Source organism: Lissotriton vulgaris, chromosome 3_1 (assembly GCF_964263255.1).
Source record: "Lissotriton vulgaris chromosome 3_1, aLisVul1.2, whole genome shotgun sequence".
Classification (NCBI taxonomy): Eukaryota; Metazoa; Chordata; class Amphibia; order Caudata; family Salamandridae; genus Lissotriton; species Lissotriton vulgaris.
Genome location: NC_141689.1, coordinates 704,747,379 through 704,819,467, shown reverse-complemented (window position 1 = coordinate 704,819,467; position 72,089 = coordinate 704,747,379).

The following is a 72,089-nucleotide window of genomic DNA, read 5'->3' as shown; positions in this document are numbered from 1 at the left end:
TGGAATTAGATTCAGTGGGTCCCTGAGTGAAGGAACCAGGCTCTTCAATAGGAATTATAATAGGAGGTAGTGTGTTAATTATAGGAAGAAAGTTGTCTTCCTCTACAGTATCCCCCTTAACAAATGGGTCCACTGAAACTACTTGATTTGCTGATAGTCAGCCTTGTTCATCTAAATTAGATAAGGCCTCAAATCTATTTAAGACAGGGATACAAGCGGCGAGCTCCATCTGGGGACTCACTGAGGGCCTATGAAAATAGCCCAAAGGAAGGACAACAATAGAAGTAGCAGAGAGTGGGTAGTGATCATGAGTTTTGAGGATCATTTGGGCAACTAAGGGACTTCGAAAATTTACAATAACACAATTCCCCCCTATATTTTTTTGTGACCGCCCCACCCATTGAACTCTGCGCACCATCAAATATTGTTGCTCAAGGCCACCCTGAACCCTTTAAATCTAGATAACCAATCCACGGTTTTATTTCTTATTTGGGTCCAGGATTCTGGTTGATCGGGTCTCAGTGGCAGAACACCGGCCAAGACCACGACCAGAGGGCAAGCCACCACCGGCATATCTAAGATGTCTCGCGCAGGCTTAGTGGGCGCGTTGTTGGTGGTGCTCGGTCCCTTGCTAGAACCTGCCAGAGCAACGGTTAAAGCCCTAGGTGGCCCCTTCGGGATGTGGAAATTCTGGCCACCCAAACAAGGAAAGGTTGCCTGCCCCCCTGTGCCTTGAGGTGCTGCGCTCGATTGGGGCAGAGACCCCCCAGAATTTAGACTTGCATGCTGGGGTTGCGTGCTTGCTATGCGCGTTTCTTCATTAGGGTTATTAGCTGCCCCATGGATAGTAATCTGATTTTGATCCCCAATAGAACCACTACTCCTGGGCAATACCGGTACCCCGTGTTTCAGGCCTCCCCCTACAATCCTTACTACATCAGTAATTTCCCTCACCTCAGCATTTTTTTAGAGCAATACGAGTTTTTCTTCAATTACCCCCAATTTATTCCAAAGAGGAGCGAGGAGAGTGGAGATTAGGGTCTTCTTTCGCTTCCAATAATCCGGATTATCTCCGGGATCCATCGTCTTGCTCACATAAGCGTTACTGAGTGAGGACAAGCCATTGTCAATTCTTGGTGTGACTTCCCTTTAGGTAGTTTACTCTTTCCTTTTTCTTTGTTTTTGCACCTCAACGCTAAACTACCCCTTGTACGCTTTGCCGGAAGTTCCCCAGGTCATCCCCCATCTATGTTATAATCTGTGTTATGATCGAACCCTTGTAAACATACCCTAGCCATCCCTTCAATATCCTTTGGTGTCGTTTTTGGATCTCGTAGCTCGGTCCCTTTGGGCAGTCCGGGCTACAATGGGGGAGTGGGTTTGGGCTTGGGGCAGTGCTTGGGCAACAGGGAAATCAGAGTTCAGCGAAAGGGAATAACCCCGTGTAGCGCCCTGAGCACCAGTCTTAAAGAATTAGAGCATTCAAAAAGAATAGAATTAACCGTCTCTCCCCTCTCTAAATCGAAGATGGGTTCCGTTTCAACCATGCAGGCTTTAGGAGATTCAATGGGATCTATGCTTATTATACTTGAGACTTGTGTAACTGCCACAGGTGATTTAGTCATTCTTATTGCCACCAAAGATTATCTTTTTTGCTACATACACGACCCCAAAGTCAATCTCTGTTTGGTAAGATGGATTTCGTGCTGAAGCACCGATTTGGCCCTGGTTAGGATGGCGTCCAGCGTACCCGCTACCCCCCCTCCCCTCTGCCATGTGAGCTTGTGTTTTGTGACCATCAATACAATAAATCTAAAATTTAAGAATATTAAAACAATGCTAATGCGCCCCCCCCCTGTGGCCTACAAACTTATATTAAGAACAGGGATATCTGGGTCAGATGAAAGAGAGGTGGCCCAGCCCTGCCTCCTCCTGGCTACGACGGGCACTGCGGGAGGCTCTAGATGCTTTTAAGTGCCTCCTGGTGATTTCGTGTGATGTCGTCAGTGGGCGCCACTGGAGGCTGCTGGGAGTTGCAGTCCTTCTCCCCGTCCGCCCGCGACCAGACCAGCAGGGTGGGAAACGATGCGGCAGCAAGTGAGGGCGATGTCCTGGGCCCCTGAAAACAGCAACAGGTAGAGCGAGGGTCACATAGAATGCCACAAAGTAAGCCGAGGGAACCCGCACTGCGGGAGGCTCTAGATGCTTTTAAGCGCCTCCTGGCGCTTTCGTGTGATGGCGTCAGTGGGCGCCAGTGGAGGCTGCTGGGAGTTGCAGTCCTTCTCCGCGTCCGCCCGCGACCAGACCAGCAGGGCGGGAAACGATGCACCAGCAAGTGAGGGCGATGTTCTGGGCCCCTGAAAACAGCAACAGGACCAAGGTAACAAAATAATCAATCTTCTTAAGCTATTAATACTGTCACCTAATCTAAAAACAATGATGAAAGGTGGAATAACCTATGCAATCTTAAAAAGAAAATAATCCATACTGAACTTCACTCAGATTTTATAATAGAGTATTGCAAAAAAATAATTATTCCTAAAGGGCTACAAATTAAGAATGAGCCTAGTTTTTTTGTTAAAAATGAAAAGTTCGAAGAGAACTGGACATTGATAGCCAATTACTGTAGTCGCGATTGGATGCTTTTAATAATAGAGACAGTGTAAGAAATAATTATAATTGAAAGAGAAAAAATTGAAATTCTAGAAAAACAATTCAAAGAGAGCATAGCACTAGAAGAGGCAAAATTAAACTGGATGAAATCCAGGAAGATATAACTGGATATAGAGAATATTTAATAAATAAGAAATCTAACAAATTGAGAAAAGATATTCCCAAATTCAAGGCTGAGCTGGTATATCCATATTTACAAAAGGATTATTATGAACAACCAATGCAAACAGGATATACACTGAGATTTTTTTTTTTTTAACGAACTTTATTCATGAAGTACATTCATCACATTTGTATACAGTATTTGCGTCAGGTGTACAGTACATCGTGTTTTTCCTTTTTCTCCCCAACCCTGCAACTAAAGCGGAACGTCGGCCTCCAGGTCTTAGCTCCTAACATTTACGTGCTGTAGGGAGAGGCCCTATTCTCTACAGGACATGTAAATACCCACCCACTCACTCCCCAACTATCCCTCCCCTCCCCCGTCAACTGTGGTGCTTCATCTCTCCCATCAGGTCCATCCTTTACTCCCCAAAGTTATCCAGACTCCCCCAGGCTCACGGAGGTGAGATTTTACCAACCACCCCGTTCTTCCCCTAGGCCCGGTACAATCCTCAATCTTCTCTTGAGGCCTTAGTGCCTTCAGGGGTCCTGGGTCAACGGCTGTTCCTCCCCTTCCAGTGCTATAAGCATGACCTCCCAGTCCAGCGCCAATGGGGTTTTCCGCCTACCACCTTCTTCTTCCTTCCTAAGGGCCACCCTTTCTATTTTGCCCCATTTCACAACATCCGCTGGCCATGCCTCTATTCTAGGTGCTCTCGGGGACTTCCACATCATTGTGATTTATCTAATGGCCAAAAGGAGGCCCAGGTCCACAAATCTCAGCTTAGGTTTTAAAGTCTTGGGGCGAGGTCGAGCACCTGCCAGGAAATACAGCGCGCTCTCCCTCACCTGTATCCGGGTCACCTCCCGTAGTGTCTGGCATACTTCGGTCCAGTACCCACTGAGCCGCGGGCACGACCAAAGCATGTGGAGGAAACCTGCCTCATCTGCTCCGCAGCGCGGGCACTGGTGGGAGGCAGTGGGGAACATCTTGTGAATCCTGGCTGGGGTAAGGTATGCCCTGTGAAGTATCATGGCCTGTATGTATTTAAATCTCACATTTCGAGAAACTCTCTTTGGGTGTTCCAGGGCCACCCGCCAGGTTGCGTCCGTGAGGGCTTCCCCCGTGTCCCGTGACCAGGATTCCCTCAGTGCGTCAAGGGAGAGTGCAGCATGAGCCCTAATCCCGGTGTACAGCCATCTCACCAAGTGTCCCCCGGCCCCCATGTAGTGCATCAGGTGTACCAGTTCATGTTGCCGTGGACGAGTGCGCTGCGGTGCCCAGGTCGTCCGGATGTAGTGTGAGACAGTGGCATGTAGCATGTAGTGTCTGTCCGAGGTCCCTGTCGCACGCACGAAGGTGGGGTGGTCTAACAATTGGTCATCCCCAAAAAAACTGCCCACGTCTTCGATGCCATTCGCCGTCCAGTCACTGAGGGCACGGGTAGTCAGTCGACCCTGTGGTGTTGGTAGTCCCAACAGTGGAATGTTATCTGCGTATGGCTTGGCCGTGGACGTATAGGCCAGAGCCCTTCTCCAGCATAGAAGGGCAGTGCGGAGCAGTGGGTGCCACTCCCGCGGGATCCTACTCCGGGGCAGCAATAGGGTGTGTAGGCCACCCTGTGCAAGCCGGCCCGCCGTCCATCCAATTTCTTGGAGATTCCGCCCGGCCAGCCAGTAAGACAGCCATTGGAGTTGACTGGCGTAAAAGTAGCCCTGGAAGTCCGGGGCTCCCAGTCCTCCCTGGGAAGTGCTGAGTTGTAGTTTCTGCAGACTGACCCGTCGTCTGCCCGTCCCCCAGATAAGGGTGATCAGTAGGGAGTTGAGGGATTCGAAGGTACGTCGCGGGATGCAGATGGGCAAATTCACAAAGTAGTAGAGCATCCGTGGCAGCATTACCATTTTCGCTATGGCGATGCGCCCCATGACAGACAACGAGAGTGATGCCTAAAAGCCAATGCTACCCCAGAGACCTGTAATGGCCCTCGATATATTACCGTCCAGCTGGTCCTCCAACCTCCGGTATACACGAATTCCCAGATATTTAAAACTGGTTTGGGCAACCGGGATCGTGTAAGTACCAAACTGCAATGAGGGCGGGTTGGGCCCCTCCCGGAAGTAAAATCCTACGGATTTGTCCGGGTTGATGGCAAGACCAGATGCCGTCTCAAATCGGCGTAAGGTGTCACTCAATCTTGTGTGGTCGGCCTCCAGATCTCGGAGATAAAGTAACATGTCGTCCGCGTACACGGATAAGATGTGGGACGTCCGTGCAACTGGGACTCCCAGGGTCCCCGCGTGATGGCGGATAGCGATGGCGAGTGGTTCCAATGCCAGCACAAACAACAATGGGGACAGAGGGCATCCCTGCCTGGTACCCCGGTGGACCGAGTACTCAGCTGATACATAGCGTCCGTTCCTCGCCCTAGCTGTGGGATCAGTGTATAGGAGCCTAATCCACCTCAGCAACGGAGCCGGAAAACCAAAGCGAGACAGGGCTTCGAACATGAAGGGCAAAGAGAGCGAATCAAATGCTTGTCTGAGGTCCAAAGCGAAACACCCCGTCCGCGTCAGTTCAGCTGGCGACGCTGACATAATAGCGTGTAGGCGCCTCGTGTTGAGGGAGGTACTGCGCCCTGGTAGGAAGCCGCACTGGTCTCAGTGGATAAGTGTAGTCAAGTGGGGTTGAATACGTAGGGCAATAGCTTTGCTCAGGATTTTATATTCCGTAGCCAGCATAGCGTCTCTGTCCGGCTTAGGGATCGAGATGACCATAGCTTGCATCGCTGTGTGTGGCAGATGGCCCCTCTCGTAGGCCTCCCTGTATATTCGTTCCAGTACCGGTACTAGTGTGTCGGCATAAGTGGAATAGAACTCCACCGGGAGTCCATCCATGCCCGGAGTCTTGTTTTTCTTCAAGTGTGCGATCGCAGCGCATATCTCGATTTCCGCATCACCGCGGACAGTTGAGGGAAAGGGAGGTCCTTCAGAAAATCAGGTATGAGTGTAGGGTCAATTAAGCCAGGAGGGGCATATAGAGCCTGTAAATGGTCATGGAACGCCCTATTGATGGCAGCTTGGGTGTTCACTATGTCACCTCTATGATTTTGAATTCGGGTAATGACCGGGGCGTCCGGCTTGTCTCGGATCACTCGGGCCAGCAGCGCCCCAGATCGGTCCGCCTCTGTGTGCTGTTTTTGTAAGTATGCCTTGTAATCTATGGTGCGCAATGTTTCTAGCGTCTCAGCGTGTGCGATATTCTGTTCCTGCAGCGCCTTGCGTTTCTCTGGGTCCACCACCTCCTCTCTCTCAAGCACAGTTATACAGTTCTCCACCTCACAGAGTTTCATATGAATCTCCTTCATATGAATCTCCTGCCTAGCTCCCACCAACTGCCCAATCGCTACACCCCGTATAACCACTTTCATTGCGTCCCAAACTACCAAGTTGGAGGAGGCAGTGTCCCAGTTGATCTCCCAGTATTGTGTCAGGGCCTCCGAAATAGTCGCCCTGAACGGGCCGTCCTCCAGGTGCTGGGGGTCCAGCCACCACGTAGGGACCAGGGTCGGGACTCTACCCCAAGTAATCATACATTTAAGGGGCCTGTGGTCCGAGAACGTCTTGGCTATATATTCTGGGGCGCTCATTAATGGGGTCAGCGAGCGGGTACATAGGAATCGGTCAATACGTGTGTGCAAGCCGTGTACTGGGGAGTAGAAGGAGTACTCCTTGTGTGTGGGATGTGTCTCTCTCCAGATGTCACTAAGTCCCCAACCGTCCACCCACGTCCTAAATGTTTCAGTGAGCTTGGCGACGCCGGCTGTTTGTAAAGGCGGATGCGATCGATCCAGGGTCAGGTCTAGTACCGCATTCTAGTCCCCTCCCAACACCCAGGGTAGTTCCGCCCACGGGGATAGGGCTCTCCCAACCGCCTGCAAGAATGATTCCTAATCGTAGTTCGGGCATAGATACAGCCCAGCACTATCAATCGGCCGTCTAGAGCCCCTTTAACCAGGATATATCTGCCCTGTTTGTCTATCTTCTGTTCCAGTGCAGAGAATGGTATCCCGTGGCGCACCCAGATAGTGGCCCCCCTGGAACATGCTGAGTAGGACGTAGAGTATACAGTCCCTCTCCACTTCTTCCGCAGCTTTTGCGCTTCAGAAGCCGTGAGGTGCATTTCTTGTAAAAAGGCTATGTGTGTCTGTTCTCGAAGGAGGTAGGATTGGACCCTATGTCTTTTCTGCACCGCCCCTAGCCCTCGTACATTCCAGGTAATAAATCTGTAATGTCCAGATTGTTCTGCCATGGTCTGCGGGTGATAGAGCTATTCCCAGGGGTGGTCGCGTGTCTAGAACACCGGGGAGCTGAACCAAGGAGAGGGCACCTAGTACAACCTGTAACATGTCTAACACAAACTTGGCGCAGCCATAGAATGTAGCCGAGCCTAACTTTAACATTATGAACATAAAATACCAAACAGTTATGCCTTCGCCATGGGGGGGCAGCTCCAGCACACGCATAGACCTTGTGGTATCAGGACTGGTCTCTACCGGCTCAACGGCCGCCCGGCCGGGCGTCTAATACTGAAAAGGAAGTGCAGTGTAATAACCTACAGTACAAACACATTCGTCCGTTATAGTCCACACTCCATGGCCTCCGGCACAGGATCTTTCCAGTGGGTACTGGGTGTACCGGGGGGGGGGGGGGTAAACCAATGTCTGCTCATCCCCGTCCCGCCCCACCCTCCCCACCCCAAATCCCAGTCTGATATCAGTGCCCAGGGCCAGGCGTAAACATTTCAAAAAGGATACCATACTTAAACCGCTGCAAAGAAGTCGGTGCGGGGTATTGCCCCGCAAGCTAGCTGTCTATGAGGTCGTCCGCAGCTCTAGGGGTGATCGTCGGAAAAAGTACCACGCTATTTTCAGAGTCTGAGTGTCCTGTGGTATCCTCGGAGCCTGTGGTGATTTTTGCCGCATCTTCTCTGAAGGCGCCGGCGAGGGTGATGGCCTCCCATCGTTCATCCCGTTGATGTGTCCATGATGGGCCGCGTTCCGCGTGGCTCTTTCTGGACCCAGACGAGGAATGATGGCTACCTCCTGAGTTCCTGTCCCGTGCTCTCGCCATCTCTTCCTTGTATGCCTCCTGGCTGCAGTCCAGTCCCATCACCTCAAGCCATTCCGCTGCATCTGCTGGGCTCTCGAAAAAGTGTGATTTCTTCCAGTGGATGACTTTCAGGCGGGCTGGGAATAGTAAAGCATATTTCAGTTGCGCACCTCTCAGTTTCTTCTTCACCTCCATATAGGAGGCTCTCTGCTTCTGCACCATGTTTGTGTAGTCTGGATAGAGTGACACCCTATGGTTTTTGACCAGGATGTTGGATTTCTCCCGGGCTTTCCTCAGTAGAGCGTCCCTATCACGGTAGTTGAGGATACGGACGATGAGTGGGCGAGGAGAGCGGCCCGGCCGGGGCTGTCCCGTTGGGATTCTGTGTGCTCGCGCCACGCAGAAGTATGGGGAGAGTCCGTCCGTCGCTATATGGTCCCTGAGCCATTGCTCCATGTACTCCTCAGCTCGTGGTTCCTCACATTTTTCCGGCAGACCTATGACCCGTATATTATTCCTCCGATTACGGCCTTCCGCGTCTTCGACCCACTCCAACAACGCGGTCATCTGTCCCTGAATGTCCCGGATGGACGTGTCGTGATCAGCCACCTTGGGTGTGAGGTCTGCGATTGCAAGCCCGTGATCCTTGACCCTGTCTGCCAGCTTCCCATGGTCTGCTTTCAGGAGGGAGAGGTTAGTGGTGAGTGTTCCCAGTTGTTGTTCCAGTGCTTGGCGGAAGTCGCGGATCTCCTGTAGGATAAGGTCTAATTTGTCAGGTTGCTGGGTACCTGGCCCCGTTCGGTCGCCCAGGCCAGGGTCGCAACCACCTGCTCCCGCACCCGGCTGTGGGCCTGTCCCCACCATCTCGCCTGGGCCGTCCACGTGTCTCTGGCCCTTTCGGACCATATTGAGCGGGGTTGTAAGGAGCGGTCCTCTCAGCTCGGAGTGCAATCGGTCCTTCAGGTTCCACCCCGCAGCCACTGCGTCTCCAGAGTTCCGTGTGCCAGCCGATAGGGTGGCTCTCCGGCTCCCAGTGTGGAAGGGGCCGGGCAGTCAGGCACTTTATCCCGCAGCCAGGATCTGCACAGGGGCTCTGCCTCCCTCCTCGTCGGGTCACCGTGGGCAGCCGGTCAGCAGGGACACCCTCTGGTCTCAAGGGGCCAACCCCCGCTCCAGCCGCCACCTGGCGTGCAGCCTTTCGTCCACCGACCCACGCACCTCGGGTCTCCCAGCCGGTCCGGTCCGTCAGCTGTAAAAGTGTCCGAGAGGGGAACCGAGCCGCAGGGGGTTCCAAGAGTCACTCCCCCGTGTGAACCAGTTCGCCGTCTCAGGGCTCCTCGCCACGCAGTGCCCAAGATGGCGGCCGCCACCACAGGTCCGGGTCTCAGCGCCTGCCTCTCACCTCCCACACTGTACCTCTCTGGCGTCGCCGCCTGCCGGTGATCTCTTCAGGGTCCCAGTCCTCCGCCGCCAGTGTTCACAGGGCAGGGAGCCCACTCGGTGAAATCTGGCATCCACCGCCAGTCAGGACCCGCGGTCAAGAGAGCCGCCGCTGGAACACCTCCTCACTCGAGTCCCCAGCTTCTAAGGCCTCCCTCCGCAGATCTCCAGTCAGTCATTCAGGCGCTTTCCCAGCCCGTTGTGCCGCCACCACCTTGGGTCTCGTGGTCCCTGTGGGATTCCGCTTCTAGACCCTCCTCGCAGCAGTCTGTAGGGTCCCGCTAGACTGTATGCCGCAGGATAAAGGCCGGCCGGGCACAGAGCTCTAGCAGGAGCCGTCCGCCATTGTGGCTGTTCGGCCACGCCCCCATGTACACTGAGAAATAACCAATATAATTGGAATAAGTATTTCAAGAAAAATTGTACCTTTTCGGATACTTTATATAATAGCTCAGACTCTGAAGGAGAAAGGAGTACAGATATAAGAAATAGGAATAACTCCAGAGAAGAAGTGGCGGGACATAGTAGAGAGTATCCTGTTTTTTTAGGACATCAACAGAGGAGACACCCTCAAACATTCAGATCACAGTGGAGGGGGTGCTCAACAAATCAATTAAGGGAGGCAGGACTAACACGACCCTATATGACAACCCGGAGTCAGAAAGATTGGGAGTAAACATTTTAAAAGCACCTTTTAGAACATTGGAACGTTGGAAGCTCCATTGAAAACAATGGAGTAGCTCGGGCTTATAATGGCTGGTATAAGCCCGGCGCTCCAACATTCCAATGTTTCTTTGTTCACAGCTCTGGCAGTGAATAAAGGCTTCAGGAAGCCTGAGGGGATTTAAAAAAAAGACAATTATTTTTTAGTTTTGAGTTTTTAGTTTTTGGCCAATACTAATAGGTGTTGTCTTTTGTTTCAGATTTTGACTGAAGCTAAAGGGCGTCAACACGCAGAATAGTGTGTGTTTTAATAATACACTGTGAGAATAGCCAGTACAGAAGAGGTTTGTTTGAAACCATTACAGTTATGATATAACAAGGTGAGATGAAATTATCACAAGGCAAATAACTGGGATTTCTGTATTCCTATTTTATTATTTTTGGATACAGACATTGACAGCCTTTATCTTCTAATCAAATCAATTTCTGGAGGTTTCTTCAGCTCTAGGACTGACAGGTACTTTGCGTGAAGCTTTGTATCAGCATGTGGCCATAATGATAAAGCTATAGTGTGTGCTCCATGAAGGATTCTCGTAGTCATTGACCATTGCATAGGCACACTTTATTTTTGCCGGTATGCAAACGTTATCATAAGCAATGCCTGGTATAAATTTATGGAATTGGCATTGTATTTATTTAGGTTTTTGACACTATTTACATGGAGGTTTCTATGCCCTATCTATTTGATATATGTGTTGTATGAATGTTGTGTTAGTATGACTGTATTTTGCCACTTTTATTGACTTTGCTTTGATTACCACAAAGGATATGTATCTATTGAACAATGAGGTTATGTATCTATCTGTATGTATTGTGATATGTCATGTAACAATGTGGATGGATTTAAAACTCTTTCTATTGTGTTTTATTTATTTCAGATTGTAATTTGTTAATTGGGAATTAATTATGTTTGCAGAAGAAGGTGTTGGCTGTAAATTATTTGTCCACCGAAACGCGTTGATGCTTTTAAGAGTGGAAACTACTTTAAGTCTGTCTGAGGAGACAATTTATTTAAATGAAGTTTTGAACACAAGCAAAATTGATCCCTGTTTGACTATTGTACTTTCTTTCTATGAATAGGAATTATTTCTTCCTTATTGTATTCCCAATTGTGTGTTTTTATGATGTTTGTATGAAAATATTATTTGTCTGATATTGTTATATTGTGTTTTTTAATTATATTTGTATTAGGGAAAAGATCACAAGGATTATTTTTCGTATATTGTTTCTGATATGTTTTTAATGATTTTTTAAATAAATTGTATACTTTTTATACTTTATTTTTTACATGTCCTCTTTGTTCATTTCACTGGTGTGTAAAGAATGTCTGTGGCTAAATCAATGCTGAGTGTGTGATATTAACCCAAAGGGGATTTCTATTTAGATGATACGGTATCATAAGCGTATGGTTATTACGATGTAAAAATAGTTCAGTAATGGGGGCTCAATAAGAAGTAGTGATGTTGATATCGAATGATCAAACTCTGTAGGTAAGAGTAGATACAACGCTGTGAATCTAAGAGATTTATATAGCTAAGATCGCAATCCAATAATAACATTGCACAGTGAGTTAGGATTACGAATTAAATAGAATGGGGATAACATATTCCCTTGTCTTTGCTTTGTCTTCAATTTAGAAATACATATCCAACCCAATTGATAAAAGGCTGCTGTATCCGAATAATGAGAACATTAGAAAAAATTGTGCCGATTCCCTAAGTAAAAAATCCTGGAAGTAAACACAGCGGCTGTTAATAAAGAACAATTAATACATGGTAAGTGTTTCTATAATATATAAATAGATTTAGAAATTGCAACTAAATAGAAATATTGGATTGATTAAACAAAATAATTTTATATACAGGGATATGGAATGCCATAAGAATTGTTTTTCCACCAAGAGTGTGTGAAATCCATAGCGTGCTGACTTTGTAAGTATATGGGTAGTAATTACCATCTATAATTAATGTATGACAAATGAGGCATAATTCGAAATTATAAAAAGAGATATTACTCATAGGTGGAGTATCTTCAGTAAATCAGAAGTAACTGAGGAGCATAGATGGAATAATTGACACAAACCTATCAACTTTATCGCGATTACCTTGTGTAGATATTTGAGGGTGAGATATTTAAACAACCACTGCTTATGAGAAAACTTTTTTCAAAGAGTGACTAAGTAATAGGTTAATGTTCGTTGTTCCCCTAATATAATAACCTGTTTAATTGTTATCTACAATTAGGATAATACCATAATTAAAAATAAATTTAGGATGCACTGAACCAAAACAATGAGAGTATGCCTACAGACACAATGTTTGAATTTAACTGTGCTTATTATTCGGTCTGTTTTTATGTTAAAAGTCAAGTTTTTAATCTGAGTCCTGAGGAAGGTGTATAAGAATTTCAGGACACACCAAACACGTCGACATGTGGACAAAATGATGTATTGTTTTTAAAGATTTGTATGTATTATACACACTGGAGCATTTTATACCATACAAAGAAGTGCATATAAAGTAGAGTGGTTGCGCTAACAGTTTTCTGAAACTATAGCATGAGAGTAACAAAATATTCTATGACACAGAGTTTTTTTGTGCCTGAAGTTTAGGAAAAGATTGGTTTGTATTTCAAGGAAAAATGTCAAATTTACATATATTTTTTCTTGGTATAAAGGGTTTTTATAAATGTTATTATAAATTAATTTTTAGCCTAATTGTGATCTAAGGCTGATATTTGGACTATAATGTGAATAATTAAGTAAGAGAATTGGTTAATTGAATTAAGTTGTGTGATGATGATTAATAACTAAATGCAATCTTTTGGTTACGTGTAAACTAACAGAGACATCTTTATTAGAAGTATACTGCGGCACAGAAGGGAATTTTTATTTTCACTAGTGCTAAAAGTTTTAAGTAAATTCTTTAATCCCTGTTGATTAGCGTCATCGGGCGATAGGAGCCAAGCTCCTGAATGGGTTTGTTATACTTGGAAAAAATTATAATATTAGCCAGGTCCCATGACCTGATGGGGACTACCCCTTTAAAAATGTGCTCAAACAGAAATGTAATAAAGTCCTTTATTTGATCCACAAACATTTTAAAAATATCAGTGGGTATTCAATCCATGCCGGCGGTCTTTCCTTCAGGTAAACTGGACATAGCAAAAAGGATCTCATCCCAAGATAGGGGGTCACCAAGCTGCTCTTGCTCTTCTATATTCTTTTGTTTCAGTGAGATGGAGTCTAAGGGGTCGATTAGAATGTAGGGTAGATTGCCACCGCCCGCATGGCGGTGGCGATCCACCCTACATTCACTCCTACCCGCCACCCATTTTCCCCCGCCATATTGGTATGGCGGGGGACCCCGGCGGACGGGAAGACCGTCCGCCAGTTTTCTGATGGTCTACCAGTCGACCGAGCGGAAAAGGGGCTTTATATGGCGGTAGTGTCTGCTAGACACTGCCATCCATATTAGCATGGGCATCGGTCAATGGCTTTCCATGGCGAAAACCACGCCATTGAAGTCATGCGGAGCCTGCTTTTGGGGTTCCGTTGTGGGCCCCCAGGGTATTGAGGGGATGGGTGGTACACATAGGGGTACCTATGGTACCCCCACGTGGTGCCTGTCACCTTGTGCATGACAATGCACACAGTGCATTCCCAGCATTGTGGCGGGCGGTGCTGTGAGTACCGCCCATCACAATGCTGGGAATAGAGTATGCCACCGCCACAGTGGCATCAAAATCGTCAGTGCGGGACCGCCGCACCACTGGCGGCCTGTCCCAGCACCGCTATGGTGGCGGGTGGGCAGAAGTCCTCCCCCATCTTAATCAGGCCCTAAATATCTACGAGTTAGATGCTGTATCTGGTGGGCCTCCCTCTCAGGTCCCGCAGAGTATAATACTAGATAATCTTTCTTGAAGGAAGCCTGAATCTTAATTGTATCTGATAACAGTCCATGTACAGGGTTCCTAATTACAGAGACTTTAATTATGTATTACTTCCTTTCTGGTTCTCAATGCTAAGTGGGGTCCTATCTTTTCACTACATTCGTAAGCTTTTTTTCTGTGGGCAATTAGTTTGTCTGTTGATTTTTTAACAAGAATTTTCCCAATTGCGACCTTGGCCCACACCACCTCTATTTGGGCCTCGTCTACCCCATGCTTCTGCTGCAGTGCTGTGACTAGATTGTCTTCAGCCTGAGCCAAGTTCATCTGACTATCCTGCAAAATACGTTTCTCAGCTTTCCTCCTCTTCAGAGAGAACTGAATGGTTTCCCCCATACTAGCACAGTACACCATTTACATCACAGTCATCATAGTCTGGCCATCTATTTGTCGCATTAAAAGCGAGTCCGCCCAATTGGGAGGAATTAAGCCCCTAACGGTGTCTTGCTCATTAGAAAAGTACTTGCTTTCCAGCACAACTGCTAATTCCCACTGGCGCAGTCACAACATATGGTGGCTTAGAGCAAGTACCCATTCATATTGGCACTGCCACTACAAATAATGATGAATCACATATTATCTGAATATTTTCTAAATTCTTCGCTTCTCATTTAACGCTGAACCATTACTCAACATTTCAATTCAAGTCTGTCTCTAAGAGCAACTGAGCCAAGCTGCCCCACTTATATACCCATAGAAAGATATTCATGTGACGGCTTCCTGATAAATGCCCTTTTGTCAAAACATGCGTAGTAACTACATCTTCAAGTCTTCCATAATATGATTTGTTATGTTGCTTAAAATGGAATTAACTCCTGTCTTGAGTTATATACAAATAACATCAATGTCTATTTTGAGATGATGCTCTTTTGTCTGTATTTACACCAAATTGCCTAACTGTATGTATTTGTGACATTTAATTATTTATGAACAAGTGTTAAAGACATTTTTAAATAGTTGCTGAATCAGTCTTCTATGACGTTTTAACTTTTTTAACATTGAATAATTATTAAAATATTTTTGCTATCGTGAATATATCACATATTGGTTTATTGTATAACTTTGATGAACTTTTATTGCACTTTTTTGATGTTAAGTTAATATCCATATGCTTGCAATTCCAATGTAAACTTCCTGGCCTAAGAATTTTATAAAAATGTCATATGTTTTTCCCTGCTCTTGACAAGCCATTTTTATGCAGGGGACCCCTTCTTTTCAAAATAATGGTATCCCCCATATGCATGCTTTCAAGGTATCCCAAACAACTCCGAATGAAGCACTATCGGATGTTTCTTCTAAGAATTTCGGGAATTCACTTTTTCATATGTTCCCAATATTCATTGTTGTATAGTGGGGCCATCTTGAAACTCCAGGGAGAAAACATTTCAGAAATTAGCGAATTGTGGTTGGATAAAAATCTAAAATAGCGCTTGATCTTGCTATCTTATACTAGAGAGGCAGATACAAAAAAAATAACCCAATCTTTCAAGTGATTGATGTGGGGCAGAGTAGAAAATAAACCCATGTTCCGTAGGTTTTAAGCTGGACCAAACGTCCCTAAGTCAATGTGTCCAGCATAAGTTCTCTAAAAATTGGAATACTTTCAGTTTTCTCCCTGTAAATCTCTGTCGTATGACCCAGTTGCATAGTAAATGAATATGTATATCCCCACACAATATAATTGACAAGGACTAACTTATTGTATAACCAATCGAGTACCATGTAGTCATCATCTATATTGCCGTAAATTGATCATAATGTAAAAGAAGAAGAACAAGAAGACCTACAACCCTCAATAACTTATTGTCCAAACGGATTTTCCTGCATTTGATTAAATTGTAGCATATTATACTGGGCTAAAATTGCAACCCCAAGAGTATGGGCCCCTAGAGTTATTTCCCCGATTATTCTATAACCCAAATTCCTTACTAAACCCTTTCATGCCTCCTCTATATGGCTTTCTTGTAGACAGATAATGTTTGCCTATAATTGAAGCCCTTGGAGGGACTTTTTGCCTTTTCCTATGATCATTTAACCCACAGATATTTAACGTAGCAATCCGTAATTTCCCGATTCCTGTCATCAGAGCAACCATAATCTCTTCATCTCCATACCACTCCTGTGTTTTTTTTTCAAGACGCTAAACTTGTCAAATAAGAAAAGCAACAATAAAGAAAAACTTGGTCCCTTCATCAAGAACCATTCCTTGTGTGTGGTCAAGAAAACCCCCCACCCAAACCCCGACCCACCTCCCACTAACAGCTGAGCAATCAGGCGAGGCCTGAATGGTGAACATTTAGCTAACTACCCTACCGCCCTCTCCAGCCATGGCAAAAAAATTTAAATAACTTCTGGTTACCACCAACAAATTTCTCAATAACTGCCACCATTACATACTTCACTCCACTAGACTATTGCTGCCTCTCCATTGATATTCCTGAGCTTGAATTTCTGAAGTGAAGATACACGTGTGCCCATTAGCAATAATTTTTAATCTGGCAGGATTTTGAAGGTAGACCTCTGCACCCACATTTTGGACGGGTGCAAACTATTGCCGGAGATGCAATCTTCGCTCAACGGTTGCAAGCACGATGTCAGGTTTGACAAAAAGAGATGCCCCTTCATGCGATTTCTTGGTGTTCGGGTGAGCTTGATCATAAACAATTTGCCTCAGCAAAACATTTCCAAAATACACCGCCTTTGCTCTGGGGTTTTCTGTCTCATTCATTGGCTGCTTCTTTGGCATCTGGGGCAACCGGGGTGGCTGTTGAATTTGCATAGACCCACCCTCCATCCATGATGTGCAGTGAGTCGTCCGTAGAGATGCTTTCTTCCCCCGGTCTTCCACTTGCTCTTACGGGGCCCTCACACAGTTTGCTTTCTTTGCTCGGCTGCTCAAGAGGTATCGCCGAAGAAATTCCGGCAGCGGTTTGCCACAATGGCCATGGTGCCGAAGGCAATCAATCAATCAATCAATCAATCAATCAAAGCATTTGTATAGCGCGCTACTCACCCGGAGGGTCTCAAGGCGCTTGGGGTAGGGGGGTCCGCTAGTGCTCGAACAGCCAGGTCTTGAGTTGCTTCCTGAAGGCGAGGTGGTCTTGGGTCAGGCGGAGGAGGGTGGGGAGGGAGTTCCACGTCTTGGCGGCCAGGTAGGAGAAGGATCTTCCTCCCGTTGTGGCTCTTCGGATGCGGGGGATGCTGATGAACCTGCAGCACGCATCTTCGCGGTCTTCAATCCCAGGCCAGTCATGACTTCGGAAGGATGGGCTCTCCGACACCGTGGCAGCCTAAATCTGCATCAAACAGCGAGTCAATACAGCCATGCGACAGCAACGGCAACCTGATGCAGTAGCATGGAGTGCTCAGACCGCTGGAACCACACCACACAGCTCAGTCCTGGTAATCGAGCTCTGTAGTACCAAGCCATGGGAGGAGCAGTGAGGGATGCTGCCACTTAGCCAAACGCCATCTTTGCTCCGTCCTTTAAAACATTTTTTTGGATTGCAACCTGTTATGCCGATATTGATCATTCTTGAATCCTTTCTCGAATATTGCTTTTAGTCTCTTCTGCATGACCTAGAAGTCTTGGAATTGCCTGACTTGTAAGGTAAAGTTTGTTTTCTCTCCTTATGCGATTTAGTAGTTAAATCATCCAACTTTTCTCTAAATAGCTGTCTTTTTTCTAATGGAACTTAGAAAAAGGCTGTCTTCTCAGAGTAGTCCACCTTCCAATCCTGTATCCAGAGGTTAGGATGGCCAATTAGTATTGTTCCAGAAGCTAAAGTTGTTTTAATAATGTTAGAGGGCACATCTGCTAGGTATTTGGCTTGAAAACCATCTAAAATGTAATATTTGTGCTGTCAGCTTCCTCCTGAATGGCTTCTGATAACATTTCAAAGTCTTATATTGTTGGCTGTAAAAGATCTTTTTAAAGAGCTATCGATCTTTCTACGAACAGCGTCTATAGTTTTACAATCATCTACTTTTATTGGTGGTCCGGTGATTAAAGGGGTCCCAATCGAGTCCAGTTTGAAGTTAGGTGGGATTTGTTTTTCAAGCAAAGCATACTTTTTTTAAAGAAAATACTAATCAAGATCTTTCCAATGTCTAAACATTGTGTTCCAGAATTTCCGTCAGATTTTCCCTTGCAAAGTATTTCCCAGATGCACTGGGACTGGGACCCTTTCCAGTTCACTCTGAATCAGTGCCTGATGGTTTCTCTGCCCTTTTTTGGTTGAACCATGGCAGCACATGCGCTGCTCTGCGAGGCATGCTGTATTCAGGTATAGACTTGAAGTCCATATTTTTCATTGACTTGTGTCATTGTCCACTGTAAACTGCGGCTTTTCATTGGTCAATAGGCTCAGTAAACCCTCCTTAGTACCACTTAGTCTCATTTTGTAACCTCCCATAAGGACACCCCCTTTTACGTGTGTTGTTACTCCCTAGCCTTTGATTACAACTTCCGACCACTATTCTCTCAAATAGCTTTGTCCTGTCTGCAGTTGCAAATAGGACACATGCTCTGCTAAAGCTTTTAAAAAAATCTTTATTGCAAGGGACCCAAACGTATTTGCAATGGAATGTATGACGTTACAACTCATACATTCACAACACATACCATTACAATAAAACCTTTACAATGCAAGATCCATTACAATGCATGCTATTACAACGCATGCCATTACAACGCAGATCCTATCACAACACATGCCATTACAACGTAAGTATGGGTAAGTATTTTTTATTTTACTTAATGGGAATGTAATAGTAGTGTAAATGTTGGATAGTGTAGGGGTTAAAATTAATATTCTAACTCCTGGGGTTGTTGTAAAAGTGTAAGTGTTACTCCACTATTACTCCAGTGGGGTGTAATAGTAGGGTAAGTTTTGGATAGTGTAGGGGTTAAAATTACTATTCTAACTCCAGGGGGGTGTAATCGTAGGGTAAGTGTTGGATAATGTAGGGGTGAATATCACCATTTCTACTCCAGGGAGGTGTAATAGTAGGGTAAGTGTTGGATAGTGTAGGGGTGAATATTACTATTCTAACTCCAGGGGGGTGTAATAGTAGGGTAAGTGTTGGATAGTGTAGGGGTTAAAATTACTATTCTAACACCAGGGGGGTGTAATAGTAGGGTAAGTGTTGGATAGTGTAGGGGTTAAAATGAGTATTCTAACTCCAGGGCGGTGTAATAGTAGGGTAAGTGTTGGATAGTGTAGGGGTTAAAATTACTATTCTAACTCCAGGGGTTGTAATAGTAGGGTAAGTGTTGGATAGTGTAGGGGTTAAAATTACTATTCTAGGGGGGAGTGGCCAGGTGGGCCGATATGGCGGATGCAGCTTAGCGGAGCTCCATCCAGCCCAGCAATTATCCTGGCAGATATCCTGTCCCCCACTGATTTCCCACTGCCCAGAGGGTTAGATCCGACTCCGAGCCTCCGGTAGCATTTTTGGCGCTCCTGGGTGCCCGTGAACTGGAGTTGGGCGCTCGGCGGTGTGCGGTCTAGCGCGGGAATCTCTAGTTTCGAGCATCCCGGCGCCCGGATCACTGGTGGTGCCGCGGCCTGTTGCAGGCGTGGCGGGGCCTTGCGGCGGGGGACCGTCAGATGGCTTCTGGGGGCGGACTGGCCCCCATAGAGATTCAGTCGGGTGGCGCGCTACGAGGGAAGAGAGGCCCCCCTATTCATCCTGTACCATCGGAGCTCCCGTGCGGTGATGCCTAGTGCCGTGTGGAGGAGCCGAGGGCTCAAGTTTGGCGCCGCCCCAGGGCGGGCAGCCGACTGTGGTGCCCATCGAGAGTGTTCGGGGGGGCAGTTCGGCCCTCGGGGATGGCATCTGGTGAGCGGAGGCGGTGAGGCCAGACTGAAGCGGAGCCCTCCATTGCTGGTTCTGTCTTTGCCGTGGATGGTGGGCCCGGGTGCACGCCCTGATGAGCTGTATTATGCTCCAGGGCTGAGGGTCAGAGCGCGAAGCTAGCGGAGGGGGACAGACCTGTGGCATCGTTGGTATGTGAAGTGGAAGGAGGCTTGTGCCATATTTTATGGCAGTCAGACCGGGCCGAGGCGGTGGAGACGGTGGTGCTGAGGTCTGGGACGAGTTCTGTGGCCCAGAGTGGACATTCAAAATGAATACATGTGGGTATTGCACTCTGTTTTTACGCAACTTAGTTGTTTGTTCGGTAGGTGTGCTGCGCTATATCAGTGCCTGCTAACTGTGTAAATCAAAGTATGTATGGCCTGGTACCGCAAAATCACCAGGGCTCTAGCGGGCACTACAAGAAGCTCCAATTATCCAATTATACGTTTTCAAAATGATTTTATCAATGGTTCATCAATTTTTCAGTGAATATTCATGCATGTCAATACAATCATTTTCCAAATAAAACAGTTGTATCATTATATCATGAATACATGTTTCACAAAACAATATCTTGAAAAAACCCAATGCATTTCGGGGCTGAGGCCCCTTCGTCTGGGGTCTGTTAAAAAAGGGGAAAGGAAACTTAATTACTAAAGATGCCGTGGAGGTTTTTGTGTTATCAAATTTGGAATATTTAGAATTATTGTGTTTCTTACCACAAACGTAGAATCATTCGATAGAATATATATCGAATGCAATATGCCGTAGATTATAATTGATCTAAGAGATGAATGAAAGGATAAATGAAAGGATAAGTTCCTTAAATTTTTTAATTTATTTTGTGCGAGAGTGATGGTTGACTTTTAAATTTTCAAAAAGATTTACCTGTATTTAAGATGTAGGTAATCTGTAAAAAATATATGGATATTTTTTGAAAAAATAATTAATCGTGTATCACATTTTCAACGTGATATATAAACAGTAGCTGAAGCTATTTACAATAATCATGCTGGCTCACCTGTAAGTCTTATTTGAAGCCACAATATTAAGTATCTGCGGAAAACGGAAGGTTGAAAAAATTAAGTATATCGAATTGTATTTCGATGTACCATAGTCTGTACTACAGAAATTGTCATTTACCTGCGAGCCTTTACAAACTTTCAGTCGGTCTCGCTGAGAAGATTGCGGCGATCGAGCTGAGAAAATGAAAAAGAACTGCATTAACTGAACGGTTCATGCTTCAAACGTTGTATGGCTACCAAACTAATCAAATTATATTCTTACCGGTTTTAAGAATATTCTCGCTGGATACGGCGTCCTTAACCGATATACGGAGTGCAAGTTTAACTCTCACTTCCGTGGTCCCTTCTTTGTTGGAACTGTTCGGTATCGAAATAGGTGAGGGACTAATTCGAAAATGTTAGGCGGCCGCCATTATTAGGAAGGAAACTAAAGCGTTGAAGTTCCTTACTTATATGCACTCAAGGATTAAACGCGTTCCGAATAAACATAAAATGATTAAAGATTATTAGTTGGCCATTTTTCTTAAGTGAGTAAAGGCTGTGAAATTTCAAAATTGTGAGTTTTAGAGTTTTTGAGTTACTCTTAATGTCGGCTTCTATTTGACCACGATATATATCTGGGGGTGATGATTATATGAAGATTTGCAAGAAAAACATTTTTTCATTTAGCATTTAAACAAACATGTGAATGGTCTTGCCATGTTATGAATGTGCATACAGGTAAATTAGATGAGAAAAACTTAAAATGTCATCGTGAATATTATATGAATAACATGAACATTCTGCCTATTTACAATCTTTAGTTAGCATAAATACGCTGAGGCGCTTGTATAACTATGAGTGTATATTAGGTGCATTAGTATCACTGTGCATTGGAAGCCCTTGAGGGTCAAATTAGCAAAAGTAAGGGCGTTGTTCACGTTTAAGGTTTTTATAGGAAGCAAACCATTTCCATTTTATCATTAAGCCCATTTGGGGCCAGTGTCTGAAGTTTACGTATCCAAAAGGTTTCTCTTTGGAATACGATCCTAGCATTATCAAATCGGAATCGCTAGGGTACTAGCTCAATTATCTGGAATTGCAATTGGGCTATTGTATGGCCCATCTCCAACCAGTGTTTTGCAAGAGGAGATGTGAGGTTCTTTTTACGAATTGGACTCTTGTGCTCCGAGAGTCGTATTTTTAGTTTTCGATCTGTTTTACCGATATATAATATCCCACAGGGATATTTGATTGAATACACTACATGCTCAGAATTGCAATTAGTGGAATGTCTAAGGTCAATTCTTTCTCCTGTACGAGGGTGTAGTAACACGTGACCTGGTATGACATTATTACAGTTCTTGCAATTATAACATCGCGTTGTCCCTTTGTGAGTCTCTGAATGTTGATCGGTTTTGTCATTTCCTGTAGGTTTACTGAGAAGTTCCTTCAAATTCCGTGTCCTGTTATAAGCAAATAAGGGCTTGTTAATGAACAGAGGTCCGAAATCTTTTTCTACTTGCCAAATCTCCCATCTTTTTTGTATGATCCTTTTTATATCCCTCGATGCTGTAGAGTATTTTGATACAAAGGCCATCCTTTTGTTCGCAGTTTTCTCTTTCTTCTGCAATAATTTCGTTCTAGGTACTGCCTTGATTTTCTCAATTTGTGCCTCCAATAGTTTTTTGGGGTATCCCCTATCTAGATAACGTTGTTTTTGATGTTCTAGGCTTTTCTTACATTGTTCCTCATCAGATGATATCCTCTTGATCCTCATGAATTGAGATACTGGAAGGTTGTTGATGAGATTCGTCGGATGAAAACTTCCATACAATAATGCTGTATTTTTATCGGTTGGTTTTTTGTACAATCTTGTATGAATTGCATTTCCAGTTATTTCAACCAAGACGTCCAAAAATGGTATAGATGTTGTGCTCAAGTGGCTCGTAAATTGTATCCTTGTGTTTGCAAGATTCAAACTTTCAATGTTTTGTTTGAGTTCTGTGACCGGCCTTTTCCATATTATAAAGATGTCATCTATGTATCATTTGTAATACACGATGCCTTCTTGCCAGGTGCCTAGGATGTAGTCAAGTTCAAACTTAGACATGAATATGTTAGCATATATACATGCTCCGGGAAAGCCCATGGCAGTGCCACTGAGTTGAGTATAATATTCTTGTTGCCATGTGAACTAGCTGTTGTTTAAACAGAATTCCAAGAGTTGCATTATCATATATTTAATTTCCTCAGGTTTGTCCGTTCTTAGTAGGGCCCATTCCATGGCCTCCATTCCTTGATTGTGGGGAATTGACGTGTACAAGGATACGACGTCTATCGTACATAGTGTCCAGTTCATGCACTCCTCAATTTTAATCGTTGAGAGACTTCTCAGAAAATCCGATGTGTCCTCCAGGTATGTTGGCCACTTTTGAATAAATGGTTGCATATGGGCATCTATGAAGATACCTACGTTTTCAAAGATTGACGAACATCCAGATACAATAGGTCTGATTAAGTTGTTGCACTACAGAGCCTCCTTGGGCATCGAAAGTCTTGGTTTCCTTGATCAGTTTATAAATTTGGGTTGCTTCATCTGGTGTGTACACCTTGGTATTCGCTCTGTTGTCCGTGATTGCGGCGAAAGTCTCGACACATTTGAAACTCTAGTAAAGGCGGACATGAACAAAATTCAATACAGAAGCAGAGCACAGTGCAATACGCGCTTTGGCTAATAATAAAACAATCGTAATCTAAAAGGCAGACAAAGGAGGAGGACTAGTCATTTTGGATTCGGAGTTCTATATTCAGCAAGCATTTACAATGCAATGGTCTCGGCAATATTATAGGTAGAGCTATTAGTATTGCTAATTATTGTTTTATCTTTTTTGTATCCCTAAATAAATGGCATTGTCATTTCTATTGGCATTAGCTTTTTTTTTGCATATGTGATACCTATTGCATTAGCAGAGAGAGAGTGAGGTAGTGATAAGAGAGAGAGTGAGGTATTGAAATAGAGAGAGTGAGGTAGTGAGAGTGAGTGGGGTAGATAGAGAGTGAGGTAGTGAGATAGAGAGTGAGGTAGTGAAAGAGTGAGGTGATGAGGGAGAGGGATGTTGTGAGGTAGTGAGATATAAGCATAGAGTGATGTTGTGAGATAGAGAGAGAGGAAGTGAAAGAGTGAAAGTGAGTTAGTGAGATAGAAAGAGTGAGGTAGTGAGATAGAGAGTGATTGAGGTAGTGGGTTAGAGAGAGAGAGAGAGTGAAGTTGTGAGCTAGAGAGTGAGGTAGTGAGAGAGTGAGGTAGTGATGTTTTGAGAGCCAATGGAGGGGAGACGGGGCAGGCAGGAAGGCGGGTTCTACAGCCCTACTAAGAAACATAAATTCTCCGACCCCAGACTGCGCAAGCGCAGCCTTTAGGTCCTCGACCTAATAAAGTGGCCAGTCTGCAACACACGTGGCAGATTCCAAGACTAGCCAATTATATATAATACATATATATCTCTCCAGAGACATAAACAGAACCGAACACCTTCAAGTTCTTGAAAACCCAAGTTCACTCAAAGGCAGGTGACCTCCCAGAATGGCTGCAGCGCTTGAAGTCTAACACTACAATATTAAAGTAATGTGGGGAAAAACAAGACTGTGCCAATGCTTGTCTGCAATACATGGATTTATTGTTACTTCTTCCACGGTACACCACGATGTCTAGAATTAATAAAAAAGTATTTAACTCCGATCCCTTGAACGAGGGGGGGGGAGAAATGTTTGATTACTTCAAAATTCCGTCCATCATCTGTTGCCAGAGCACAATCTTCGGAAAAGAAGCAAATGTAAAGGGATGGCAGAGACGATGAAAGAGAACTGATTTAAACATATATACTGAATATTCTACGTGGCTTTAAAGCCAGTTCGATAGAAGTTGTTTTTATTTGGTTGAAAATATTCCGTAGCTCAGGTCACCACAATAGTAAAAATAATAAATAAACAGAAACTGGTGAGTGGGTCCAACGTCGGCGCTCGACACACACACACACAGGAAGCAGTTACCAAGATATGGATGGCTGTATTCTTTCCTGACACAGGTCTTAATGCCCGTTAATTGTGACGGGTAATGCCCAATGCTGGCACACAAGGAGAGTCACTTCAGGCTTTTAGAAGTCCACCCAGTATGTAAATGAGTTCACTTCAGAGTCATGGCATTGCCACTGCAATGCCTTAGAAGCCAGGAGCCCGACCTTCCCAGCATGGAAGGCACTTAGAGAGGGCCTGGACACGGGGCCAGGGTGGACCGGCTTTGTTTCGCTGCAGAGCTGCCCTCACGTCCACTTTAGTACAAAGTGCTGAAGTTGAAAACTACCCAGAAGTGCTTAGGGGGCGATGGATGGCTCGAGTTTTTCCTACCCATACCTTTTTCATTGTTCGAACGTGTCTCCCTGGAAACGGGTCCGCGATTATCCATATTCACTCATTCCGAGGATGAGGGACTGACTCAACATTGGTCCTGTTCAGAAACAGTGTATGAGCTAAAAACAGGTAATGGAATGCGAAACTGACACTCCCAGGCTTTGACAAGCGAAGTTCCATCGATAGCGCGTGTGACGGGCCCATGATCAGGCATAAAAGTCCAGTCACTATCCCCGGAAGGCTGGATGTTTAGCAACATTACCCAGAGGCATAACCCTCGCCCTCCCCACAAACACACTTCCAAGTCCGCATGTGCTCCGGTTACACCACACTCACTAAGGTGCCTCACATTCACCAGTGTGCAAGAGGTCTGTTCTCAAATGTCCCAACCACCACTTTAATGTAGCTGCCTTCTTCGCCCCCACCTCACCAGTCTACATGGCGCACCCGATTTAATTTAAGCATTTGATCCCAGTGGATTGCATTTTTTTAGGTCAGGCCAGAGGCACGTTTGGCTGTACCACCAACCTCATGTTTTCAAAAACATGTATAACAAATACACACAGAGGAGGACTTTGTCCGCCCTCTTCGCCCACTGGTCTATTTAAATGTAAAACACATTTTGTTTCCACCCCCAGAGACGCGCCGCGCGTGCCGAGCCGCTCCAAACTGGCTCTCTTCACCGTCAGTGAATGTGTCTTCCTTGTACGAAGCAACCCAAAAAGTAGCCTCATTCAGTAACAACACTCGCTGTGTAGTCTCCGTTACATGTATTTTTTACTTTCATGCACATAATTGTTAAGGGGCAACAGTTTCACTTCTTAATACTTTGAAACGTTGTCGCACATATTTGCAATAAATCGAAGGACCTCAGTCGGGCAAGACAAACTGACTTCCCCTTTTCCTACAAAGCCACCCTGGAAGCACCTTCCAGCGGAGGAGGGCGCGGTTCCGGGTGAAGAAGCTGCCAGGGACTGACCACAAAGGGGATTGAGGAGCTCGTGGCCTGTTGGTTTGACCCCGGGTACAGTGTCTCCTACAACAACGACGCCACCTAGTAATGAGGGGTGGGACGGCGTTCCCTCGCGGACTTTGATAGACTATTGGTTGGGGGCGGGGGTTATAGGCAGACACTTGGTGTTCGAGTGTACCTCCGCGGTGACCAGCAGGTCAGAGTCAACTGTCCATCCAGTAAGGCAGACTCGGGCTTGCATCCTGTAGGTGCTGCGCATCAGGCACCGAGCTAGAAAGACGAGGTACCCACTGACGTCGGCAGCCTGACACATTGTAGCAGAGGCCAAAGATCCCACCATGAGGGCCGAGGAGGAGCTGTGTGTTCACCCGAGCACATCCCTACAGGCTCCCACACCAGACCTTGCGGAATGCACGAGCCCATCCGAATTTAGGCCAATGGCCTCTTTCCAAAGTTTACAGTGATGGCGGACGTTGTCACAGCTCAGCCTAGCACCCCTGGCTACTTACTGGCATCTTTTCAATTTTATAGGACAGAGCTACACACTAAAAGGTTTCGAAGTTAGACTACAATATGTAGCAATGCTAAGCGCTATAAGTCTGATGCGAGCCTTTGGGCGCTCCTAGAACTTACATCAAACTCATGAGCGTGGGGGCTTTGGGTGCTCCGATTAGTCCCAGCCCAACAGCAACACACTCTCTCTCTCTCTCCATATTTTAGTGGGGTCAGCTGAGGGGTGAGGCGCACACATGCGAGCCGGAGGAGCAGCCCCAAGCCTTCATCCAAACCCCTAAGAAGCCGGACCCAAGCAAGCCGAGGCCACTGCGAGGGAGGCAGACATGGACGCTGCGCTCTCAAGAGCAGGAAGATCACTTGAGGGAGCACAAGCGGAGCCCTGGCAAGACAATAATTCACCAAGACCAGCTTGGATTGCAACCAAATGTATAAGAGGGACGCTTGCTGTGTCTAGGGGCCGACACCAAGTAGCTAAGGGTGCAGGACGGAGCCACAAGCTCACACACATGTTAAGAGCCGCGGTGCTCAACAATGAACATAGAGGGCAGAATCCACTCCCCTGGGATACAGCAAGCGCCTAGAGGCTTTGATTCTGGTACTTCTAGCATCGCAGTTTAGGAGCCCTGTGACTACAAAGAGACCCTGTAGAGGGATTGAAATAAAGAGGAGCTGGGAGCGTTCTAGGTCCTGCCATGAATGTTAAAGTGCCTGGTAACTTGCTGCACGCAGCAAGCGCTGGACTTTTGCTGCACACCCCACTCGGGTGCATTAAAACACGCACCCGTTTCGCACTTTAGTTTCTAAATCTGGAAAAAAGCGTGCAACAACTGAAGTAGCCCTTCAGTAAGTGGGAATATTTTTGCTGTTTGATTGCCTGTACCTCAGCAGTAGGTGACACTCAGCCAAGCTAAAATCAGTCTGTCCCAAGTGAGCATACTGTGAAGAAAGGACATGAATATGGATTGTGGTATTATTACTAAGGTGAATTGGCTTTTGGAATGAAGTATGCAGCAGAACACGCCTACTTATTCAATTAGACTTTCTACAGAGTACCGCGAATCACTCCACTGCTACTTCAGCATGCTGCACATATAAAGTTGGAGGTAAATTTGAAGAAATGAGAGGAAAGTGTGTGTTGGGGGCTCCACCAGAATGTTACCTAGTAAATATTCAGGATCCCACAGGACTGTATAAACACCACTGCCAGAATGCACAGAAAGCAAAACCAGAAAACGGCAAACGGCACAAAATAAAAGTTACGGGCTTCACTTCTTCCCCTGCCTGGAGCTCTTAAATCACCGCGGGAGGGAGGGGGCAGTCAGGGTTTTTTTGGGAAAGCCCTTGAACACTGCGAGAACTTGGAAGCCACGCAGGGCAGCTGGCGACGGTGTGAGCGTGGATGCTGCGAGGAGGGAGGGGGTGGGGAGAGCAGAGAAAGCGGGTATCAGTGGCTTCAATTAGGGAGCTGGTTCGAGGGGAAGGCGGGAGGCCTCGCCACTGCCAGAATGCACAGAAAGCAAAACAAGACAAGGACGGCTAAGTGGCGTGGTGTGAGAAGCCCTTAACGGCGCAGAGCTGCAGGACTGGTCTGGGTGGGCTTAAGCGGGAGGAAGGGATGTGGGTCCGGCGGAGGAAAGAGTACAGGGAGAGGAGGAGGCTGAGAGACGGGAACATCGGGGTCAAAAGTCGGGAGCAGCAAGAGAACAGTGTCATGCGGGCCTCGGAGCTTGCGTAGCTTCGCACGGCAGCAGACCTGAACGGCGGGGGGGGCACGAGGAGGGGCTCAAGCGCTGTTTGCAAAGGCCGGGGTAGGCAGGAAAACAGCTCACCTTCACTGTGGTGCTGCCTTCAGGCTCGCGGGCGACTCGAGGAGGAGGCTCTCTGCACTTCAAGACTCGGCGGTGGACAGGCAACAATGGCGGCCAAAAACGTCTGAAAAATTTCGGATTGGGGGCGTGTTTTGCTGTTCTGAGTGACGGATGACGTCACTGTCTAAAGAACAGCAAAAATGACGCCCCCAAATCCGAAAAAGACGGGGCTTCTTTAGAGGGACGGCTCTCTCCTCCAATGGCTGGCCTCTGTTTAGGAAGCCAGCCAATGGTGGAGAGACAGAGCAGGGAGGAGGGTTCTGAAGCCCTACTACACAACATAAGATCTCCTGACCGGAAGCTGCTTCGCAGCTTAACTGTCCCGAGACCTAAAAAGGTCATGAACATGTTCAAGATGACAAAATGTATGCTAAACTGAAGCAAGACCCAACAACTGAAATTTCACAAACTTTGGATAAAATTCTAGACTAGGCAGAGGAACTGAATTGGATTAATAACACTACCAAGCATTACCTGAGACAAATTTATCCAAGAAGACCCAAAATATACTTTCTACCAAAAGTGCATCAACATCTACACAATCCCTCAATCAGACCTATTGTATCTGGATGTTCGTCAATCTTTGAAAACATAGGTATCTTCATAGATGCCCATATGCAACCATTTATTCAAAAGTGGCCAACATACCTGGAGGACACATCGGATTTTCTGAGAAGTCTCTCAACGATTAAAATTGAGGAGTGCATGAACTGGACACTATGTACGATAGACGTTGTATCCTTGTACACGTCAATTCCCTACAAGCAAGGAATGGAGGCCATGGAATGGGCCCTACTAAGAACGGACAAACCTGAGGAAATTAAATATCTGATAATGCAACTCTTGGAATTCTGTTTAAACAACAGCTACTTCACATGGCAACAAGAATATTATACTCAACTCAGTGTCACTGCCATGGGCTTTCCCGGAGCATGTATATATGCTAACATATTCATGGCTAAGTTTGAACTTGACTACATCCTAGAGGACTGCACCTGGCAAGAAGGCATCGTGTATTACAAACGATACATAGATGATATCTTTATAGTATGGAAAAGGCCGGTCACAGAACTCAAACAAAACATTGAAAGTTTGAATCTTGCCAACACAAGGATACAATTCACGAGCCACTTGAGCACAACATCTATACCATTTTTGGACGTCTTGGTTGAAATAACTGGAAATGCAATTCATACAAGATTGTACAAAAAACCAACCGATAAAAATACAGCATTATTGTATGGAAGTTTTCATCCGACGAATCTCATCAACAACCTTCCAGTATCTCAATACATGAGGATCAAGAGGATATCATCTGATGAGGAACAATGTAAGAAAAGCCTAGAACATCAAAAACAACGTTATCTAGATAGGGGATACCCCAAAAAACTATTGGAGGCAAAAATTGAGAAAATCAAGGCAGTACCTAGAACGAAATTATTGCAGAAGAAAGAGAAAACTGCGAACAAAAGGATGGTCTTTGTATCAAAATACTCGACAGCATCGAGGGATATAAAAAGGATCATACAAAAAAGATGGGAGATTTTTCAAGTAGAAAAAGATTTCGGACCTCTGTTCATTAACAAGCCCTTATTTGCTTATAACAGAAAACGGAATTTGAAGGAACTCCTCGGTAAACCTACAGGAAATGACAAAACCGATCAACATTCAGAGACTCACAAAGGGACAACGCGATGTTATAATTGCAAGAACTGTAATAATGTCATACCAGGTCACGTGTTACTACACCCTCGTACAGGAGAAAGAATTGACCTTAGACATTCCACTTATTGCAATTCTGAGCATGTAGTGTATTCAATCAAATGTCCCTGTGGATTATTATATATTGGTAAAACAGATCGAAAACTAAAAATACGACTCTCGGAGCAGAAGAGTCGAATTTGTAACAAGAACCTCACATCTCCTCTTGCAAAACACTGGTTGGAGATGGGCCATACAATAGCCCAATTGCGATTCCAGATAATTGAGCTAGTACCCCAGCGATTGGGATTCGATAATGCTAGGATCCTACTCCAAAGAGAAACCTTTTGGATACGTAAACTTCAGACACTGGCCCCAAATGGGCTTAGTGATAAAATGGAAATGGTTTGCTTCCTATAAAAACCTTAAACGTGAACAACGCCCTTACTTTTGCTAATTTGACCCTCAAGGGCTTCCAATGCACAGTGATACTAATGCACCTAATATACACTCATAGTTACACAAGCGCCTCAGCGTATTTATGCTAACTAAAGATTGTAAATAGGCAGAATGTTCATGTTATTCATATAATATTCACAATGACATTTTAAGTTTTTCTCATCTAATTTACCTGTATGCACATTCATAACATGGCAAGACCATTCGCATGTTTGTTTAAATTCTAAATGAAAAAATATTTTTCTTGCAAATCTTCATGTAATCATCACCCCCAGATATATATCGTGGTCAAATAGAAGCCGACATTAAGAGTAACTCTAAAACTCTAAAACTCACAATTTTGAAATTTCACAGCCTTTACTCACTTAAGAAAAATGGCCAACTAATAATCTTTAACCATTTTATGTTTATTCGGAACGCGTTTAATCCTTGAGTGCATATAAGTAAGGAACTTCAACGCTTTAGTTTCCTTCCTAATAATGGCGGCCGCCTAACATTTTCGAATTAGTCCCTCACCTATTTCGATACCGAACAGTTCCAACAAAGAAGGGACCACGGAAGTGAGAGTTAAACTTGCACTCCGTATATCGGTTAAGGACGCCGTATCCAGCGAGAATATTCTTAAAACCGGTAAGAATATAATTTGATTAGTTTGGTAGCCATACAACGTTTGAAGCATGAACCGTTCAGTTAATGCAGTTCTTTTTCATTTTCTCAGCTCGATCGCCGCAATCTTCTCAGCGAGACCGACTGAAAGTTTGTAAAGGCTCGCAGGTAAATGACAATTTCTGTAGTACAGACTATGGTACATCGAAATACAATTCGATATACTTAATTTTTTCAACCTTCCGTTTTCCGCAGATACTTAAAATTGTGGCTTCAAATAAGACTTACAGGTGAGCCAGCATGATTATTGTAAATAGCTTCAGCTACTGTTTATATATCACGTTGAAAATGTGATATACGATTAATTATTTTTTCAAAAAATATCCATATATTTTTTACAGATTACCTACATATTAAATACAGGTAAATCTTTTTGAAAATTTAAAAGTCAACCATCACTCTCGCACAAAATAAATTAAAAAATTTAAGGAACTTATCCTTTCATTTATCCTTTCATTCATCTGTTAGATCAATTATAATCTACGGCATATTGCATTCGATATATATTCTATCGAATGATTCTACGTTTGTGGTAAGAAACACAATAATTCTAAAAATTTCAAATTTGATAACACAAAAACCTCCACGACATCTTTAGTAATTAAGTTTCCTTTCCCCTTTTTTAACAGACCCCCGACGAAGGGGCCTCAGCCCCGAAATGCATTGGGTTTTTTCAAGATATTGTTTTGTGAAACATGTATTCATGATATAATGATACAACTGTTTTATTTGGAAAATGATTGTATTGACATGTATGAATATTCACTGAAAAATTGATGAACCATTGATAAAATCATTTTGAAAACGTATAATTGGATAATTGGAGCTTTTTGTAGTGCGCGCTAGAGCCCTGGTGACTTTGCGGTACCAGGCCATACATATTTTGATATCCAGAGTGGACATTGACATATATCTAGCCTGGGGTCCGGCGAATAAGACGAGGGGCGCGGGCTGGGTGGCGGGACTTGGCCTGAGGTCCCCGCTGCTCGGCTGAGAGTGGCCCGGGATTCCATTTGCAGCCCTAACGGTCTTTGAGTGGCATTGCCTGTGGACGTGACGACTGGGCCTTCCTTGGGCGGACTTCTACATCTGGCTGCCATGACGCGGGACAAGGGCGGTGGAGGGACCACGAAACATGGGCCCATCGACAAATTCACTGGACCAGGTGGGAATGCAAGGGCTGCAGGCAGTCAACCAGACTCCGGACCGGACAACGCGGGCTTTGATGGCAGCCATAACCCAATCCTGGGATATGCTGGACGCGAAAATAGGCGCAGTGGGGTCGGATGTCACAATACTGCGCCAGGACTTGCGAAACGCTGTATCCCTAATAATGGAGGCAGAAACCCAGATTTCAGGGGTGATGTCGCGGCCCTGAAGGGTAAGGTGGCCAGTATGGAGAGCATTCAGAAGGGCCTGGCGCTCCGAGCGGAAGATGCGGCAGGGCAGGCCAGGCGGAAAAATCTGCACTACGTCGGGCTCCCGGAAGGCTGTGAGAAGGGCAATATGGAGGGCTTCTGAACGCAGTGGCTGGAAAGCTAACTCCCCCCGACTCTCTGTCTAGATGCTTTGTGATAGAGCGGGCACACAGGGCCTTCATGCAAAAGCCACCAGTGGGGGCTCGCCCACGTCCTGTGATAGCCAAATTGCTGAATTATCACGACTGCGACACTATCTTGCAACAGGCCAGGGCCAAGGAATCCCTTGCATGAAAACCAGCGTATCCTGATTTTTCCGGACTATACGCGCTTGGTGCAACAGCAGCGGCAATCATTCACGGCGGCCAAGGCTCGCCTTAGAGATCTTCGGCTCCCCTTTGCCTTGCTCTACCCGGCCAGCGTGCCAGTGGTTTTCCAGTCCCACACCCACTTCTTCGATACCCCTGAGGAGGTGTTTAAATGGACGGATGAGACAGTGAAGGTGTGGGCACATACACCGCCGGATGTGGAGTAGGATTCATCATTGAGCGGGGCGCAGTCGCAGACCTTTCAGGGGACAAGGATAAAAGGGAATTGGAGGTCCAGGTCCAGGCGGAGCTCTGCATCTGGCAGTGCCTCGGATAAGGGGAAGGAGGCTCCTGAACGTCGAACAGTAGATCCTTGACTGATCCAACTGGCGAGTAAAAGGGACTTGGTTTGCCATACAACATTGCATAACTTTGTGTTATTGTGCGCTGTTGACACTACTGACCTGTGGGCGAGAGGGAGCAGAAGTGTTGATATGTGTACGGCTATGAGTCAATATGAACTGCAGCGGGGTGGAGGGAGAGGCTTAATGGGCGGACTATTCTCCCCTAGCTTAGGGCTTGTTGGGGGTGGTCAAGGTTTTGGGGGTGTTTGGATGGGGATCCATTGGTGTGGATGGCCTCAGGTTCTGCGTTGGGGGTCGAGAGTCATCTATGCTGCGACAGGTACTTCAATGTTCTTGAGGTATGGGGGTTTGGGGTTGGGGAGGGGGGTGTTTGTTCTGGGGGGTTTGTACTGGTTGGGTATGAGTCGCGCGGTCGCATGAGGATCTCAATGATTGTGGTGTGTGCACCTACATGGCCCAGCATCTGGGCGTTTGCTCTGGACATTCCCTGATGGCGATTCCTGCGGGTAGGGCTCTGGGGCCCAGAGGCTCTCTCTGTGTCCTTAGTTGGAATGTGAGGGGAGTTCTGGACAAGGTTAAGAGGGGGGCAGTGCTGCGGCAAGTAAAGAGTATATCCAAAGAACAATGGTTCCTGTGGCATAACAATGTATACAATATATGATAATCAACAGCTTAAATTAGCAATATTAATTTGAAACAGATAAGGGTTTGGCAAGGAAAGAAAGCACACAAATGCTAATTTATAAGAAAAAACTTCTTATATTTCAACTTATGAAGATGTTCATATATATAACAGCGACATATATACAAAAAATATATACAACAAGGTGCAGTGAGTCCCCAGTGATTTTGTGAACAAAAAACAGAACAAACAACGGTAAGTGATCTGTACAGTTTTTTGTTTTGGATATTTACAAAGGGAAAGACCAAGCACTATAATACAACAATTACTGGCAGTGACTATCTACAATCATAGATCACTGTGCTTAAAGGGTTCTTTCCCTATGGCGTCGACGGCGTTTTGGCCTGCTTGATAGAGGTCTCGTCAGGACTAAACAGTGTGGGACATCTGGGGGAAAGGTGAAAGTGGTATTAATATGTGTAGTCGCAATAATAATTAGTTGTATGTGGACAAGGTGGAGCAATTGTAACCTCGTGGTGTCTCTACTAAACGCGACCCATGCGTGATGTAGTAAATAAATTTGACTTACAGTATACCCAGCCGGGCACTGTCAGGAAACAAGATAGACAAATGTTGGAAAACACGTACTGTAGGGAGAAAGCTCCAACTAAGGCATTGGTGATTTAACAAGGCACTTACCACTGTGAATAACGTGATACTCGTGGTAATGGAGGTGATTCTCACTCTAGTCGCAGCGGAAAAACAGGGAGATGCCTGGTGACAAGGGAACTACGATTAGAATAATGCTAATTCGTAGAATAAGTAGTTCTAAGGGCAGGATATCTAAGAGCCTACCTGTATATAGAACGCGGGTACGCACGATCGCAGCTTCCCGGTCGTCTGTTTAGTAACAGTGAAGTTCCCGGTATTGTGCGTCATCGCGTATATAACGTGATGTGTGCGCGCGCATTCAGTGTGAGAGGGCGGGTGTTCTCCGCTATGTGAACAAAAGCAAGGGTAGTATTTACGATCCCTATTGGCTAAGTTTACAACATTGCAATTTTAAAATCCTCAGTATAATTGGGATCGTGTGTTCGTGTTCTCCGCTATGTAAACAAATGCAAAAATTGTGTTTACGTTCCATATTGGCTAAGTTTGCAGCATTGCAATTTTACAATCCTCAGTGTAATTTGGATCGTGTGATTCAGAGGATGTGTCCGCTATATGAACGAGGGACATAAGTCATCAATTATGGCTGTTTGTACAACAGTGAAATTTACTGCTTATATACTCAAACTACTTTGTGTATTAATTTTAATTATTCTAGTTGGTATACACATCAATACCCCACGCAGTTAAGCAGGAAACATAATTATACAGAAAAAACATAGTTTACCATGTCTAAGCATTAGTGCATCAGTACTCATAAATGAGGTCAGTGAGGAATATTTAACCAAGCCTTTTTCAATCTGCATACTTTAGGGATTTAAAGGGGACACAATTTATACAAATTGGTTTTCTGTACTATAATCGAGGTCAATAAGGACCAGTACAATAACATATCAAACACAATCCAATGCAATGCGTAGGGACACCTCTTGTTGTATATATTTTTTGTATATATGTCGCTGTTATATATATGAACATCTTCATAAGTTGAAATATAAGAAGTTTTTTCTTATAAATTAGCATTTGTGTGCTTTCTTTCCTTGCCAAACCCTTATCTGTTTCAAATTAATATTGCTAATTTAAGCTGTTGATTATCATATATTGTATACATTGTTATGCCACAGGAACCATTGTTCTTTGGATATACACTTTGCCCTGGTTCCGTTGTGAGTAGGGTCCCCTTGTCTCCGCTTTTCGCGGCAAGGAAAGAGGGCTGGAGCTGACGTGTTAAAGGTACAGGAAACTCACCTAATAGGTACTAAGATACTGTGCCTGCAGCGCTATGGTTACCAACAGGTTTTTCATGCAGGTTTCACCAGGGGATCTAGGGGGGTAGCCATCTTAGTACATCGCAGACTCCCCTATTTCCATTCTACTCAATGGGTTGATACACAGGGTCGATACATCTTTGTGAAGGGTATGGTAGGGGAAGATCCTCTGGTGTTGGAGAGCGTATATGCCCCGCCCCACCTACAATGGTCGATGGTTGAGAAGCTATTTGCGGTGTGGACCGACTTTCCTGACGCATTAACGGTGGTAGGAGGGGATTGGAACGACATCATGGATGGCCTCAGAGATAGGTACAGGCCTGGGGGCGGTCAGGTAGTGGGCCACTCCACCAAATTGAGTGACATGGTTAGGGGCTTGGACTGGGTAGATACATGGCGGCACCTGCATGTAAATAAGAGGTAGTACACGTTTCTTTCAGCTGTTCACAAATCCTTCTCAAGGCTGGATTACATTTTTGTTCCCAGAGCAGTGGTTAGTCGGGAGGACTCTGCAGAGATACTGCCGCGTGGGCTCTCAGACCATTCACCTATCTCCGTTGACATTTGTTTGGACAGGGGGCGGCAGCCTTTTTGATGGCGCCTCTCCGTATGGCACCTGCAGCAAGAAGACTACCAGAAGCATATGGGCGAGGCCATAGCTCACTACTTAGATGAGAATGTAGGGTCCGTTGCGGATGCCGGGACTCTGTGGGAGGCCCTGAAACCCACACTACGGGGAGTGGACATAGCTTGGTGTGCTGCTGCTCGGAGGAGGTGCATGGCGCAATTGGTACAGGCCGAGGCTAAGATTGGGGCACTAGAGCGTCGGGGCAGTGTCGAGGGTGAGGTTCAAGCGATAGGGTAACTACTCCTGGCGCAGCAGTCCTACGCTTCCATGCTGATAGACGAGGCACGGCAGATATGGCTTGCAGCGCGTAGCAGGGCATACCAGTGGGGGGACAAATTTGGTACGATGCTGAACCGGCTATGCCAGGGCACTTTGCAGGCCCAGACCCTGCCAGGAATACTAGACAGAGGGGGTGTTCTGGTTACAGATCCCAAAGAGTTAGCGGAGGGCTTTGCTGCATATTATGCAGACCTGTACGCCCGAGTGAAAGCCTTCCTGCGGATATGGTGGACAAGTTTATCGCAGACCTACTGCCACGTGCGGTGTCCAATGAGGTGCGAGAGCGCCTTGACCTCCCGCTGACGGAGGAGGAGCAAGGCACGGCCCTGGGCGAACTAAACACAGGAAAGTCTCCGGGACACAGTGGGTTTCCTAGTGAATTTTATAGGAAATATCCCTTGGGTGCTTACTACAGGGCGGTCTTTGAATAGGCCAGGGAATGAGGCAGCCTCCCTCCAGACTGGAGACATGCCGAAGTGGTGGTATTCCATAAGCCGGGCCGGCCCCCGGAGCACCGCGCATCATACCGCCCAATCTCTTTTCTGCATGTGGAGGCCAAGATCTTGGCCAAAGCATTTGCTAACCTGCTTCTGCCCCATATCGCAGAGCTTGTCCATCCAGACCAGGCTGGATTTATGCCTCAGAGGGTGACTAGACACAATATTCGGCGAGCGCATGTGGCGGTGGCGGCGGTTCGGGGTACGGGGGAACAGGTGGCACTTCTCTTAGAGGACATGGACAGGGCATTCGACCTGCTGAGTTGGGCCTATCTGCTTGCACTTCTTCCCCGGCTTAACTTAGGGCTTCGCTTCCTGTCGTATCTGTGATTTTTATATACAGATTTGACAGCCTCGGTTCGGGTTGCCTGGGCCGTATCTTCCAGTTTTTCCATCTGGCGCGGTACCCAGCAGGGCTGCCCCCTTTCGCCGTACCTTTTTGCCCTGACTATGGAGCCGCTGGTGGCATGGGTGCGCATTGATGCGCAGCTGCGAGGGTTCAAGTGGGGGCGGGGACTGTCTGATTGGATCGCGCTCTACGTAGATGACGTTCTGTTTTTCATTACGGACCTCAATCGGTCGGGGCCGAGCCTCCTGCGAATCATGCACATCTTCGGAGAGGCCTCGGGCTGTATATTAACCCTCGCAAGTCAACCCTATGGGTGCTGGGGGAGAAATCAGGAGTGGGGGACTGGGCGTCAACACTTCAGGTAGCGTTGGGGGGCATCAAGTACTTGGGGGTGTTTTTGTCTGAGGTTCCCACAGTCTCCTGGGAGCAAAACTTAGCGCCGGTGTGGGAGAGGGCTTGGGCAGATATCAAGACGTGGTCCCGCATGCCCCTGACGATATACGGTAGGCCATTTTTAAGATGGCGGCCCTCCCCAGGCTGCTATACCAATTACAGAACCACCCCAATCCCATTCCGCCTTACTGTTTCCGACAGGTGGACTCTGTGCTGGGGCACTTCCTCTGGGCGGGGGTCACTGTACGGGGGGCTCTGCGCACCTGCTTTTTGTCTACTTATTGTGGTGGATCGGCGACCTCCGATATTCTTTCTTACTACCAAGACTCCCCTCTTCTAGTTTTGAATGAGTGGTGGTATGGCGACAGGGGGGACCCGGCATACGCCCTGGAGCGCTGTCTTATGGGGTCCCACACGCTGCACACTATTCTATATATGGCACAGTTGTGGAAGACGTTACCACCGGCCACGCAGGTGGTGTTTTGGATCTGGAGACAGGCTCTGCATCGCATAGGATGGTGGAACACTTTGACTGGTGAAACCCCTCTGTGGCACAATGGGTGCCTACCTGGGCTGGCGGCATTGCAGGGCTTCCGCGGTTGGGACAGCATTGAAATCTCGACACTAGGTGATGTGCTGTTAGGAGTGACACTTAAGTCTTTCCAAGACCTGAGTAGGGAATATGATATGCCTCAATCTCAATTCTTTAGGTACCTGCAGTTCCGCCATGCCCTCGCCCCGAGCCTTGAGGGCCTGGAGTCCCTCCCTGAGTTTAGCCCACTGGAAGCTAAGGTGTTTATGAGAGACCTGGAGACGAAAAAGATATCACGCATTTACCAATCATTAGTCACACATTGTTCCCCCTCGCTGCAGAAGCTATGGGAGTCCTGGGAAAGTGACGTAGTAGAACTGGAAGAAGAGGATTGGAGGGAGGCGTTGGCAGCCTCCAGGGGTGCGGCCATAGCAATGCGCCTACGGCTCATCCAATTTAAGTACTTACATAGAGTTTACTTTACTAGAGAGAGATTGTGGTGGGCGGGCTGATCACATCCCCGGACTGTCTCTGATGTGGCCAGGAAGTGGGAACATTTCTGCACACTGTGTGGAGCTGTAGCTCCTTAGATCGGTTCTGGAAGGGATTGCTGGATTGTATGTCTGAGGTCCTGGGGTGGGAGCTCCCCCGTACGCCGCAGTTGGGTTTATTACATGTAATGGATGTATACAAAAGGCATCTTTTGCTGCTGGGTCTCACCTTGGCCAAAAGAGACGGGGCCAGAGCATGGAAGGATCCGTCGGCCCCTTCTGTGGTGGCGTGGAAGAGGGGGTTAGACTTTTGTATGGCAATGGAGCACCCGATTTATGTTGCCCGAGGATGCCAACGAAAGCATTATAAAATCTGGAAACGCTGGGATGAATTTAGGGGCCTGTGGCTTGAGCCCCTGGTGGAACGGTAGAGGGTACATGCATGCAGTCAGTTAAATGTATAATTTATAGGAGACATACGCAGGCCCGCACTGGCCGTTTCGGGCACCAGGCAATCCCCCGGTGCGCCGCAAGGGTGGGGGCCGGTTTTGGGCCCGGGGGACCGTTTTTGTTACAGAGCCGTTTTTGCAGCATAGCTGCAAAAGCGGCCCTGTAACAAAATTGGACGAAAACCGGCCCGCCAAAGAGCTGGGTCGCACCCCAGGGGGCCGGCTGAGCACTTTGCCAGGGGCGGTTTTGGTTCTCAGTCCGGCCCTGGACATGCGATGGACATTGTGCGACTGGGGCGGGCGGGATCCGGGAGGGGGGAGTTCGGGGGGAGCGGGGTAGAGGGGGAGGGGGCACCTAGTATTGCTTTGTTTATGTTTGTTTCTCCACGGAAAAAAATTGGATTGTACTTTAATGGATGTCGCATATTTGACCTGCAGATATCTCTGGTGTGCAGAAAAAAATTACTATTCTAACTCCAGGGGATGAAATAGTAGGGTAAGTGTTGGATAGTGTAGGGGTTTAATTAAAATAAATCAAAGTAACATGAAATCAAATTAAATTAAAATATATTAAATTAAATTAAAATTAAATGTAATAAAATTAATAAATTTTTTTGTAAGTAAATTAAATTAAAATTAAATTAATATTAATGAAATTAAATACTTACCCATACCTACGTTGTAAAGGCATGCGTTGTAATAGCATCTGTGTTGTAATGGCATGCGTTGTAATAGCATGCGTTGTAATGGATCTTGCGTTGTAAAAGTTTTGTTGTAATGGTAGGGCGTTATTATGCCCGAGTTGTGATGGTTGTTTCTCTTTGCAATGCAATAGGTCTCTCATTTGGGAGATTTAGGCTTTTAGTATTGTAAACGACTATGTCTTTAATTTATGTTTAATAAAACAACACATAAATAAAAGGCATTGTCATTTACAATGCCAATAGCTCAGACTCTCGTAAATTCGAGACCTATTGCACTGTACATGATTGTTTTCTTTTATCATCTTTAGACCAATTTGGAACCTTACTAACAGCTTCTTGAATCATTTTCTGTACCCTCAATGCGATAGAGCAGACAAACAACCAGGTGTCGTTACCTGTTTTTGTCTTGTTTGCCTTCCCTGCTCTTCCTCATCAGAAGTAGGGGAGGGAGAGCAAAATTATTTTCCTTTTGAAGGCTTTTTCCTTCCATAATCCTGCATCTGTGATCCTTTTCTCACAAGTGACAGTAGCACTGTAGTAAATCGCTTCACCTTTCTAACATACTTCAAGTACGCAAATTAGGGGCTAAATATCTGGAAATTATGTGACTAGTAAGGTTTTAAAAAGAGCCCACAGTGACCTTTCTTACCTTTCTGCCTGGTTCAATTATTGGTAGAGGCGCTCTACTGCTTCTCTATCTCCGGTGTCTTTCCTGCAGGAAGATCTGGCAGAATCCCTATGCGCATTTCTTGCCCCTCTGACAACGCTAAAGGAGCCACAGGTCATTCTGAGTCCTCGGAGACATTCATCAAAATCAAAGGTGCACCAAAGCCATAGACCACCGGCTCTGCGAAGTGTCCTGTATATTCTCCTAATGTTCGCTGGAGTTGCTGCACAGCCATGATCCAAGAAGGTGAGTGTCAAAGAGACACAACAAGAGGATGCTGGCAGTCTGTCTGGGGTTTATATATTATTAACCTTCTTGACTGTAGGCTGTCTACGAGGTTCAATGCATGAGGAGCTAATGTTCTGATGAGTGGAGACAGGTCCATGTGCCTGTAGGGCTGCACTACACTATGTGAATGTATAACAACCAAAGTTTGATCTTCTCCTGGTGGTGGCAAGTGTATAATTCAGTGGGGTATTTAGGTTTTGAAGTGCCAAACTAGCAATCTGTTGCCCTAATGTAATGCGTCTTGTCCTTCAAAGTTGTTTTGAAACATCTGACAAGTTACCAGTGTTACCAGCGTTTCATGCAGATTGGAAAATGGGGCCAAATGGTAAGAAAAGTGCATTATGGGGAGTTGAAATATGGAATAAAGCTAAACACATTTTAAACCAAATGGATATCTATCCACATGAAAAGCGAGGTGTACTTAACTCTACTAAATATGTGCTTAGTCATTTACATTCACAACATTTATGAGAGTGTTAATTGTTCTACCCACATGCCTACTATTGTACACAAAGCAAAACCAAAGGGCATGATGGACAGAGTGTTGAACATTGCAAGCACTCACCCCCAGTCAACTGATCTGCGTTTAGTCCATCATCATTCTTTAGCTCACTCCGCCACCCCAGTTCAGACATGGCCATATGCAAATCCAGTCCAGTTCGACTCCCACAAAGAAAAAATATTGTTGTAAGCGGACGACGTTCTACCATATATTACTCACCCCGCCACCACCACAATTCCGGCCCTGTTCGCGGTACTGGGCCGTTATGGTGCCCATGCCGGCTATCAGATGAACTGGCATAAGTCCATCCTCCACGACCCCCGGGGGGAGAGGACTGGTCCTCCTTGCCTGGGACGCTGAGAATTACGGACGAGGGGTTTGTGTATTTCGGGGTGTATATGTATTTTGCCGAGGATGCTGCTAGATGGAAGGCGCTCCCTCCCACGATTTTGAGCCATGCAGTAATGTTTAAAATGATAACATTACCAAGGTTTTTGTACTCCCTTCAGAATGAATACTTCCCGCTCCCCCGCCATGTTTTCAATGATATAAAAGCAGAGTTGAGATCCTTGCTGTGGCTAGGAAAACAGTACAGGGTAGCACTGGGGACTCTGCAGCGGAACCAGTATGATGGTAGAATTTCGCTGCTAAACATCGAAGCCTATTACTGGGCGGAACATCTTGCCCCCATCAATGAATGGTTGCATTCCCCGGCGGGGCATCCCACTTACGTCCTAGAGAATAGAACCGTGGTGCGGCGCACCTACCTCTACTATATATATGGGGGCAAGGGTAAGGAACGACTGCTGTCGGCCACCAGGGTCACGCTGGGGATCTGGGAGAGGGCGACTGGGGTAATAGGCTGGAAGCATACACCGACAAAACAGACCCCAATATGGCACTGTACTTGGCTAAAGGAGCTACACAAGCTGCGCGGGTTCCAGAGGTGGGACGATATTGGTACTTCCACACTGGGGGACCTGTTGAAGAGGGGGGAGCTAAAGTCCTTCCAAGCTTTGAGGGTGGAATTTGGGCTGGACCACACACAGTACTATAGATGTACGCAGCTGTGACACTCATTGTGGGAGGAGAAGACTCTGGTGGGGCCCTTACCGGAGTATGCACCACTGGAGGGGCGATTGCTACAGGAACATATTTCGTGCAAGGCAGTCTCCCTGACATATGTTTTGTTATGTTATGTTATAAGTTATTTCTATAGCACATGGCTACTCAGTAAGAGTGTCCCGGCGCTTTATTTAGGCCGCTCAGTGTAACAACATAACACCATAAAAACAGAGACAGAAAAGGATAAGAAAAACAACCTAAAGCTTAAAAAGCCAAGTCTTAAGGCTCTTCCTGAACAGGAGAGAATTGGGGGTGCGCCGCAAGGCCAAAGGCAAGGTGTTCCACAACTGAGGGGCCCTTAAACCAAAGGAGCGACCCCCGGTGCGGGCCCTCCTCACTCGGGGAACCACGTCCAGAAACAAAGATTCCGACCGCAGAGATCGCACCGGGCGATAAAAGACGAGCCTGCGCTGTAGGTACCTTGCTCCCGCGCCAAAAAGCGCTTTGTGAGCTAGGGTCAATGCTTTAAACATGATCCGCTTCCGGATGGGCAGCCAATGAAGCGACTGCACCAACCCAGAAACTCTAGCTCGCTTATGGAGGCCGAAAATGGCGCGGGCCGCAGAGTTCTGCACAACCTGCAGCCGCTGAACAAGATAGTCCGGAAGACCTAAATAAAGGACGTTGGCATAGTCCAATCTGGAGCCAATTAAAACATATAAAACATTGATCAATAATGTACCAGATGGGCTCGTAAAACTTAGAGAATCATGGTCGCCGGGTTGTCGATTACGAAAAAGCCTTTTACACTATGTTCTAGAGCCTTACCTCTCCGTCGGTGCCTCTGGGGATTTCTCCTGAGTTCGTGGGAGGTCCCGAGGCACTGGAGAGACTCCATTTTAAAACACGGGCGCTTGATGTATGTCGCTTCATGTGTTTGGACTACAAAATCGCGTCATCCATGTGAGACCTGTAGTTTCCAAACCCTCCTGATATTATTACCGGGAAACTTTTAATTGTACTCTTAAGTTAATCGGTATGTGTCATGACCAAAAAGCTCTTGCTCTAACGGAAGATCCCTGAGTCAATGTATGTTCCAGAGATATCAATAACAGTGTGTGGTCCCACAACAATTTATTCTGATCTGTCAATTGTATTGTTAATAGATGGACAGTAAAGCAATTTTTGAATGTCAAAGACATCCCTCATCACAGTCTCATTAGCTGTAGTGACAATAAATGGACAATAAAGCTTTAAATGAACAATAAAGCTTTTCTCAGTCAACATATCTCCCAGTCTCGGGGTAGCAGTATGTCAAGCGGGGCTTATTCTGTTCCGTCAGCACCAGTGTTTAGAGAAGGTAGAACATATCTCTGGCATCCTGCCTCGTGACTTCGTTCGGTGGTTCAAATATCTCCTAATCATCACCGCAGCCTTAAAGGGAGAACGTGCAGCTTCCCAGAACCAAACCGACTTGATATTGTTGATGCACATTACTCTAATCACATCTAACTTCCATAGTATATATCTTTAAGGTATAACTTGCAAAGACTAAATGCTAGTTACTGCTACACAGTAAACTAAACATCCCTGCGAAAAGTTTAATATATCTTATATTGTATGATATGGTTGGTGCCCATGCAGTATTTTACTTATTTCAAGTAGCTTTGTTGCGTTATATCTGCTTCTTGTGTTAATGGACGGACCACACATATTCTTTGCTGGCTCATGACTGCTGCATAATTGCTATTTTTCACTTTAGCTCAGCCTGTATATACAGGTGGTTTCCGGACCTTTCAGGATGCAAGGTCACTGTATACAGATACTGAGTGTGACCAAGAGCTCTTATAACAACGTCCAGGGTATCGTGTCATTCAGTCCCCTTGTGTCAATCTGTAACTTGAACACCCATTTCTGTTCTTTGTTAAATAGAAACTTGGCTTTGTTGTTAACAAGAGGTGGTATATACGGTTTCTCTAACACCGTCCATGAGAACTCGTCAGGCATGTGATTGAATTCAGTGAAATGTCTTGTTAATTTGGTATTGACCTTTTTACAGTGGAACGTGCTTTTATGTTCTAACATCCGCAGCCTCACTTTCCGTGTTGTCATTCCAACATATTGGTACCCACACGGACACTTGATTAAATAGACTAGGTTCTCGCTCTTACAGTTAGTAAAGCTTGTTTGTATCCATGGCCTAAATGTCCCAATATCTATTGTTTTGGATTGTTTGGTCTGGGGGCAGATAGTACAACCGCCACAGGGAAAATGGCCTTGGACCGGTGGCAGGGCCCAAAGTGTCCCAATCTTTTTAGGTTCTTGTAGTCTTGGACGTGGGTGTCTCTTAGATTATGTCCTTGTTTGAAGGCAAAAAGAGGCATTGGTATCCTTTCTTTTCTTGCATTCAAAAAACAGCAGTTTTTTTGAATGCATCTCTGTATGCCATTAGAGAGACTACAGAATGTATTGACAAAGGTCAATCGCCCTAATGGTGGTTTATCCACTTTGGGTTCTAACAGTGAATCTCTATGATTATTGGATGCATGTTTGCAAGCTTGTTTAATCAACTTTCTAGGATACATCTTATCAAACAGTTGGTTGGAAAGGTTTCTTGCATGATATCTGTATTTCTCCATTGTAGAGCATTTGCGTCTTGGCTGTAAAAACGGGCCAAACCGCAAGTTTTCTCGCAGCGACTTCGGGTGTTGACTGTCGTAGCGTAAGAGTGCATTGCATGGATTTGTGGAATAGTTATTATTATTATTATTATTATTATTAATGAGTTTTATATCGCGCCTGGTTACCCTTGGCCATCCCCGCGCTCATCCAGAGAGACACACCATAGCAAGAGACAAAGGCATTTAGGCAGGGAACAAATGGGTCTTTAAAAGTTTGTGAAAACGTAAGGTGCTCGTTTCGGAGCGCAGGTACAGTGGAAGGGAATTCCACAATGTTGCCACATTTATGGAAAATCTTCTGCCGCCAGTCCTGGCCTTCCTTACTCTCGCAACTTGCAGCAGATGTTGGTGATCTGAGCGAAGGGCACGGGGGGCCTTGTAGGATTGAACCATATCCCGTAGGATAGGTGGCCCTTTCCCCTGCAGAATTTTGTGGGCCATACAAAGTGCTTTGAATCTCACCCTCTCTCTGACAGGGAGCCAATGCAGCGCCTTCCGCGTGGGGCGAGCTGATTGACGCCTGGGAAGGTCCGTCAGGAGCCTGGCAGCAGCATTTTGCACTTGCTGCAGTTTGTTTAGGGTTGATTCTGGAGCCCCCAGAAACAGCGCATTGCTGAAATCCAGCCGTGAGATGATGAGCTCCTGGATTAGTAACCTCCTGGAAGCTATTGGGAGGAGAGGTAAGATCTTCCGGGCAGACCGGAGCAGACCAAAACACACGCCTGTGGTCTTTTTAGCGTGTGTCTTAAAAGAAAGGTCTTGCTCCAGCCACACCCCCAAGCTCTTAATCTCCTGTTTGGGGGTGGGTGCCGCTCCCAAGCAGCTAGGCCAGCTACTAGGGGACAAGGAGGGGGGGGGAGTTCCCCAGCATCATCAGTTCAGTTTTTGAGCCATTGAGTTTAAGTGCTGAGCTGCACATCCAAGTAAAGATCTTAGCTAAACATGTGTGCAGCCGGTCGGGTTGGTTTGCCGACTGGGGGAGCCCTACCACCAACTGGGTATCATCAGCACCACACTCTCCAGTGGGGCCATATAAATGTTAAATAATGTGGGGCTCAGCGATGAGCCCTGTGGCACACCACACTGGAGAGGGACCGATGTTGACTTCTCGTGGCCTTCCCAAACCTCAAACGTCCGGCCTTCCAAAAAGGACGCGAACCATTTCAGGGCCATCCCGGAGACCCCCACCCCAACAGCCGTTGGAGTAACACCTGATGGTCTACGGTGTCAAACGCCGCACTGAGGTCCAGGAGGATCACTGCCACCGACCCCCCTTAATCCAAAATGCTCCTGGCGTTCTCCACGACTGCCAGCAGGGCAGTGTCCGTCCCCTGACCGGGGCGAAAACCCATTTGGGAGTCACCCAGAAGGGATTTGGATTCCAAAAAAACCCGAAAGGCGACTATTCACAAGCTTCTCTGCCACCTTGCTGACGCCGGGGAGCAGGGAAATGGGCCTAAAATTAGCAAGGTCGGCGGGGTCCAGGCTAGGCTTCTTCAGGAGAGCCTTAACAACCGCTCCATTCCAACTGGGGGGCACCACTCCTTGGGTGAAAAATTGATTTATAAGGTCCGTCACTGGCCCGCCGATGGTAGGGGCTACTTGCTTCAGATATTTCATCGGTGCCGGGTCTTTCGGAGACCCACTCTTCATGGTCGTCAAGACCCCGAGAACTTCTTCCACAGTGACAGGACCGAAGGAGTCCAACTCCGCTGACCGCACCCTAGGCTGAAACCCTGGGCTACCACCCGAGGCAGTCTCCTGGGCTAACCGGGGTAGGGATGCCAAGATGTTATCTATTTTGGTTTTGAAGATAGAGGCAAGTTCTGCGCATTTCTCACATGGGTTGTCGTGAATGACCGGAGGTTCGGGAGTTTTCAAGAGTTCTCTGATGACCCTAAATGATTCTTTCGAGGAATTGGAAGAGAGGCCTATTCTCTCCTCGAAAAACTCAGTTCACTTTCCAATCCACTAGATGTCACATAAATGGATAGATCAAGGAAAGAGATCCTGGTTCTATTCACCTCTAAGGTGAATCTTAAGTAATCGTTCCGAGTATTGAGCCATGCTTGAAATTGTATCACTGACTGCTCATCGCCACGCCATATCACCAAAATATCATCGATGTAACGCTTCCATAGTCTAATAGACTTATGGAAGGGGTTAGTGTTGGTCAGTACATGTACTTGTTCGAAGTTATGAACATACAGGTTCGCCAAACTCGGCGTGAAAATGCTCATCATGTTCGTTCCCGACACCTAGAGATAAAATTTTTCCTCAAATTGGAAGAAGTTTTCTTTCATGGCCAAATATGCAAGTGTAATGATGAAATGAACTGGGGTAATTGAATTTAACTCGGTGTTGCTAAGTATATTTGCGATAGTCTCCAACGTCTCATCTTGAGGTATAGATGTATAAAGGGATTTGACATCGAATGAGACCAAAAGGTCGCACCCGGGATCGAATTCCACTGTTGGGAGTAGTCTCAACACATCCTTAGTATCCTGTAGATATGTTGGCATCTTTTTCACTATTGGGCTTGGGAAGAAATCTACAAAGATAGACAGTGGCTCCAAACAAGAGCCTATGCCCGATGTAATAGGTCTTCCCGGCGGTGGTCTTTGTGCCTTATGAACTTTATATAAAGTATAAAAATAAGGCATCACCGGTTTGGCAGTCTGAATGAAGGCAGATTCCTGAGATGTTATCCATCCTTCACTGTAGGCCTCCTCTACTACTTCCACAATGACTTTGCTTATTCTCTCTGTAGGGTCTTCTGTTAAGGGGCGATAGCATCTCCTGTCGTTCAGTTGTCGTTAGCACTCCACGCAATAGGCTTCGGTGTCAAGAATGACCGTTGCATCGCCCTTATTCGCGGGCTTGATTGTGATAGCCTGGTCTTCAGTCAGTGCTCGAAGAGCATTTTGTTCATTCTTAGGGAGATTCCGATAATTACTTTTTTTGCTTTGACACAAAGCCGTAATCTCTTCTTGAACCGCTCTTTCAAAAGCTAGTACTTGGGGTGGCACACTATGCAGCGGTGAATTAAAGGTAGAGCGATTCAGTCAGTCAGTCAAATTAACTTTATTCGATTTGATAAAATCATACAAAGTACATAAAAACATTATTATTTACAGTTAAAAAGGAATTAAACAGTTTCATTTATCAGCAAGTTAATTTGATTAAATAAATGCATTTAAAATATTTAAAAGACCCGTTATGTACAGCAGTTTTCCAAATTCATGCTCCTTCTGGCTCTGGTTGCTGCCACCAGGAAATTGGCCATGGCAAAAGTAATGCAAATGTTGCCCAATGATTGTAAGTATAGCATTGCTGGTCTCACCTGGGAGAAGCCAGCTTCTCTTAGAACTGGTAGCAGGTATTTTATTCTTTGGGCGGAGAAGAAATCACAAAACATAACAAAATGTAAACTGTCTTGAACAGAAAAATTGTCACAGGTGCAAGGTGGTGCTAACTCAGGATTCATCCATTTGTTAAAATTGCCCAAATAAAAGTGAATGATGTTGAATCTAAATCTTGTTAACAAGAATCTGTGAAAAGGGTTTGTGACGAAACATAAATAAGGCTCGATTGCAGGTGACTGGAGAGTTAAGTAGGGGGTTTAAATAATTCAACTTCTTCTCGCAACATGTATGCCCTAGACATAAACTGTTTTTTTATGACACTCACATCCTGCTTTGTGATACACGAGGGAGAGGTGAATAAGTCTGGGCGACCTAGTTCATTAAAACATTTGTGCAAATACCCCAGCCATGGTATCGTGTGGCTGTATTCCAAACTCATCACGTCCCTCATGATCATGTGGTTTAACGATAATTCAGGGTTTAGCCACGTCTTAAGCCAGTATGTTAGTGGAGCCAGTCTCAGTTTGTCCTGGATATAATCCATACCAAGTTCTGAATGAATGGAAAAAAACGGGGAGGATTGGTGGAGGGACAGGACTGAACGTAAAAAACTATTCTCAGCTACCTGAATTTTGTCTAAGCGTACATAGCCCCATAAGGAGGCACCATACAAGGCCACGGGAAGGGATTTGCTGTTATAAACCTGGATAATGGCCTTCATAGGTTTATGGCCCAGCCTTTTGGTGAAACTTAAGATGGCCATGGATGTTCTAGTGACCGCTAGGCTTTTTGCGCGTATCTGTGGGCCCCAGGTACCCCTACTGTCAAAGAGGACTCCCAGATATGGAAACACGGGGACTCCCGATACTATCTCCCCTTTACAGAAAAAGGTTTTTATTCCTCTCTTGGCCCTTATCCCTTGTCTGCCTACGACCATAGTGTGCGATTTGGAGGCATTAACCCTCAGGTCCAACCGGTCCATAAAGGTCCCAAATGCATCTAGCAGTTTTTGAAGGCATACCCCTGTGCGTGCTATTAGTACAGCGTCGTCCGCGTATAGGAGAGCAGGGATCTTAACTTCTCCTACACGCGGAACGTCACTAGCTGCCCCGCTTAAGTGTTTGCCTAGGTCATTTATATAGATGGTAAACAACAGGGGGGCCAGTATGCATCCTTGCCTGACGCCACAAAGGGATCTAAAGTGTGACGTGCATCTTCCCTCTTTGGTTACTCTTACAGCAGCAAATAGGTCCTGATGCATAGATGCTATAAACGCCACCAGGTCTGCATCAATTCCCATGTTAATTAGAATCTCCCATAGCTTAGACCTGTTGACCAAGTCGAAGGCCGAGGAGAGGTCCATAAACGCTAGATACAAGGACCCCTCCTTGGCCACCGTGTACTTGGCAATCAAGAGGTGGAGGTTTGAGCACTGTTCTATCGTACCCCTTTTTTCCCTGAAGCCATACTGTATATCAGCCAGACCCCCACACTCCTCCAGGCTATCTCTTAGTCTGTCTAAAAGGACTCTGCCCAGGATCTTGATAGCAGAGTCCAGCAGGGAGATAGGACGGTAGCACCCTGGATCGTCCCTTCGGCCCTTTTTAAATATAGGCACTATGGTGGAAGTGGCCCACGTATTTGGGGGGGGAGAAGTATTTGCGGCTGTGAACACATTGGCCAGGATGCCAGCCCAGAGTTTGGGGGAATGTAGATAAAAGTCAGCTGGCACCCCATCTGGGCCAGGGGCTTTATTCCTAGTTGTTGCGCAGATTGCTTTTTCCACTTCCCCGCTGTTAAACTGTAGAGGTGTGGCCACCAAACTCGCACAGTTTTGTAAATGCGGCCGGTCCCCCGACTCACCATAAACAGAACTGAAATGGGCTAGCCACTTCTCATCTGGTATTACGCAGTCAGTATCTGCATTGGGAGACTCTGAGAAATAAGGGTGGTTTACTACAGCCCAGAATTGCCTACTGTCCCGCAAGATATTAATGTCGGTTAGTTGTTCCCAAGCCTCCTGCTTGATACTATCCCTTCTAGATTTCGTGGCAATCCTGTACTCTTTTCTCAGCATTGAGACCAGAGCCCTGTCCCTAGGTTGAGCTTTAAGGGCAGCTTTTAAAGCTCTAAGGGCCTTACTGCATGCAGAGTCAAACCATTTGTGTGGCTTTGGTTCTCCCCTACCCCTTGGTGCCGTAAGGTTCTCAGCCACGGTGTGGCATATTGATTGAAATGCGGCCATAGTGTCATTGCCTGAGAAGGTCGGGTCTTGGCAGATTTTAATCTGCTCTTCGATCTCTTGACCGATCTTTCGATAAAAATCGTCTGCCACCACATTCCCTCACTTCAAACGCCTGCCTTGATCTGTAGGGCGAAGAATATAGCCCTGATTAGGCTGCCCAGGCATGGGTCCCAACGCTCCCCCCCAGCGGATCGATAGAAAAACAGGGTTATGGTCGCTAAAAGGGGAAAATACAGTGCGATAGGAAATGATACAATCAAGAATGGCAGAGGTCACAAAAATATAATCAATAACAGAACCCATGGGAGAACCCTTGTAAGTTGGTGCTCTAGATACCCCCTCTCCTGCTGTAAATTCAAGGAGGTTATAGTTGGCCAGGAAGTCCTCCAGTTCCTCTCCAGGCCTGGTATGTTCAAAGTGTGGGCCCTCCTGGTCCCAAGCCTCCACAGCTCCCTGCCTGGGACAACCGAAGTTACAGGGGTGAATGTTAAAATCTCCCATTAGCACTATTTCATAGCTGGTAGAGGAATTTTGGATAAATGTGTTTAGAAATGTGTCCAGTTGGGTGATGTTATTGCCCCCAAATTCCTTGTTGACAGAGTTGTAGAAATTGATGAACAGAATACTTTTAGATGAGCAGCTTTGCCTTTCTACAATTAGACAGTTTTGGGAGTCATAGTCAATTTGTTTGAGTGGACCCGTGAGGTCAAGGGAAAAGAGGGTCAAGAGGCCTCCCCTCGCTCTGCCTGCAGTGCTGGGGCAGGCCGCAACTGAGAAGCCTACAAAACCGTCCAACCACAAACTACATGACAAGTCCCATGTTTCTTGCAGAGCGATGACGTTGTGTTCTGATACAAAGGTGACCCATTCGCTGTCGCTCATTTTTGAACTAATTCCGGCAATGTTCCAGCTAATTATTTTGCAACCAATTTCATCCTTCGGCACTGCCAAGGAGGCCCTTGCGACCTCACTAGATGTGGTAGCTTCATCTGATGCTAGTCAGTCCATGTCATCCAGGCCCGACAGGGGAGAGAACTGGTTTGTTAAGCTTATACATGTCCCCTCGACCAGAGATACTGCCTGGGTGGCCTGTTGAGACAATGTGGGAGGGGTGGGGAAGGGCGCTGCTGAGTGGCTTGAGAGAGGGGCGTGTGTGTTTATGCGGGCCGTTGCTAACCTTTTACCCTGCCATCTGGCCTGGTAATTGATATTGAGTTTGCGTAGAGACGGAGGTTGGTAGAAAAAGCCCAAAGGGACCGGTCTTAGACGATCCCTCCAAGAGATTTTTGAGCCGTCCCAAAAGAGACTGTCAGCCACGTCCGCCCTGCAGAAGTTAACGACCACACAGTCGCCAAACGTTGATTTGGGTTGTTTCCCAATCCAACCCACCCTTCTTGCGTGGATGATCAACTCCGCTATATTATCACCACTGCATGTGTTACCACTCCAATTCTTGACTTTGGTGATCAGGTCCTCCGTAGATTCCCTGTCCGCTTCCCCAAGTGGGTCTACTCCAATAAACACTGCAACCAAAGGTGATGCTTCCGGTGGGAGGTGGAGTTTATATGTACTTGGCACTGCCTTTTTTCTGCTTGGTTGGCTGTTATCTGATGGGGCTAGTGTGGCAGAGGCCCCACTCGGGTTGTTCGTCAGTGCTGACGGAGGGAGTATATTGTGTACACATGTCCTGTTGTCGTTGGTGGGATTACTGGCTACATGGTCCATCGGTGCTATAGGCCCCTCAGTGACCCTGATTGTGCTCGTCTGATCTGGACTAGCCCCATTACTTGGAATGTGATTAGTGGGAAGTGCTTGCATAATTCTGTCCAGAAGAGAACATTTCTTCAGGAGACCTTCAAGGCAGGTATTGAGAGTTTCTACAATGTCCTTTGCGATCCCCACCAGCAAGGGTTCAATCCTTGCCACAAATAGTTCTTCTAGTTTGTCCTCCAGCATGGTTGATCTGTCTTCAGGGGGGGGCAGACTATTTACTTTTTTCCCTCTTTTGCGTGAGCTAGGTCTGGTGACTAGCTGGTTTAAAACGCTGGGAGATGGGACAGATGGTCCCGGTTGAGAATCCGAGGATGGTTGTACACTGGGGGGGAAGTTAGCTATTACCACATGCGGTTCTAGCGGAACGTTGGCAGGGGCGCCGGGAGAGTGAGATATTACAACCTCTGCCAGCGAGGTGGGTGATGTGTTCGGAGCAATTAATGCGGTGGCCAGCTCTTGCTCCACATCTGCTATCTCCTTTGTTAGAGCCCCCACAGCCGAGGAGAGATATGACATAATGGTGTTGGAGTGCTTAGGTATTTTGGCATTTTTACCCCCCTCCTCCGCATTCGTCTGTTTCTTCCTCTTACCCATGTTGTCTGGTGGATGTTAGCGCCGTGGCCCGGCCCGGCCTCCTTCGGCCCCGGACGGCCACAGACGGCCCGCCCTCTGCCCAGGCTCCGCCCGGCGTCGCCCGCGCGCGTCCCGCGACGCGGAGGGAGCGTCTGCTGTTATGTAGCGCCACCAGGCGCGCTTGCTCTGTGTGCCCGGAAGTTGGCGCTATGCTCGCTGGGAGCTGTAGTCTCCAGCCGCTTGATGGCGCTGATGCGGCGAGACTGCAGCGTTCCCAACCCAGGAGCTGGAGCGGTGACCGGTGTCCGTTCTGGCGGTTCTGGCGGTGGTGAGGTAAGCTCCTCACTGACCTTGTCCCCCCGCTCCACCGAGGGAGCGTCTGCTGTTATGTAGCGCCACCAGGCGCGCTTGCTCTGTGTGCCCGGAAGTTGGCGCTATGCTCGCTGGGAGCTGTAGTCTCCAGCCGCTTGATGGCGCTGATGCGGCGAGACTGCAGCGTTCCCAACCCAGGAGCTGGCGCGGTGACCGGTGTCCGTTCTGGCGGTTCTGGCGGTGGTGAGGTAAGCTCCTCACTGACCTTGTCCCCCCGCTCCACCGAGGGAGCGTCTGCTGTTATGTAGCGCCACCAGGCGCGCTTGCTCTGTGTGCCCGGAAGTTGGCGCTATGCTCGCTGGGAGCTGTAGTCTCCAGCCGCTTGATGGCGCTGATGCGGCGAGACTGCAGCGTTCCCAACCCAGGAGCTGGCGCGGTGACCGGTGTCCGTTCTGGCGGTTCTGACGGTGGTGAGGTAAGCTCCTCACTGACCTTGTTCCCCCGCTCCACCGAGGGAGCGTCTGCTGTTATGTAGCGCCACCAGGCGCGCTTGCTCTGTGTGCCCGGAAGTTGGCGCTATGCTCGCTGGGAGCTGTAGTCTCCAGCCGCTTGATGGCGCTGATGCGGCGAGACTGCAGCGTTCCCAACCCAGGAGCTGGCGCGGTGACCGGTGTCCGTTCTGGCGGTTCTGGCGGTGGTGAGGTAAGCTCCTCACTGACCTTGTCCCCCCGCTCCACCGAGGGAGCGTCTGCTGTTATGTAGCGCCACCAGGCGCGCTTGCTCTGTGTGCCCGGAAGTTGGCGCTATGCTCGCTGGGAGCTGTAGTCTCCAGCCGCTTGATGGCGCTGATGCGGCGAGACTGCAGCGTTCCCAACCCAGGAGCTGGCGCGGTGACCGGTGTCCGTTCTGGCGGTTCTGGCGGTGGTGAGGTAAGCTCCTCACTGACCTTGTCCCCCCGCTCCACCGAGGGAGCGTCTGCTGTTATGTAGCGCCACCAGGCGCGCTTGCTCTGTGTGCCCGGAAGTTGGCGCTATGCTCGCTGGAAGCTGTAGTCTCCAGCCGCTTGATGGCGCTGATGCGGCGAGACTGCAGCGTTCCCAACCCAGGAGCTGGCGCGGTGACCGGTGTCCGTTCTGGCGGTTCTGGCGGTGGTGAGGTAAGCTCCTCACTGACCTTGTCCCCCCGCTCCACCGAGGGAGCGTCTGCTGTTATGTAGCGCCACCAGGCGCGCTTGCTCTGTGTGCCCGGAAGTTGGCGCTATGCTCGCTGGGAGCTGTAGTCTCCAGCCGCTTGATGGCGCTGATGCGGCGAGACTGCAGCGTTCCCAACCCAGGAGCTGGCGCGGTGACCGGTGTCCGTTCTGGCGGTTCTGGCGGTGGTGAGGTAAGCTCCTCACTGACCTTGTCCCCCCGCTCCACCGAGGGAGCGTCTGCTGTTATGTAGCGCCACCAGGCGCGCTTGCTCTGTGTGCCCGGAAGTTGGCGCTATGCTCGCTGGGAGCTGTAGTCTCCAGCCGCTTGATGGCGCTGATGCGGCGAGACTGCAGCGTTCCCAACCCAGGAGCTGGCGCGGTGACCGGTGTCTGTTCTGGCGGTTCTGGCGGTGGTGAGGTAAGCTCCTCACTGACCTTGTCTTCAGCCCTTTATTGATGGTGTCACTCTGGGGTTCTCATTGATCTTTATCTTTAAAGAAATGGTGAAGGCGGACTTTGCGAAAAAAATGGCCAAGTTCACATTGAACTGTGAAGTTATCCCCATCAGATGTTACCACAAAACCAAGGCCTATGTTGAGGGCTGCTATCTCATCTGTTGTCAGAATCTTGCTGCTGAGATTCACTATTAGGTCCGGTCTGGTTGCATCCCCAAGTGCTCCTGATTCTGATTCATTTTTGTTCTGGAGCGAGTGCCTATTTGATTGGGTGCTAACGGGAGCTGATTCGAGTGTACATGTGCCTGGCGATTTCTGCGTCTTCCCCTGTATCTGCCTGGGCCTGACTTTAAAAAAGACTCGTTTTGATAGTCTGGTTGATATGGCTGAAACGGCCCTTGTGGTTGAAAATGTGTTGTTGGAAAACCCCATGGTGTCGGTGGCCACCACTGTTGGAAAGGTGGTCCTGTGTACCCTCTCCATGATGCTCTCCTACCTCTTCCTCTGAACTGATGTCTATTCATGGCAGAGGATTCTGAGTCACTTAGATTGTCATCTGAGCTACTCCCAGAGTGCGTAGAGCAAAAACGCCTGCCTTTACTATTAAATACTGGAGCAGTGTACTCATCACTCGTAAATGGGAATACCACTTCGTGTTTAAACTTGGCCAAGTCTTTTTTAAAGTTCTCAATTTTAGATAAAAGGATGGAATCCTTGAATTCTTTATTCAGTTTGTTGGATTCCTCTTGATTCTTTTTAAAAAGAATGCTTGAGATGGTAGTTTTAATTTGAGCTTCCATCACTTGTATTTCTATCCAAATAGCATCTGCTAACCGTTTTGCCGTGCAGAGGATCAAGAGTAACCAATTGCGCGTGCAGCGCCAGGCTATCAAAGACCAATCCTTACGAAAAGCCTTGTCTTGCAGAAACAGTCGAGGGGCATTGGTCACAATCAACCCTGGGGGTGCGCAATTCCCCCGTAAATACTCTGCCATAATAGCGCCATGTATTACTGTACGTGAATGAGATTTCTTTAAAATTGTCACTGAGGCCTAGATGTATCAAGCAGTTTGCGATTCGTTAGGGCCGAAATTCTGCGAATTTCAGCCTTAACGAATCGTAAACTGAAATTTTGCATCTTTTGAGATGTATGTGTAATTAGCAAAATAAGGAATCGCAAAAAATTGCGATTCCTTATTTTGCATGAGCATTTAAGGAATCGCAAATGTGCGATTCCTTAAATGCCATGTATGAAGCTTTTTTTTTTTGCGAATTGAGGTTAAGGACTGGCAAATTAACACGAACTTGAGGTTCGTGTTAATTTGCGAAATCCTTTAAAACAACAAAATATCACTATTTTGAAGGTGGCATGTGGCACACATACATGCCCATAGGGCATGTATGTGTGCCATATGCACATACATGTAAGTTTCAGGGGTGCAGCAGGGTGTCCATAAGACACCCCTGCACCCTTGAAATAATTCTCAAATTGCGATTAGCAAATTGCGAATTCGCAATTTGAGAATTACTGCACATTCATTGCTATGGGCCTCCTGGCCCATAGAAATGAATGGGAAAATTATTCCTTAATTGCGATTAGCAATTTGCTAATCGCAATTAAGGAATATTAAGGAATCGCTAAAATATAGCGAATTTCTACATACATACCATTTTGCACTTCTCTAATAGCGATTCCTTAACAATCGCTATTAGAGAAGTGCAAAATGATTTCTTGATACATCTACCCCTGAGTTCCAATCATCCACAGTGGGACCTGCGGAGCTGGTCATGCAGTCTAATAGGCTTGGTGTATTGTCTAGTATACTTTGACGTCATGCGGCGTCATCGTACGCTAGGCCACTGAATCCAGCCATGTCAAAGAATCGAAAAAGAGAGCGGTATTGGATTAAGAGCAGTATTGAAAAAATGTTTCACCTTGAGAACATTCTAACCAGATAGACCTCCCAGTCGGTTAAGGTTACTGGTACTCAGAAAACACGGACCCGCAGTTAAACAGTCCCTTGGACCCTTGTTCCCGAGTGGAATTGTGTGTAATAGAGGGTGACTATATATGCCATAATTTCAGAGAAAATGAGGGCACGGCCGCTGGAGAGGAGACTGAGTTAGAAGCATTCAAAGTGGTAATAATGGAAATATGTATAAAGACCACATTTGGCATTATGCACACATTACGGCATGCGATTTTAGGAGGAGAAGTGTAACTCAAAGTACTAGACAATGACATGATAGGGGAAACACAGGCAGCATTGAAACTGGAGGAAAACAAATCTAAACATGCTAAACTGCTTTCTACAATCAGTAACTTAGACTACAAGGGATAAGCAGCCAGACAATAAGTCAGAGAGGCACAGGTCGGGCAGGTTGTTGGCATGGTGATTGAAGTAAAAATGTCCATGGGCCCCAATCTGTGCAACACACACACAAGGGGGAGACACAGGGAACACAAAAGTAGAGATCAACTGAGTGTTTGCCAGATACTATGAAACTCAATACAAGGAAAGGGTGGTCATGTCTCAATAACAGATATGCATGCATCTGAACACAATGAGGATGTCCAATATTACACAGGAATAGAGGAACACACTTGACAACCCATTGATGCAAAAAGAGATGTGGTAGTGATAGTTTTGCTAGCCAGGGGAAAACTCCAGGGGAGGATGGCCTCCTAGTAGAATTATTTGCAAAATACAAGACAAAATTAGTACACTGTCTAAAGAAAATATTAGAAATATCTAAAATTAAATGGATGTTGCAACCAACTATGAGAGAGGTGACAATAGTGGTGCTTCCTAAACTGGGTAGAGATGGTCTGGAGGTATATTGTCCCATCTCTATCGAATTTAGATTATACAATTTTAGGTAAAATCTTAACTAATAGATTGATGATAGTGGTGTTATCACTGTAGCATAACAACTAAAATGGTTCTATAACGCATTACAAAACATTCCTTAATCTCCGGCACCTGCTTTATATCATAGACAGTACCGCCAGGCCACCAGGAAGGGACTGATTCCATGGGTAGCATTGTTGGCTATCCAAAAAGCATGTGATACCTTGAGTTGTCTCTATCTCCAGGAGGTGCTCCAGAAATTGTACATAAGAGGATCCTACATGCACTTAGTGAGGTTGCTGTACTCATCGCCCAAGTTTGGGGCCACTACTGGACAATTCATCCCTCACCCATGGTGTGTTGAGATGGGCAGGGTTGTCTCCTATAATCATCATTGGTGACTTTGCCCATGAATCCCCAGGCTTGTCTGTTGCAAAAGAAAGGGTCGAAATGAGGCATAAGTGTGCTTGGCAGATAGCATATTGTCATGTTACATGCATGTAATGCAGTTATATTTTAGGAACTGGGGCACTAACCTAGGGAACAAGATGATGTGTATAGTGGATTTGGTAGATACTTTGTGCTGAAGATAAACTGAAAAAAGTTTTGTCTTTTCCAACTCCGAGCAAGAACAGACACAACTGATTTTGACTCCATTACAGCAGTTTATAAACTTAAAAATGTGTAACTGTACGTGTACCATGCTGATGAACAACTTATTGTTAGTAATGTTCACAAGACAATGACTTCTATATGAAAGTCTCTAACATTTTGGACTAGGTTGTCCTTGTCATCTATGGGCAAGGTTCCAATGCTAAAATGCTTCTATTACCCAGGCTCATGTATTTCAGTTCAGCTTTACCCATGATGACATGTAGAGTGTTTTTCAGCAAACTATGTATCATGCTGACAAATTTGATTTGGGGCATTCGGAGACTCAGAGTTGAACTGCCAGCAACCTACTGAGATTTAGATGAAGGATTTAGGATGCTGCAATATGAAGCATATTACTGAGCAGGGCAACAGCAGTAGCTGTCAAGGTGATTGGACGCCCGTGAGAATCCTGAAAGTAATGACATACAAAGTGCACTTCAGGGGGAATAGATACTAGAGTGGGTTAAGGCAGGTTTTCTTAATCTTGTAGTTGTAACCCATATCCAATTGTGTAGTATTCTGCTTCGCTGTGATATTAAAGTACTCTTTTTTTACATTTCTAAGAGAGCAATGCAAAACTGGTCCAGAACCAAGACAGTGGATCCACATCCCTTGACTGGAAAACTAATATAAAAGTGGCAACCAAACCTCCCTCTCTTTGTTCCAGATCCAAGTTCTTTCTTGGTATAGGAAGCTAGTTTACCATAGAGTATTCGAATAGCTACTATGAGACCAGGGCTGGTGTTTTCATGCCAGCAAATCTTAAAAAAGTGAGGGGACATCACCTGAAGACTTTGTGGCTTGATGGAGAAGCTGTGGGTCTGACTAGTGCCTAGAAGCCTCCCTACATGCCTTCTCAGCAAGGGGAGGAGTGTGCCTGGACCTTGCAGGAGGAGATGCCCATCCATGTTCTTGGCCTGTGTAGTAACCATAAAAAAGCAGACTGCTGAATGGGAGCATCGCTAGGACTGACCTGAGTCATGAGGGGTAATTCGGTCTACCAGAAAGTGGTTCATTTGACAAACAGTATAAATAAACTTTAAGCCATCAGACCCTCTACAGCTTGTCCAAATGATTTGGTGCAGCCACTGCTGACATGTGGCGCATTCCCCCGAGGAGCTGTTGTCACTGCAGAAGTTCTGCCCCAGCCCAGATGCTGTAACTGCCAGGGTGATTAGCCATCAATCTGGCCTGTCACGCTTATCCTCTAAGTGACAAGTGAGGAATAAACCCACAACCGAGTTCAAGTGACACTGATGAAGACACAGACCATGTGAACTGCACATGTGCATCCATCCAGAACCAGCCAAGCCACATTTCTGCTGGGTAGGTAATCCAAGGCCTGTGATCCAGCGGTTCAACAACAACAGATACTCCACTACCATATACTCACCTGGTCCCTTAAACTCACAGTGCGTAAAACCACTGGGGTCAAGTTTATGAATTTTCCACAGTGTACAAGATTAGTTATCTGAAACTCATAACTAACCTTTCACTGATCAAATAGTACTTTCCTGTGGTCAATGGACCATTAGTTGAACTAGTTGATGGTAAAAATGACATAAATTAATTATACTTTTTTTCAATGTAAATAACCACAGAGTCGGGAGGATTTTAAATCTTTATCTAAATTAAATGCATGTGAACCACTCAAAACTACTATACAGTCACCATCATTCATAGGAGAGAAAATTCAATTAAATCATCAAACAAATATAACACGGATGTACTCAATGAACGATTTCTAAGGAAAAGAGAAGATAGAGAGAAAAGGACATCTGCAAATAACGTGAAAATATAGTTACCAAGAATGGTGTGAAGACCAACCCCCTGGTCAAAGAGTGATAAGGGTCCCTTGGGATAGGTCAGGCGACAAAGACTTCAGGACCGATAGATGGACTCTCTAGAATACCGACGTTTGCATCGCACCCCTCTCTGACACTCTCTTCCTCCTCGAGATTCATCTGCGATCTTCTGTCTAACCCAATTAAATTAGGATAGAAGGTTCTTCATTCGGCTCTTCATCAGCATCTCACAGCATCTCTCCCAACAGCATCTCCCTCTCTCAGCATCTGGACTCGCCAAATCTCTCAGCATTCAGTTCTGACCAACTAACTAAAGGTATCTCAATTGGTATAGAGACAAAATATCGACTCCAAAATATCGACTGGACATAATATCGAGTTTTAAATATAGACTGGACAAAATATCGACTGGACATAATATCGACTACAAAAATATCGTTTTTCAGGTAAGTGAAGTAATATCGACTGTATAAAATATAGATAGCAAAAATATCGATTTTTTAATAATATATAATATTTTATAGTGTATTTTTATGTAATAATATGTGTGAATAGTGTGTATTAATGTTATAAAATATTTTATTACATGAATTTTGTTTTTATAATAATTGCGTAATGTAATTCTGTAGCGGGTTGTGGGTTTATAGGGGAATAGGTTGGGAAGTAATTTAATAATAATTAATTAATTAATATATGTTTGTTAATATTTTTAATTAATAATTAATTGATAATTAATTAATATTAATTAGTTAATTAATTAATATAATTTTGAACATATTTTGTATTAGTAAATAATTGTTAATTAATTAATTGTAATTAGTTAATTACATTAATTAGAGTACATTTTTAATATATATAATTTTGTGTTATTTTTAAGTAATTAATTTTGAAAAAATAATATTAATTATTAAAATAATTACAGCTAATGTTCTAATATATTTACTTTATTGTTATTGTTAATTAATAATTAATTGGTAATTAAATAATATTGATACATTTTGGGTAAAGGAGCATTTTTAGGGTTCAGGGTCAGTTTTCAGTTCATGGGTAAAGGGGTATTTTTAGGGTTCAGGGTCAGTTTTCAGTTCATGGGTAAAGGGGTATTTTTAGGGTTCAGGGTCAGTTTTCAGTTCATGGGTAAAGGGGTATTTTTAGGGTTCAGGGTCAGTTTTCAGTTCATGGGTAAAGGGTATTTTTAGGGTTCAGGGTCAGTTTTCAGTTCATGGGTAAAGGGGTATTTTTAGGGTTCAGGGTCAGTTTTCAGTTCATGGGTAAAGGGGTATTTTTAGGGTTCAGGGTCAGTTTTCAGTTCATGGGTAAAGGGGTATTTTTAGGGTTCAGGGTCAGTTTTCAGTTTTTGGGTAAAGGGGTATTGTTAGGGTTCAGGGTCAGTTTTCAGTTTTTGGGTAAAGGGGCATTTTTAGGGTTCAGGGTCAGTTTTCAGTTTTTGGGTAAAGGGGTATTTTTAGGGTTCAGGGTCAGTTTTGGGTTTTTGGGTAAAGGGGTATTTTTAGGGTTCAGGGTCAGTTTTGGGTTTTTGGGTAAAGGGGTATTTTTAGGGTTCAGGGTCAACAAATAAGATTTTAAAAAATTATTTTTATTATTTTCATTTATTATTTAATTATTATAATTTAATTTAAGTCGTTTTAAGTATATTTTAGTAATTAAAATTTAATATTAATTTAATTTAACACTGTTTTTAATAAAGTCGATATTTTTTACATCTATATTTTTGTTAACGATATTTTGTACTCGATATTTTTGTACTTACCTGTTTGTAGATACAAACTCGATATTTTGACTGTCGATATTTTGTCCACGATATTTTGGCAAGTCGATATTTTGTCCCTCGATATTATTTCAGTGATCCATCTCAATTATACCTTTCGATCTACATGCTCCACCCATTAATGTTTCAATATCGTAAAAATACTAAATTTGAATGGTCAGGCAAGGGGGGGAAGTTCATTACACCATGCTTACATGTCATCTAAATCAGTTTAGTCATTGTTCACTAACCCATCCCCTTCATTTTTATTCATAATATTATCTCCCACCTGCATTCATGTTTTACTTGCAACAAAATTGTATACAGTCTGAATACAAGTCCACAGCGTTGAACTTTTCACAGTCCGTTCTCAGGCTAGAAAACTTTGCAACCTTGGCTTTCGTTTAACTTCCAAGTCATTCATCCGGATTAACTTTCAGTAGTCATGTGCGGTCTTCATGTGACTCAGCTTACTTCAGTTATACATGAGAGGCCCAAATACTCACTAGTGATAAAGTCAAAAGACAAATATTAGATTACAAAATAAAGTGGTCACACTGTATACCACCTATCTCTACTCTATTCCCCTTTATTCAATAATACTTTCCCTGCATTAGCATTAGTAAAATAGCGTGTTTTCATTTAAAGCAAGCAGATGCCGTGAACGCAAGCCTTCAAAACTCCATTTTAGTGCCTTCCGCTCATGGGCAAGAATTTCCCACCAAGCGATAGCTCGTCATACTACGTAGATGCAGTTGACGCATGCACAGTAAATATTTCCCGTTTAAAGCTGTTTTAGTCCTTCGTTCATGTTATTATCGTTAGTAAACACATGAGCAAGCTTCACTAACCCACGTATTCGTATGGTGCGCATTCGTTTTACACAAAATAATTTTAGGAACCTGCTAGTAAGTTAAAGAGAGGATTGCTTTCAAACAAGTCTCTTTTGCTCCATCAATCCCCTCTCGGATGGCACTTTTAGAGCCATCACAAAATTACCCCTCCCAATCAGATGCCAACTTTAGCACATCTCAGCTTCTTTTCCCTTCTCCTTTCAAATCTTTCTATATATCTTTCCTTTCATTTCCTCCATTTGTATCTCTTCACATACTCCCTCTTCTTTTCTTTCCTTTCCCATTCACTTAATATTTTCTTCCTTTTCTGGAAGGATTATTTGACCTAAAATACTTTTCCCTAAATCAGAAAACCAAGTCTCTATTGAAGAAATACTTTTTGTTAGTCGTTCCCATACACTGTCAACCTCCAGTGGTTTCAAATCTCCTTGAACTTTTGTAATATTCATTATATGCCCTCTGATTTCGTTACTTTGGTCAGGAATGTAAGTGCAACAATGTTGCACTTTCAGTATTTTACAGACTCCGGCCTCTTTTACTAATATGATATCAAGCGCAAGTTGATTTCGTAAAAACATAGACCTAATTGCAACCATTTTTGTGTTTATCATTAAGAAACCCCCAGCAGTATCATTCAAAAGACGATCAACTACTGTAGACAATTTACAAATTCTATATGAATTCAGAATGACTCCCACTGAAGGTATCGATGCACCAAATATATCACCTACTATTTCTGAAAAACTATCTCTCTTTCTCCTTGTTAGTCCATTAGTGCTTTCATTGTTTCCAGTGATTCTTTTTACATGGTAAATTTTCGGAAAATACTATCTCAAAGTGGCAGCTCCCATACCACCAAGCAGGCAACTTATAATAAGCATTATTCCCACACATGTAATAAACTCCAGGAAATATGGATATGTTCCCCCTTTTAGTTCCCAACCTCCCAAAATTAGAACGTTATGCTCACATTCATTGGAACCAATATATATGTTACTGTATTCTGTCTTTAATCTATGGAAGCATGTTTTCCATCCCTTCACAAAGTCCAGGGACATCGCAGCATGAGCCTTGCCAGTTGGATAAATTCCCTCTTTCTCAGCCCTTGGTGGTACATGGGTTTTCTGTTCAGCAGCTTTCTTTTGGAAATCCTGTCTAGTTCCCTCTACTAAATTCAAAACACTTTCTCTTCTTCACATAATATACATGTTAAATTATTCTTGTGTGCTTTGACTATATCTATTGATTTCATTGTTAAAAAAAGTTCACCCATGAACTGTGCATCATGACTACTAACTACTGGATTAACATTCTTTCGAATAGGAAGCTCTAGAAATACTACATTTAAGTTTGAGTAATAATACTGAAGTTTTCCCATTGCAAAAAACAGACTTGCTAGAACACTACATGATATCCCATATGTTAAAGGTAAATGGTAATGTGTAACTCCCTCTGATACTGACACTGGTAATTTCATACAGACATAACAATCACTAATCTGCATTGTATCTACATATTGAAATAACAATTTTGTAAAAACATTTAAAGACGCATCATTATCTGATATTGTGTGATGAAAATCTGTCTCATCTGCTGCTTCTAATTCTACTTTATCTTTTTTCATTGTAACTGTCTTCTCATTAGTAAATGCATTATTCTTTTTATTTGCTATCACCAATAAAGGCACTGACACTGTTAGAAATAACCATACTGAAATTACTAATAAAATATTACATATGCAAGCTCTGTAACATCTTCGTGTGAAACTTCTTTTTGGTTGGTCAGTGACTCTATTTCTCGATATTTTTAATCCTAGAAGATATTTTCTCCTCTTTCTTTCTTCACTTGGAAATTCAAACTCTGTTTATTTTAAGGTGGTCTCAATTTTTCTTTCATCAATCTGTGCATCATCTACTCCTTCTGATTCCTCATGTCATTTCTGGAATACTTGGCATACTTCAAAATGGCATTGATCAGTTTTCCTTGCCAGCACAACTTGTGCTGCTGAATCATCTGACTAATCTCCGGTTTCAAACCAATTCGCAAAATGTCCCATATCCTTATCACCAAAGTTCTCAAAACCACTATACTTTTTAAACACTTGCAACAACCGTTCATAATATGCATGTACAGATTCATTTGGCCCTGAGTTGTTCTATTTATCTTTACCCAATCTGTTTCTTTGGGAGGGATTTTCCCTTTCCGGAAGTAATTACTTGGTGATATTTCTTCATCAACTCCTCTGTGGTGCTCCTGTTTTTGAGTCTCTTGCATACTCCTCATTTGGCCAATCAACTGTGATCTTAACTCTGTCCATAAGTCAGCAGGTACCACAATATCAACTAAACCATCCAAGTCCTTCAACAGAACCTCCGAAACTTTTACAAATCTTTCAACCTGTTTGTACCATTCAACAGGTTTCTGTCTAAACCTGGGAAAATCATTTGTCAATGACAAAATATCCTGTCTGCTCCCCGGAACATAAGCATATCCACCACGAGGAACTTCTCTCATGGGACACAATCTCTCTGCTTTTTCTGATTCTTTTAATAAGAATGCAGATGATGCTACCTTTGCTTGTGCTTCCTCCTTCTTTCTTGTCCACCTTGTTCTCCATTTGTCAATGTCGCCCCATTTCTGCAAAATGCTCATTAACTCTTTTATCTGTAGTCTTTTACCAGACACATTCATATTCTCTCTGAAGCAAGCTTTGTTAATCTCTCATGAGATAATTTTGCATTTCTGGTTATACTTCTACATACAAATCCCAACTCCTCATCATTGTAAAGATTCAACCTTTCTATTCCCACATTTACAGCTATCATTTCTTCCAACTCCACTTTCAGTCAGTAAATATTTAAAATATTTGGTGTTGAGCTTTGTTTTTCTATTCCCTGTGCCCATCTTTCTAAATCTTCTGGAGTGACCGCTGGCGAGCTTCTAGTTCCTAAAGGTACCATAGACCCTTTCACTTTCGAATGTCCGGGTGTAACTCTATTCAGTGTTTCTGTTAAAGGTTCCCTTATTGGAATATCCATTAGGAAAATGACTGCATTGCACTTACTAGCCTGATCCTCATATATTACTATTTCTTTTATGGGATTATTCAAAGGAATTGTTACATCTTGAGGTTTTGGGCAACTCACTTTATCTCCATATAATGGGATAACAGGACCTATAGTCACTGGTACTGTGAAAGCTTCAGTATTTAAATGCAACTTACTTATTTTCTGTACCATTTCCTCCTTAGTTCTATTCAATGTTTCTCTTTCTTTATCTTGAAACACCCTATTAACTGATGTATCATGTAACATTTGGGGAATTAAAGTTGTTCCCATTACCGGTGCACTTGGGGTGATTCTACTGGGTCCTTCTTGGTACGAGGAAGGATTTTTAGTTAAAATATCCTCTAACAATTCATCATCTGATTCACCATATCCTGTCACATTCATGTGTTTTGTTTTCTCCTTACACTTGCTTCCCAACTATTCCTCAGCCATTAACACTGGGTATAAACCTTCTGATACCATAGCTCTTCTCCTTTGCTTCATCTGACCTTCGCGTGACTCATGAAAATATCTGGGGAAAAATACTCTATATCTCCCACCTCCTGCATTTCTCTCGTTCAAATGACACAGTCTCCCACTCTTCCAAAACCTCATACTGAGTTAACCTAGGTCTTGGTTCTAAATCATTCTTTCTCATCCTCATATTATAAAGAATTCTCCCAATAAACGTACCATGTTCTGGAAAAGCTAGAACTCCATCACCTTTTGTATATTCCATCCAATTCTCCAACCATACACAAGTATGATATCCTCTTTCCATCATCATAAATGAAGCAGGCGTCTTAGGTGGCGGAATAGGAATTCCCTCTCTAGTCATTACAGGCTTATCTTTCTTAAAGAAATTCTTAATTTTCTTTATTAATGTAATTTTTCTCTTTTCAATGTCACAAGAGGGTTTCTTTTGGATTAAAAGCTAAAAGTCTCTTATAATTAACGTTATATACTCACCCACTCACAATCTTAGAAATAATCCCATTGATCATTCAGGCTGTTCACACTTCATTTTTTTTTTTAATCTTTATTGGCATTTTCAAATTTTTGCAATACATGAAGCGCAAAATATGCATATATAAGACAATTCTAAGAACAAATATCAGGATAACCACAGAGTATAACATTTCTCATATTCTCAGTACATAGACCATAATACTTGGTTCAGACAACAAAAAGCACACAGTGGATTTGCTACGTTTGGTCTGCACATCTGTGAACACTTGTTCCCCTTAGTAATGGTTGCAATACAATGTATTTAGTACACTCTATTGGAGTGCTCTTTGGTATCGTGCTTATCCACCTAGAAGCAACAATCCACGATCTCCTACTCACTCCTGGCGAGACGGAATCTCGTACACAAATTAGAAAAAGTACCAAGGCACACCCCTCTTAGTTGCTATTCTCCAAATATCATTTTCGCCATTACAACTCCAAAGACAAGTAATTTCACCAACTACTCATAGTCCTCAAAAAGACATGTACAATGTTCAATGTTATTCCAAGTCCATTTATTAACAATTCCTTTCTTTTGCCACACCGTCACAGCCGACGCGCGTTTCGCCCTCCGCGGACTTTTTCAAGGCTGAAATTTATACATAAAACAGTATGTTACCAAAAGGAATAAGATAAAAGCCACCTATATGCGTGCTCATATTCGCATATCGTACTATAAATTCATCAACTTTTCTTTTAGTTTTTATACATCCTATTCATATCATAGTGATGTTCGCTTGTCACAGTACAAATATTAATAATATGAACAACACACAAAGTTTAAAAAAATACCATCATTGTTATTAGTCCATTACATTCCTCTCTCCTATGTACACTCCCAATGTGCCGTCTTCACATCCATATTGGATTTTCTGGTAATCCCATATTACATTAAAAAAACATTTAACATATGTATGCACCAGAAGCCAATTCCATGTCCTGCATCCTAAAGTTTTGCACAATTTTAAGAATAGGTTAAAAAATATATGCCACTGTTCAAACTAATTATCTGTTTCATTGGCAGCTATGCCATGACTACTTTCTCCAACAAAAATCATCTTTATGGATGCCATTATTACTACGTATCTAAATTAATTTCACTTACCTAACAAATTATATGGTGAGCATGTATCTTTAGTAGTCAACAAGAAATCGTGTGGTCTAAGAGTACATGGGTCCTGCAAGTATGTAAAAATATATAATTAATTCTCTTTATCCCCATGCGTCACTTGAGTCAAATATTGCCAAAGTGGCTAGCCAAAGCACACAGTGCCGGGCTTACCTTTAGAACTTTTGTTTTATGCACCAGGAATTCGGTTTATGTAGTATGGTGTCAGTCCTTCTGTTCTTTGGTCAATGAACAAGTAATTACACGCCTGATGGAGCCATGATAAGTCCCATCTGCAATAAAGTATCGTATAGTAAATATTATAATGTGCTATTCAGTCATATGTCCAGTCACTATTTTAATGAAAGCATAGTCAAGAAGCTATGTTTTAAAAAAAAACCCTCAGTGAATATATCAAGAGTAAAGTCACGAGTAAAGTCACTCATCGATACTCCATTGTGCACCTATTAATTTTAAAAGCATGCCATCCACATTAGTTGTTAGGTATCAGAGTGAGAGATCAGAACGATAAGACGGTCAAATGCGTGTTTGTTTCCCCCAGGAGGCACACTCGATTGTGCTGCACATTGCCCGTAGTATATCCCTTCTGACTATTATGCCATACAAAATTGTCCTCCATTAGTAAAAACACCCTCGAACAAGCAATACCCTATCTGGTGTCCGGATCCTATTTCATAAGTTACCACATAAATCAAACGTTAAGTTTGAAATGATCCTTAACGTCAAACTAAAACATTACTGTTTCATAATAACACGCTCTGCAAATAGACACGACGTGCCTCTAGTCTCCCAAACGTTATGCTTAAACTGATCCTTCGCGTCTCACTCGGACATTATTATTTCGTAGCAGCACGCTCAGTAAATCGACATAACGTGCCTGTTATTCTTCCACGTATACTCTACAAGAAGTAGTTTTGGGGAGATAACATATATATCAGGCACTAACTAAACCGCCAACTGCACGTTTACAAACAGATGTGGTCCAAACCGGCGCCTGTACGCAAACCCTCGCGTTTAAGAAAAAACATCGGACACGCACAGATTCTACTGTTTTCAAACTTACCGCAATCTCGTGTTCAATCGTCTTTCATATGGAGTCCCGTTTCGTTTGGTATGACAGCAACCCTCACGTCTCCCTTCCGGTTTATACAAAATAGTCAGTGAGGAAGGACTACCATAAACACTATGTAGACCATCTCCCATTAACACGGTGGCCATTTTAGAGTGTCGCAAATCACTTGTAAGTGCCTTAGAATATGCACAACCACAATCAAGAGAATCCTAATCCTAACGGGTGCATGTAAGGTTCCCCCAAGGTTTCTTGCTTTCAATTTATTTATATTTTACCCTCATGTTTTTTTCTTTTCGCTGTGGGTTTTGTCCATAGTGAAACGAACCATATGCTTTATCCTTTAGTTGAAAAATAGTTGCATATGACCTATTAGCCATATGTAAAAGTTTAAAGAGGAATTTGCGTGCATCTTATCATTCAATAGTATATAATACAATTCAGTGTGATTAAGACCATATAACATTACTTTACATGTGAAAGTATTCACCTAAAACAGGTTATACCATTTACCAATATTTCCTTTCCAACGGCACATTGTAACAGAGAGTTGTGACATGGATTGCACTTTTGGTTTCCATCATAAATATTCTTCGATCATCTCAACATTTCATTCAGATATTTAATTCAGAAACATCTTTGTCTATAGAGACTCATACATTTCTTTATCAAAATTCGCCCCCTTTTCCACTGCTCTAAGCGAGATTATCCATTTGCTCTCTAATTGTCGCAGTTTACATTCGCGATTACCTCCTCTGCTCCCTGCTGTTGCAACATCAATACCATGGAATCTGATCCTATGTAACTCATTAGGTTGATGTATCGTGTTGAAATGTACTGCAAGAGGATATTGCGTATTATTATTGCGGATCGCACGAATGTGCTCCTGTATTCTTTCCTTTAAGGGTCTTATTGAACTACCAATGTATATCCAGTCACATATACATTTGATACAGTACACTGTGTGGGTAGTGTTGCAATTGATAAATTGATGAATCATATGTAGTTTTTGACTGTTATATTTGAAACTGGTTGTCTTGTTTAATGCAAAGCAACAGATGCAGCAGCCGCCACACCTGTAAAATCCCTTAGGGGCCCTAGGTAACAAATCCTGTGTTTTTAGGGGCGCAATATAACTTGGACACAGCTCCTGTCTTAATGTTCTTCCTCTGCTGAAAGTGATAGAAGGCTTTCGTCCAACTTTCTCATGTAAACTATTGTCTTCCATCAGCAGATGCCAATGCTTATTCAGTATCTTGTATAGATCTGTGCTCACTGTGCTGTAAGGTGTTATGAATCTTATGTTTCTTTTGCACTTTGCTGATTTTCATTGTTTATATTTCAGCAATGAGTTTCTATTGACCTTGTCAATTCTATTTCTTGCACCAGTTACTGTTTCTTTCTTCTAGCCTCTAGATAGAAATCTCATTTCTACGGCTCGCAGTTCTGTATCTATTCTATCCTCATCGCTGCAATTTCTCTTAGTTCTCACCATTTCCCCATAGGGGATAGCTTTTATTTGTGAGATCGGATGTGCACTTTGTGCATGTAATAAAGAATTACATGCAGTATCCTTTCTATAAGGAACAGTGTGTAACTTGTTATTTTTGACCAAAATGGTGATGTCCAAAAAATTAATTTTTGACACACTTTGCTCTTTTGTAAATTGAAGATTAAAGGGATTATCATTTAGATGGTCAAAAAACATCTCCAATTCCTCTCTGTTGCCAGTCCAGAACATCAGTAAATCATCAATGTATCTACCTAGATACAAGATGTTTTCAGTTAAATTTGTTGGACCTTTTCTCCATATGTGGGTGTGTTCAAAATGTCCCATGTATAGATTGGCCAATGAGGGCGAAAATTTCGCCCCCATTGCCACACCCTTTATCTGACGGTACCATTCCCCATTATGTAAGAAGATGTTATTTACAAGTACCAGTTGAATCATAGATATCAGCATATTCGAATGTTCATAGGTCTCAATGGGTCTGCTATCTAAAAAGTGACGTACCGCCATTAGTCCTTTGTCACAAGGTATGCTCGTATATAACGAGCATACATCTAACGTGACTAGCCAGTGTCCATCCACCCAATCTACATCCCCAATTTTGTTTAAAACATACCCAGTATCCTTAATGTACGTGGGGAGATTCACCACAAGTGGTTGCAAGAAAAGGTCTATGTATTCAGATATTTTTTCAGTGGGTGATCCAATACCTGCTATGATGGGCATGCCTGGGGGAAAATCGCTTTTTTTATGTACCTTAGGCAGGCAGTATATGCAGGGATATGTCGGTGTGTCATTGTACAAATATTTCATTTCTGTTTCGGAAATTAGACACTGTTCCTTCCAAGT